Consider the following 69,056-nt stretch of genomic DNA (forward strand, 5'->3'; position numbering starts at 1 on the left):
CGTGTCTGCGTGGGTTTCCTCCCACAGTCCGAAAGACGTGCTGGTTAGGCGCTAAATTCACCCTCAGTGTAACCCGGAGAGACACCAGCGTGGGCGACTAGGGGGGGGGGGACATTTCACAGTGACTTCGTTGCAGTGTTAAATGTAAGCCTTAGTTATAACGACAATAAATAAACTTTCAGTTTAAACAACTCCCAGTCAAAGACTGAGTCCTCCCACGCAAAAGCCACAGGACCCCCCCCCCCCCCCCCCACAAAGTCTCCTACCCTCCCCGGGTACCCCCACTCCCCTCTCCCCCATCCCCCCCCCCACACCCCCCCCCCCCTTCGAGTCCCCTCAGTCCCCAGCACGGGTCCCCCCCCGCCCCAGTTCCCCCCCCCCCCCCCGGGTCTCTCACCGGCGGGAAGCGAGCGTTGTATTTCTTTTTCTTTGACGGCATGTCGGGGTTGGTGTGGAGTTGTTGTTGTTGTTGTTGTTGTCGTCGGGGTGGGGGGGGTGGTGTTGAGGGCCGGTGGTGATGGGGGGGGGGTGGGGGGGTGTTTTGCTGGGTGTCTTGTCTCTGTCTCTCTGGGTGACTCCCCTTCCGCGGAGGGCGGCCCGGTGACGGCGGCAGCAGCGCGACGGCCGGGAGGGAAGGCCCGGAGCGCGGGGGGGGGGGGGGGGGGCGGGCGCCCGGGGCGGCGGGGGGGGAGGGAGGGGTCCTTCACCGCCGCAGCGGCGCACACCCGCACCGCGTCAAAGAGGCGCCCGCCGCGGCCGCCTGACAGCAGCTGCCAGCCGGGGGACAGCGGCAGAGCCGGAGCCTGGGAGAGGAGGAGGAGGAGAGAGGTTCAAGGAGCAGAGGGAAACCTCACCCCATCAGGGAGCGAATCCCTCTCTCCAAAGGGTAATATCCTCCTCTCTCAAAACTTAGGGGTGTAAATGGGACTCCCTTCCCCCCGCCCTTTGCTCGGGTTCCTCCCCGTTGCTAGGGTCCCGCCCCTTCTCCCCCCGTTGCTAGGGTCCCGCCCCTTCTCCCCCCCGTTGCTAGGGTCCCGCCCCTTCTCCCCCCCGTTGCTAGGGTCCCGCCCCTTCTCCCCCCCGTTGCTAGGGTCCCGCCCCTTCTCCCCCCGTTGCTAGGGTCCCGCCCCTTCTCCCCCCGTTGCTAGGGTCCCGCCCCTTCTCCCCCCGTTGCTAGGGTCCCGCCCCTTCTCCCCCCGTTGCTAGGGTCCCGCCCCTTCTCCCCCCGTTGCTAGGGTCCCGCCCCTTCTCCCCCCGTTGCTAGGGTCCCGCCCCTTCTCCCCCCGTTGCTAGGGTCCCGCCCCTTCTCCCCCCCGTTGCTAGGGTCCCGCCCCTTCTCCCCCCGTTGCTACGTTGTGCCCTGCAGCTGGGGTCCTGCCCCTTACACCCCCCCCTCCATTGCTGGGGTCCCACCCCTCCTTCACCCCCATCGCTAGGGAGCCTTCCCCTGGCCTCTGGGACCCTGCCCCTCTTTCATTACTGGGGACCCTCCTCCTCGCCTCAGGGTTGTTGGGGGGGGTGACTCCACCCCTCCCCTCCCCTTGGGGTGGGTCACCCTCCCCCTCTCCTCGGGGTCGCCCCGGGGTGGGGGGAGACCCTCCCCCTCTCCTCGGGGTCGCCCCGGGGTGGGGGGAGACCCTCCCCCTCTCCTCGGGGTCGCCCCGGGGTGGGGGGAGACCCTCCCCCTCCCCTCCGGCCGGTGTTGTCCCGGTCCGTATAGTTGTTCCTGTGCAGCCAGTGGTGTGAGGTGCCGGTGGCCGGGGACCCTTGCTGGTTACAGCAGAGTTTATACTGTGTGTCGGTCCCTCTCGTTCATTCGTAACGTTCTCGTCCCACTGACCCCCCACCCCAGGAAGCCGGACCTTCAGCTGGTCTCTCACTGAAGCCTCGCTGTTAACCTGGATTGCTTCTCCCATCCACAGGGCGTTGGCCTTGCAGTGATTCCCCACCATAGTGGGCGTCCCAAAAGCTGAGGACCGGCAGCTCGCCACCGTTTGCGGAACTTTCCGGTAAGTTAGCTCGCGTTTGTGTCCGAAACCTTGACCCCCAGACCCGCCTCTGATCCCCACCCTCGCCCAGAGGTTACACCCCAGGCTAACACTCAACCTATGCAGGGGCAGCGGGGAGAGTTACGGTGTTAGAGGCACAGCATTTGGAATGAGAGGGTCAGAGAGTCTGCCTGCCACCCGAGGACGGACATGGAACAATCCCACAGGCTGTTATTGGGCAGAAGAGCAACGTGTCTGTGTGTGGAGAGAATGGGGGATGGGGCGATTGGTGTCCTTTGCATTGCTGGGATCTTGCTGTGCACTCACGGCTGCCTTTCCTGCACTCTGACAGGTAGCGAGCGTGCCTTGTGAGGCACCACGGAGGCGGAAGTCTTTTTTTCTGTTCTTCTGACAGATTGTGGGGGTACCCCGGGGGAGGGGGAGGGGGAGGGGGAGAGCCAGGGGTGGGAGGGGGTAGGAGTGTGGGAGAAGGGATAATGTAGGGATGGGGGGCTGTAGGGAGTGGATGAGGGGGAGGGAGGGATGGAAGGCAGGGGGTGTAGGGGGAGGATGGGGAGGGAGGGACAAGAGAAGAAAAGTCGGAGTGATCCTGCGAAGGGAGGAGGGGAGTTGCGGGGGGGAGAGGGAGGAGGGGGGTAAAAGGGGGGAGAGGGAGGAGGGGGGTAAAAGGGAGGGGAGGGGGAGATGGTGTTGCACCCCCTCTGGGGAGGAGGAGACTTGACGTAACACCCAGTGTCACCTCCAGGAGGCAGCAGTGGTGATGTTGTGTTGCCCCTTACCTGCCTCCTGTTTTTATTTTCCGCAGTTGGGGAGCTCGCGCCCCCCCCCTCCCCCCCGGCGGTTGGGATGAGTGACCCGGATGACGAGGGACTGGAAGCCGTCCCGGCGCAGCGCGACCTGGCGGCGGAGGCGATGGCTGCCGACATGGACCCCTGGGTCATCTTCGATGCCCGCAAGACCCCCCGGGCCGAGTTTGACGACTGGCTGGACAGCAACCGGCCCTCCCGTGTCTTCCGGTACGGCGAGCCGTCCCACAACGCCGGGCCGGTGGGCTGGATCGCCATCTACGGGCCGGGCAGCTCGCCGGCGGGGGAGCGCGGTGACCCCGAGGGGCTGCAGGAGGACTGGGAGAGGCTGCTGGGCAGCGGGCGCCCTGTCACCTTCGAGACAGTCAAGGAGCTGGCGCTGAACCGGCGGGTGCTGAGCGGCAAGTGGCTGATGCACCTGGACACCGGTTTCAAGGTGGACCACGCCTGGGGCAGCATTGCCCGGGCAGTGCTGGATGGCAGAGTGCCCGCTGCCAAGGTCAGCCCTTACTGCCCCGGCTCGGACTCCAAGCACGTCATCTGCGTGCCTGGTGACGACTTCACTGACGAGGCGCAGGTGGTGAACCTGGACTCTGCCATCCGCTCTGCGGGCATCAAGTGCCCCCTCTCCTACAAACCCGATGCCTACACCTACCTGGGCCTGTACCGAGGTAACCGCTGGAAATTGTGCCCCACCATTTACGAGAGTCACTACGACCTGGAGTGTATCCCCCGTCGCTCACGTATCACCAGCAAGGTGACCATGACCGAATTAACCTAATGTGTCCGGTGTGACCTGTCTGTCTACAGCCTGGTGTGTGTGTGTGTGCGCGCACACATTTATCTACGGCCTGGTGTGTGTGCGCGCACGCATTTATCTACGGCCTGGTGTGTGTGCGCGCACGCATTTATCTACGGCCTGGTGTGTGTGCGCGCACGCATTTATCTACGGCCTGGTGTGTGTGCGCGCACGCATTTATCTACGGCCTGGTGTGTGTGCGCGCACGCATTTATCTACGGCCTGGTGTGTGTGCGCGCACGCATTTATCTACGGCCTGGTGTGTGTGCGCGCACGCATTTATCTACGGCCTGGTGTGTGTGCGCGCACGCACTTATCTACGGCCTGGTGTGTGTGCGCGCACGCACTTATCTACGGCCTGGTGTGTGTGCGCGCACGCACTTATCTACGGCCTGGTGTGTGTGCGCGCACGCACTTATCTACGGCCTGGTGTGTGTGCGCGCACGCATTTATCTACGGCCTGGTGTGTGTGCGCGCACGCATTTATCTACGGCCTGGTGTGTGTGCGCGCACGCATTTATCTACGGCCTGGTGTGTGTGCGCGCACGCATTTATCTACGGCCTGGTGTGTGTGCGCGCACGCATTTATCTACGGCCTGGTGTGTGTGCGCGCACGCATTTATCTACGGCCTGGTGTGTGTGCGCGCACGCATTTATCTACGGCCTGGTGTGTGTGCGCGCACGCATTTATCTACGGCCTGGTGTGTGTGCGCGCACGCATTTATCTACGGCCTGGTGTGTGTGCGCGCACGCATTTATCTACGGCCTGGTGTGTGTGCGCGCACGCATTTATCTACGGCCTGGTGTGTGTGCGCGCACACATTCATCTACAGCCTAGTGTGTGTGTGCGCGCACACATTTATCTACAGCCTGATGTGTGCGCGCGCGCGCACACGCATTTATCTACGGCCTGGTGTGTGTGCGCGCGCGCACGCATGTATCTACGGCCTGGTGTGTGCGCGCGCGCGCACACATGTATCTACGGCCTGGTGTGTGTGTGCGCGCGCGTTTATCTACAGCCTGGTGTGTGTGTGCACGCGCGTTTATCTACGGCCTGGTGTGTGTGTGTGTGCGCACGTGTTTATTTTTTAAATGTACAGTTGCAAAAAGAGAGAATTAAGCAAAAGACACGGTGTCAGCATGGTCAATAATTCTCCAGAAGGGTGGCGGTTATTCTCCTTCGTTCTGGACTCCCCCTCAGTTCACAGAATCTTACAGTGCAGAAGGAGGCCGTTCAGCCCATCATACCTGCACTGACCACAATCCCACCCAGGCCCTATCTCCATAGCCCCACGTGTTTACCCTGCTAATCCCCATGACACTAACAGACAATTTAGCACGGCCAATCCACCTAACCAGCACATCTTTTGGACTGTGGGAGGAAAGCGGAGCACCTGGAGGAAACCCACGCAGACACAGGGAGAATGTGCAGACTCCACACAGACAGTGAGCTGAGCCGGGAATTGAACCCGGGTTCCTGGCTCTGCGAGACAGCAGTGCTAACCCACTGTGCTGCCCATTTGTTTACAAGGAGCCCGGATGATATCTCACAGTGCACAGAAAGAGGCCATTCTCTTAGGTTCAGTGTTAATCCCTCAACTGAGAACAGTCCTGTTCACTGCTGTAGGGGGTGGGGTGGGAATCTGTCTCAGCACAACACTGATTACACTTTGGTTCGGAAATGTTCTGGGACATTACTTGCAGAATTGCAGAGGGAAAAGAGGCCATTCAGCCCATCTATTCATTGCTAGTTGGAGTTTATCCTCCAATTAAGTGTTCAATTTTTTCTGTCCCAAGCACCATCGCTTGTCAAAACCTTCTATTCCTTTCTCCCTCGTATTCAGTCAGCCCCACTAAATGTATTGATACTATTCACCTCCCACTCCCCCCCCATGGCAGCGGGTCCCACGTTCTGCCCCCACTCCCCCCCTGTGGCAGCGGGTCCCACCTTCTGTCCCCACTCCCCCACCGTGGCAGGGGGTCCCACGTTCTGCCCCCACTCCCCCCGTGGCAGGGGGTCCCACGTTCTGCCCCCACTCCCCCCCCATGGCAGTGGGTCGGCTGGGTAAAGAGATTTCTCCTGAATTCCCCGATTTGGGTCTCTCGGTGACTATCTGATATTGAATGTCTCCAGTTAATGCTCTTCCCCACGAGAGGGGACATTCTCTCTGTATCCAGTCTCTCAAAATCTTTCAGAATTTGAAAGGCCTCTTTTGGTCACCCCCTCAGTGAAGAGACACAGCCTGTCTATCCTTTCCTGTTATTTAGACCCATGTATCTCTGGGATCTTCCTTGTAAATCTTCTCTGAACCTTCCCCAGTGTCTCTACGTCCTTTCTTTAATATCAGATCTGCACACAGTGATCTCGTACTGAGATACAGATTTAACATAACCTCCTAACCTTTCCCAACTCTCTCTCTCTACAAATGCTTCTGCCCAGCCCCAGGACATCTTCCTGGGTACCAGGAGTCTTGCTACCCACCACCAACATCCATATACTGTTGAAAGGCAGCAATAGGATGGGAAAGTGGCATCAGTCTTGGGCAGCACAGTGGGTTAGCGCTGCTGCCCCACAGCGCCAGGGACCCGGGTTCGATTCCTGGCTTGGGTCACTGTCTGTGTGGAATCTGCACATTCTCCCCGTGTCTGTGTGGGTTTCCTCCAGGTGCTCCGGTTTCCTCCCAGAGTCTGAAAGACGCGCTGGTTAGGTGCTAAATTCTCCCTCAGTGTAACCCAAACAGGCGCCAGAGTGTGGCAGAACAGTGTGGTTAGCACAGCTGTCTCACAGCACCAGGGATCCGGGTTCGATTCCCAGCTTGGGTCACTGTCTGTGTGAAGTCTGCACATTCTCCCCATGTCTGTGTGGGTTTTCTCCCACCGCAATAAAGACGTGTAGGTTAGGGTGCGTTGGCCGTGCCAAATTCTCCTTCAGTGTAACATGAACAGGTGCTGGAGCGTAACATCACTGCAGCGTGAATGTAAGCCTAACTCATGACACTGATAAATAAACTTTAACTTCCCTTCCCCCTTGCGATAAAGGCCAGCGTTCCATTCGGCCTGTCTAATCACGTGCTGTACCCGCACACAACCTGTTGATTGGAAAATTGAGACATCAGACTCACAGCATTTCTATCTTTATTTAAAATAATAATCATTAAAAAAAACTATACCATTTTGTTACATAAGATAATTGTTACATGATGAAATTTTGCTAATGTTTAAATTCCCGCTATAGGGTGAAATCTATTACAGACAGGCTCTCTCGGTCTGGCTGTCACTGCAGCTAATCTCAGCACTATTTACATTCAGAGAATAAGAAGGGATTAGAGAGCTGTCCATCTCGCCACCGGCTATCACCAACCCTAAATGCCTTAAGCTATTGTGACCATACGTGGGTGGAGGGGTTTTGGGGGTTGGGAGGGTGCAGTGGGGGGTTGGGAGGTTGGTGAGGGGAGAACCTTGGTCCTCGGTCTGTGGCAGCCTTTCCCACTCGTGCTGTGGTCATCTACTTCAGTGGGGGGAGGCCTTGCTACTGCCTGACTCTGGACAGCCTTTGACTGAGGGAGGAGGAGGCATGTATAAAGGGGGAGGTTGCATGGAATCATTAAATCGTACAGTGCAGCAGGAGGCCATTCGGCCCATTGAGTCTGCACCGACCACAATCCCACCCACACCCCATCCCAATAACCCCATGCATTTACCCTAGCTAATCCCCCTGACACTAAGAGGGCAATTTAGCACGGCCAATGCGCCTAACCCACGTCTTTCTGACTGTGGGAGGAAACTGGAGCACCTGGAGGAAACCCACGCAGACACGGGGAGAACATGCAGACTCCACGCAGACAGTGACCCAAGACTGAGATTCAAACCTGGCACTGTGAGACAGTAAAAAGTCTGACAACACCAGGTTTTAGTCCAACCAATTTATTTGATAATACTCACAAGCGTTCGAGGTTTCCCTCTTCGTCAGGTGAATGGAGAGTTCTGGCCTCAGACAGAGCATATAAAGCACAGACAGTAATCTCTAAACTGTCTGTGCTTTATATGCTCTGTCTGAGGCCAGAACTCTCCATTCACCTGACGAAGAGGGAAACCTCGAACGCTTGTGAGTATTATCAAATAAATTGGTTGGACTAAAACCTGGTGTTGTCAGACTTTTTACTGTGTTTACGCCAGTCCAACGCCGGCATACCCACATCATGACTACTGTGAGACAGCAGTGTGAACCCACTGTGCAGCCCTGCACCTCCCCCCTACCCCATACTCAGCAGCAGTGGGACAGGCAGAGATTGTCCCAAACCCAAAACACAACCTGTCCGCTTCATTGCCAGAGCCTAGGTGCTTCCTGGAGGGGATTAGCCTGGGGGTGGGTGGGGAGGGGGAGGGAGGCGGTCACACCCTCTTGCCAAGTCCTCCTATATCCCACAGTCCTCTCTTCCACTCAGTCAGGGATCACATCGCTCGACAAGTGCAAACCCCCTGTGTTTTTACCCCTGCGTGAGCTGGTCTCCCAGTCAGATGGAGGTGGGGGGGGGGGGGGGGGGGGTGGTGGTGTGTGGAGATGGGGGGGGGGTGTGTGGAGATGGGGGGGGGGGTGTGTGGAGATGGGGGGGGGGGTGTGTGGAGATGGGGGGGGGGGTGTGGAGATGGGGGGGGGGGTGTGGAGATGGGGGGGGGGTGTGGAGATGGGGTGGGCGGTTTTCACTGGTGCATAGCCTTCTGGGATGGCACATCCTCCATCCTCCTCTCCAACAACACTGGTGAACTGTTAAGTTTAGCGTCTTATCTGCTTCCCCCCGCATCACTAATCGCAGCCAGAGACTAGACGATGGACCTGCCAATGCTCCTCCTTTTTAAAACCAGCAGAACACTGATTCTAAAACCTCTTCTTTCTCTTAAATTAAGAAACAAAACAAAACGCAGAATCGGACCCCAATATTACAAAGACATGAAACGGTCTGTCAGATAAAACAATACTTTAAACCTTAACAGTGCAGCAGGAGGCCATTCGGCCCATCGAGTTCACACTCACAACAATCCCACCCAGGCCCTATCCCCGTAACCCGTGTATTTACCCTGCTAATCCCCCTGACACAATTTAGCATAGCCAATCCACCTAACCTGCACATCTCAGACTGTGGGAGGAAACCGGAGCACCCAGAGGAAACCCACGCAGACACAAGGAGAACATGCAAACTCCACACAGACAGTGACCCCAAGCCGGGAATCGAACCCGGGTCCCTGGCGCTGTGAGATAGCAGTGTTAACCCACTGTGTCACCGTGCCCCCGGGAATCGAACCCGGGTCCCTGGCACTGTGAGACAGCAGTGTTAACCCACTGTGTCACCGTGCCCCCGGGAATCGAACCCGGGTCCCTGGCTCTGTGAGACAGCAGTGTTAACCCACTGTGTCACCGTGCCCCCGGGAATCGAACCCGGGTCCCTGGCTCTGTGAGACAGCAGTGTTAACCCACTGTGTCACCGTGTCCCCGGGAATCGAACCCGGGTCCCTGGCGCTGTGAGACAGCAGTGTTAACCCACTGTGTCACCGTGTCCCCGGGAATCGAACCCGGGTCCCTGGCTCTGTGAGGCAGCAGTGTTAACCCACTGTGTCCCCGTGCCCCCGGGAATCGAACCCGGGTCCCTGGCTCTGTGAGACAGCAGTGTTAACCCACTGTGTCACCGTGCCCCCGGGAATCGAACCCGGGTCCCTGTGAGACAGCAGTGTTAACCCACTGTGTCACCGTGTCCCCGGGAATCGAACCCGGGTCCCTGGCTCTGTGAGGCAGCAGTGTTAACCCACTGTGTCACCGTGTCCCCGGGAATCGAACCCGGGTCCCTGGCTCTGTGAGGCAGCAGTGTTAACCCACTGTGTCACCGTGTCCCCGGGAATCGAACCCGGGTCCCTGGCTCTGTGAGACAGCAGTGCTAACCCACTGTGTCACCGTGTCCCCGGGAATCGAACCCGGGTCCCTGGCTCTGTGAGGCAGCAGTGTTAACCCACTGTGTCACCGTGTCCCCGGGAATCGAACCCGGGTCCCTGGCTCTGTGAGACAGCAGTGTTAACCCACTGTGTCACCGTGTCCCCGGGAATCGAACCCGGGTCCCTGGCGCTGTGAGACAGCAGTGTTAACCCACTGTGTCACCGTGCCCCCGGGAATCGAACCCGGGTCCCTGGCGCTGTGAGGGGGCAGTGCTAACCCACTGTGTCACCCCTAATTTCCTCTCTCTTGTGCTAAATGGCCAGTTTGTCTAGGGCCTCCCCACACACATACACACAACCTCCATCCATCCATCCATCCATCAGGCACTTTCCCATTCTTCAGATGAAACAAGATTGCTGCCTCCCAGACAGGGAGGTGGGGCGGCCCCGATCGGAGGCCCCTCTTGCCTTCCCAGGTGGCCCTCCATCCTGCTCACCCCCCCCATCATTTACAATTCTCTGACTATTGATGGAGAATCTGTAATTGCGTGTTTGGGACAGAGATTAACATGTTCAATGTCACAAAACCAGCTCCACAAAATGGCCACCTCGGGGCCCATGATAAGGCTGGACTCTTCCCTGTGTCCCTCAGCAAAGGCCACCTCCAGTTCAGTAAAGTAAATGTACAGAGGAGCACTTATTACAGTTATTATTTATCTACAATATAACTTGGATTGGCAAAAGAAAACTTCCTTGCTCACTTACAGTTGCAATGTCTTGTTCAGAGGAAGGGTGGGGCAGGGTGGGGTGAGGAAGGTGGGGTAGGGTGGGGAGAGGTTTAGGAAAGAGATTCCAGACCTCCCACCCTGGGCTGCCGAAAGCAAGGCCAGTAATAGGATGGGGGAGAAGTGGAGAGAGAGAGAGAGAGGGGACAGGGAAAGGAGAGAGAAGTCTTACAACACCAGATTAAAGTCCAACAGGTCTATCTGGAACCACAAGCTTTCGGAGCGCTGCCCCTTCGTCAGGTGAGCCACTTACCTGATGGAGCAGTGCTCCAAAAGCTCGTGATTCCAAACAAACCTGTTGGACTTTAACCTGGTATTGTGAGACTTCTGACTGTGCCCATCTCAACCCAACACCGGCATCTCCACATCATGAGGAGAAAGAAAGAGAAGTGGGAGAAGGGGGGAGAGAGAGAGGGACAGAGGGGAGGGAGAGAGGGAAAAGGAGAGAGACAGAGGAGGAGGGGAGAAAGGGAGAGAGACAGAGGAGGAGGGGAGAAAGGGAGAGAGACAGAGGAGGAGGGGAGAAAGGGAGAGAGACAGAGGAGGAGGGGAGAAAGGGAGAGAGACAGAGGAGGAGGGGAGAAAGGGAGAGAGACAGAGGAGGAGGGGAGAAAGGGAGAGAGACAGAGGAGGAGGGGAGAAAGGGAGAGAGACAGAGGAGGAGGGGAGAAAGGGAGAGAGACAGAGGAGGAGGGGAGAAAGGGAGAGAGACAGAGGAGGAGGGGAGAAAGGGAGAGAGAGCAAGGAACAAAGAGGAGATGGGGGGAAGAGAGAGATAGAAAGGAGTGGGGGAGAAGGAGAGAGAGAGGGGAGAAAGAGAGAGGAGGAGAAGAAGCGGAGGGAGAAGGGGGAATGGAAAGGAAGGGGAGGGGAGGGAGACTGAAGATGACGATGAGAACTTGAGGCTGGAGGCCTGGATGAAGGAAGCAGGGAGTGGGAGAATCTGCTCCCTATTGGGCCTCGTAGATCTTGTTAATCTCGGAGGAGTTCATCAGCTCAAAGCTTTGGGAAAAGAGAGACATGAGGTGATCATCCTCCGAGTTATCGGGTAGGAAGGTGACAGACTCCAGGTCCCCGTTCAGATTGGCCTCTCCTGCCTGTGTTTTCTCCTCCTCCTGGCTGCTGGCCATCAACTTCAGGATGTCCGGTGAGTAACTCATCAGCGTGCTCGCGTGCAGGTTACTGGACAGGGCGTCCTGCCCAAAGTCCGCCGTGGCCAACACTGCCCTGGGGGGGTTGGCCGCTGCCCCCGACGGTGCCAGAGGCTGGGCGTTGGCCATCTCCTGCCGCAGCATCTCACGGAAATCCACCGTGTCGATGGAGCCCAGGCTGACGCACTCACCCTCCTGGCCCAGGAGGGCTGCTTCATCCAGGAACTGATCCATGGAGTGGGGCCCTTCACCCAGGTACAGCTCCGGTTTCACCAGGCCAGTGCCAGCGGCGCCGGTGGTGGTGGTGGTGGGTGCGGGGGCCACCCCTGCCCCTCCCCCCTCCTGCCCCAGCTGGAAGGAGGCACCAAAGAGATCGGTGACGTCGATGGTGGAGAAAGTGCTGGACACGTTGGCCACGTCCGGTGCCTTGTTGGGAAAGGTCAGGGGCCCAGCCCGGGCATCCGTCACCGGGGGCAAATAGTAGGGCTGCTGGGGAACGGGGGCTTGCACTGGGGGGGCCGGGGCGGGCACTTGCTGGTGGCAGGCCGAGTAACGGTCAAGCGGCTGGTATCCGTGTCCGGTCAGTGCGGTACCTCCCAGGATGTCCGGAGCTGTCCCGCCTGGAGAGACACAGAAAATAAAGGAGACCCTCGTCAACCGAACCTCCATAACGGTGCCGCACGACCCCCCCCACCCCCACCCCCACCCAACCCCAACCACCCTCATCAACCGAACCTCCATAACGGTGCCGCACGACCCCCCCCTGCACCCCCACCCAACCCCAACCACCCTCGTCAACCGAACCTCCATAACGGTGCCGCACGACCCCCCCCCCCGCACCCCCCACCCAACCCCAACCACCCTCATCAACCGAACCTCCATAACGGTGCCGCACGACCCCCCCCCCACCCCCACCCCCCCCCCAACCCCGACCACCCTCGTCAACCGAACCTCCATAACGGTGCCGCACGACCCCCCCCCTGCACCCCCACCCAACCCCAACCACCCTCATCAACTGAACCTCCATAACGGTGCCGCACGACCCCCCCCCACCCCCACACCCCCCCAACCCCAACCACCCTCATCAACCGAACCTCCATAACGGTGCCGCACGACCCCCCCCCCACCCCCACCCCCCCCCCAACCCCAACCACCCTCATCAACCGAACCTCCATAACGGTGCCGCACGACCCCCCCCGCCCAACAACAACCCCCCGCCCAACAACAACCACCCCCCCAACCCCACCCAACAACAACCACATCCCCACCCCCACCCAATAACAACCACCCCACCACCCCGACTGCTGCGACCCCCCCCCCAACATCCACAATCCCCCCACCACCACCCCGACCACCGCAACACCCCCCCCACCACCACCCTGACCGCCGCGACCCCCCCACCACCACCCTGACCGCCGCGACCCCCCCCCACCACCACCCTGACCGCCGCGACCCCCCCCCACCACCACCCTGACCGCCGCGACCCCCCCCCACCACCACCCTGACCGCCGCGACCCCCCCCCACCACCACCCTGACCGCCGCGACCCCCCCCCACCACCACCCTGACCACCGCGACCCCCCCCCACCACCACCCTGACCACCGCGACCCCCCCCCACCACCACCCTGACCACCGCGACCCCCCCCCACCACCACCCTGACCACCGCGACCCCCCCCCACCACCACCCTGACCACCGCGACCCCCCCCCACCACCACCCTGACCACCGCGACCCCCCCCCACCACCACCCTGACCACCGCGACCCCCCCCCACCACCACCCTGACCACCGCGACCCCCCCCCACCACCACCCTGACCACCGCGACCCCCCCCCACCACCACCCCGACCGCCGCAACACCCCCCCACACCACCACCGCGACCCCCCCCACCACCACCCTGACCACCGCAACACCCCCCCACACCACCACAATCCCCCCCCCACCACCACCCACCAAAGGGCTGGGAAAGTACAGACAGCGCACCTCGGGGCTCCATCTTCTCGAACATCTTGGCGGCTGTCCCTCTGCTGTTGCCGACGGCTCGGTGGGGTGTGGCGATCGGCCTCTGAGCGGGGGGCGTCCCTGGGGAACGGAGGGGGGGGGGGGCGGTGCGGGAGAGAAAGAGGGGCCACAAATTAACTCAGGAAGGCGAGACTGACAACCAATAACTCGCGCGCGCACGCACACACACACACACACACACACACACAATTACCCAGACATTCCCGGCAGGTTAAAATAGAACCGCAGAGTTGAAAAGGGAGGAAGGAGGCTGTCCTCACCCTGCAGGTTACATTTCTGTAGCATGTTCATGAACTCGATGTGTGTCTTGCGCCGCTTTTCCTGGGTACCGTATGGATCTGTTTTAAAAGAAAGGAGGAACAAAGAGAGAGAGAGATGATGTTTGGGACAGCACTGATTCCCCTGGTGTAGCCCAGGGCAGCCAACATCACGTTCCATTCGCCAGGCAGCTCCCCCAAACCTGCTGTTCCTGGGACCACACCGCTCCCCAGCTCCCACCCCTCACACAGCAGCACCCTGCCAAGAATGGCCCCGTGTCAAAGTGCCACCCAGCAGCCTTTAGACAGCACGTGTGAGCAGCACGGTGACACAGTGGGTTAACACTGCTGTCTCACAGTGCCAGGGACCCGGGTTCGATTCCCGGGGACACGGTGACACAGTGGGTTAACACTGCTGTCTCACAGAGCCAGGGACCCGGGTTCGATTCCCGGGGGCACGGTGACACAGTGGGTTAACACTGCTGTCTCACAGTGCCAGGGACCCGGGTTCGATTCCCGGGGACACGGTGACACAGTGGGTTAACACTGCTGTCTCACAGCGCCAGGGACCCGGGTTCGATTCCCGGGGGCACGGTGACACAGTGGGTTAACACTGCTGTCTCACAGTGCCAGGGACCCGGGTTCGATTCCCGGGGACACGGTGACACAGTGGGTTAACACTGCTGTCTCACAGAGCCAGGGACCCGGGTTCGATTCCCGGGGGCACGGTGACACAGTGGGTTAACACTGCTGTCTCACAGAGCCAGGGACCCGGGTTCGATTCCCGGGGGCACGGTGACACAGTGGGTTAACACTGCTGTCTCACAGCGCCAGGGACCCGGGTTCGATTCCCGGGGACACGGTGACACAGTGGGTTAACACTGCTGTCTCACAGCGCCAGGGACCCGGGTTCGATTCCCGGGGACACGGTGACACAGTGGGTTAACACTGCTGCCTCTCAGCGCCAGGGACCCGGGTTCGATTCCCGGGGGCACGGTGACACAGTGGGTTAACACTGCTGTCTCACAGCGCCAGGGACCCGGGTTCGATTCCCGGGGACACGGTGACACAGTGGGTTAACACTGCTGCCTCACAGCGCCAGGGACCCGGGTTCGATTCCCGGGGGCACGGTGACACAGTGGGTTAACACTGCTGCCTCACAGCGCCAGGGACCCGGGTTCGATTCCCGGGGACACGGTGACACAGTGGGTTAACACTGCTGCCTCACAGAGCCAGGGACCCGGGTTCGATTCCCGGGGGCACGGTGACACAGTGGGTTAACACTGCTGTCTCACAGAGCCAGGGACCCGGATTCGATTCCCGGGGGCACGGTGACACAGTGGGTTAACACTGCTGTCTCACAGAGCCAGGGACCCGGGTTCGATTCCCGGGGGCACGGTGACACAGTGGGTTAACACTGCTGTCTCACAGCGCCAGGGACCCGGGTTCGATTCCCAGGGGCACGGTGACACAGTGGGTTAACACTGCTGTCTCACAGAGCCAGGGACCCGGGTTCGATTCCCGGGGGCACGGTGACACAGTGGGTTAACACTGCTGTCTCACAGCGCCAGGGACCCGGGTTCGATTCCCGGGGACACGGTGACACAGTGGGTTAACACTGCTGTCTCACAGCGCCAGGGACCCGGGTTCGATTCCCGGGGGCACGGTGACACAGTGGGTTAACACTGCTGTCTCACAGAGCCAGGGACCCGGGTTCGATTCCCGGGGGCACGGTGACACAGTGGGTTAACACTGCTGTCTCACAGAGCCAGGGACCCGGGTTCGATTCCCGGGGGCACGGTGACACAGTGGGTTAACACTGCTGTCTCACAGAGCCAGGGACCCGGGTTCGATTCCCGGGGGCACGGTGACACAGTGGGTTAACACTGCTGTCTCACAGAGCCAGGGACCCGGGTTCGATTCCCGGGGGCACGGTGACACAGTGGGTTAACACTGCTGTCTCACAGAGCCAGGGACCCGGGTTCGATTCCCGGGGGCACGGTGACACAGTGGGTTAACACTGCTGTCTCACAGCGCCAGGGACCCGGGTTCGATTCCCGGGGGCACGGTGACACAGTGGGTTAACACTGCTGTCTCACAGCGCCAGGGACCCGGGTTCGATTCCCGGGGACACGGTGACACAGTGGGTTAACACTGCTGTCTCACAGAGCCAGGGACCCGGGTTCGATTCCCGGGGGCACGGTGACACAGTGGGTTAACACTGCTGTCTCACAGCGCCAGGGACCCGGGTTCGATTCCCGGGGGCACGGTGACACAGTGGGTTAACACTGCTGTCTCACAGAGCCAGGGACCCGGGTTCGATTCCCGGGGGACACGGTGACACAGTGGGTTAACACTGCTGTCTCACAGCGCCAGGGACCCGGGTTCGATTCCCGGGGGCACGGTGACACAGTGGGTTAACACTGCTGTCTCACAGCGCCAGGGACCTGGGTTCGATTCCTGGCCTTGGGTCACTGTCTGTGTGGAGTCTGCACATTCTCCCCGTGTCTGCGTGGGTTTCCTGTGGGTGCTCTGGTTTTTTCCCACCCTGGTTAGGGTGCATTGGACCAAGTTAAATTCTCCCTCAGTGTCACCAGGTGCCAGTGTCCTGGAGGTGCTCACGCCCCCTTTGACCAAGATCCTTACCCAACGTGAGAAAAAACACCCAAGGTGTGAGATCTCCCCAAGCACAAAATGTCCACGTCCTCCCCCATTGGCCAAAAGGCCCATCCCCCTCTCGGCCAAGAAGGCGGCCGCACATCACAGGAGTATTTGATTGGCCGTGAAGTACCCCCCCCCCCGCGGGGAGGGGGGGCAGCGAGAGGTGCCCCGTCGAGATTCCCGCTCACCTCGATCGTCCGGGAGGTACTGGAACTCCATGGCGTCACTAACTTCCTTGTCGGAGGGGCGTCGGAGCTGCATGTGGACCGTGACGGGCTGACTCAGCGACAGGTCCTTGTATGGTGGGGTCTTGAAGACGATAGCCACCTGCCGGTGCACATCAGCCTGGGAGAAGGAGCCCTTCCCTTCCCAATCGCTGGTGAAGAACCTCACCTCGATATCTTCTAATCACGGGGCAGTGAGAGAGAGAGAGACAGAGAGAGAGGGGGTTACACATGGCTTTCCACATCACTGTCCCTACCCACCCCCTGTCACTTACAAGCTGTGCTCCCAATGGGAGACACGAGATACTGTCCCCCAGACACCAATCTTCAAAATCACCTTTCTGAACTTTGTCACAGAGTAAGAAGATCTCCTCTCCGCCCTTACAGCTCCCAGAATTCTTGTTCACACGACAAATTTTCAACTCTGCTGTATTCGGGGCTCCTGAAATCAAAGATATCAAAGCTTTTAAACTCTATACAGTAAAATAAATCTCCCTCTACATCAAACACTCCCAGGACAGGTACAGCACGGGGTTAGATACAGAGTAAAGCTCGCTCTACACTGTCCCCCCATCAAACACTCCCAGGACAGGTACAGCACGGGGTTAGATACAGAGTAAAGCTCCCTCTACACTGTCCCCCATCAAACACTCCCAGGACAGGTACAGCACGGGGTTAGATACAGAGTAAAGCTCCCTCTACACTGTCCCCCCATCAAACACTCCCAGGACAGGTACAGCACGGGGTTAGATACAGAGTAAAGCTCCCTCTACACTGTCCCCCCATCAAACACTCCCAGGACAGGTACAGCACGGGGTTAGATACAGAATAAAGTTCTGTCTGAGGCTGAGACATGGATTCTCTTACTTACGGTTGTCATAGATTGGATTGGAGACAACAGGCAGCAGAGGAACATTGCAAATTCCAACCTCATTGGGAAGAAAGACTTGGAAACAAAGTCGAACGACATTCAAATCCTCCTCGGTCTCATTCAACAATTCCTCTGGAGAAACTGCAACACACACACACACATATAATAGTATTACCATCACTGAATCCCCCCACTATCAACATCCTGGGGGTTACCATCACTGAATCCCCCCACTATCAACATCCTGGGGGTTACCATCACTGAATCCCCCCCACTATCAACATCCTGGGGGTTACCATCACTGAATCCCCCCCACTATCAACACCCTGGGGGTTACCATCACTGAATCCCCCCCACTATCAACACCCTGGGGGTTACCATCACTGAATCCCCCCCACTATCAACACCCTGGGGGTTACCATCACTGAATCCCCCCCACTATCAACATCCTGGGGGTTACCATCACTGAATCCCCCCCATTATCAACATCCTGGGGGTTACCATCACTGAATCCCCCCACTATCAACATCCTGGGGGTTACCATCACTGAATCTCCCCACTATCAACATCCTGGGGGTTACCATCACTGAATCTCCCCCCACTATCAACATCCTGGGGGTTACCATCACTGAATCCCCCCCATTATCAACATCCTGGGGGTTACCATCACTGAATCCCCCCACTATCAACATCCTGGGGGTTACCATCACTGAATCTCCCCACTATCAACATCCTGGGGGTTACCATCACTGAATCCCCCCCACTATCAACATCCTGGGGGTTACCATCACTGAATCCCCCCCACTATCAACATCCTGGGGGTTACCATCACTGAATCCCCCCCACTATCAACATCCTGGGGGTTACCATCACTGAATCCCCCCCCCCCACTATCAACATCCTGGGGGTTACCATCACTGAATCCCCCCCACTATCAACATCCTGGGGGTTACCATCACTGAATCCCCCCACTATCAACATCTTGGGGGTTACCATCACTGAATCCCCCCCACTATCAACATCCTGGGGGTTACCATCACTGAATCCCCCCCCACTATCAACATCCTGGGGGTTACCATCACTGAATCCCCCCCCACTATCAACATCCTGGGGGTTACCATCACTGAATCCCCCCCACTATCAACATCCTGGGGGTTACCATCACTGAATCCCCCCCCACTATCAACATCCTGGGGGTTACCATCACTGAATCCCCCCAAAGCCTGTCCACTGGGAATCCTGCAGAGAGTAACTCACCTCGGACACAGGTCAGGAGTGTGATGGAATACTCCCCACTTGCCTGGATGAGTGCGGCTCCCAACAACACTCGAGAAGCTCGACACCATCCAGGACAAAGCAGCCCCACTCGATCGAAACGCTAACCACAAACACTCACTCCCTCCATCACCGACACACAGTGGCAGCAGTGTGTACCATCTACAAGATGCACTGCAGCGACTCATCAAGACTCCTTCAACAGTACCTTCCAAACCCACCACCTCTACCACCGAGAAGGACAAGGGGGGGCAGCAGACACATGGGGAACTCCACCCCCTGCAAGTTCCCCCTCCGAGCCACTCACCATCCCGACTTGGAAATATATCGGCCGTTCCTTCACTGTGGCTGGGGTCAAAATCCTGGAACTCCCTCCCTAACAGCACTGTGGGTGTACCTACACCACACGGGGACTGACTGATGTCCAATCACAATCCTGGAACCCCCTCCCTAACAGCACTGTGGGTGTACCTACACCACAAGGGGACTGCAGTGAGTTCAAGATGGTGGCTCCCCCACCCCCTTCTCCAGGGGCAGATAAAGAGGGGCAATAAATGATGCCCAGTTGTTAAGTTTATTTATTTGTGTTGTAAAGAGGTACACTGCAAACAAGTTTCCATCAAATTCCCCATGTCTGTCAGAATTGGTGGAATATTCCAGATGCCCCATAGAAAGCATCCTTTCTGGTTGTATCACAGCTCGGTCTGGGCTCCTGCTCTGCCCAAGACCACGAGGAACTACAAAAGGTCGTGAATGTAGCCCAATCCATCACACAAACCAGCCTCCCATCCATTGACTCTGTCTACACTTCCCGCTGCCTCGGGAAAAGCAGCCGGCATAATTAAGGACCCCACGCACCCCGGACATTCTCTCTTCCACCTTCTTCCGTCGGGAAAAAGATACAAAAGTCTGAGGTCACGTACCAACCAACGCAAGAACAGCTTCTTCCCTGCTGCTGTCAGACTTCTGAATGGACCTACCTCACATTAAGTTGATCATAGAATCCCTACAGTGCAGAAGAAGGCGGCCATTTGGCCCATCAACACTGACCCTATCCCCATAACCCCACGCATTTACCCTGCTAATCCCCCTGACACTAAGGGGCAATTTAGCACGGCCAATCCACCCTAACCTGCACATCTTTGGACTGTGGGAGGGAACAGGAGCACCCGGAGGAAACTCACAGACGTTTGATTTGATTTATTATTGTCACGTGTATTGGGACACAGTGAAAAGTATTGTTTCTTGCACACTATACAGACAAAGCATACCATTCATAGAGAAGGAAAGGGGAGGGTGCAGAATGTAGTTAAAGTAAAAGTTCAAGTTTATTTATTAGTCACAAGGAGGCTTACATTAACACTGCAATGAAGTTACTATGAAAATCCCCTAGTCGCCCACACTCCGGCGCCTGTTTGGGTTACACTGAGGGAGAATTTAGCATCGAGTCAGCACATCTTTGGACTGTGGGAGGAAACCGGAGTACCCAGAGGAAACGCACGCAGACACGGGGAGAACATGCAAACTCTGCACAGACAGTGACCCAAACCGGGAATCGAACCCGGGTCCCTGGTGCTGTGAGGCAGCAGCACTAACCCACTGTGTGAACCCGGGTCCCTGGGTGCTGTGAGACAGCAGTGCTAACCCACTGTGTGAACCCGGGTCCCTGGGCGCTGTGAGACAGCAGTGCTAACCCACTGTGTGAACCCGGGTCCCTGGGCGCTGTGAGACAGCAGCGCTAACCCACTGTGTGAACCCGGGTCCCTGGGCGCTGTGAGGCAGCAGCGCTAACCCACTGTGTGAACCCGGGTCCCTGGGCGCTGTGAGACAGCAGCGCTAACCCACTGTGTGAACCCGGGTCCCTGGGCGCTGTGAGACAGCAGCGCTAACCCACTGTGTGAACCCGGGTCCCTGGGCGCTGTGAGACAGCAGCGCTAACCCACTGTGTGAACCCGGGTCTCTGGGCGCTGTGAGGGAGCAGTGCTAACCCACTGTGTGAACCCGGGTCCCTGGGCGCTGTGAGACAGCAGCGCTAACCCACTGTGTGAACCCGGGTCCCTGGGCGCTGTGAGGCAGCAGCGCTAACCCACTGTGTGAACCCGGGTCCCTGGGCGCTGTGAGACAGCAGCGCTAACCCACTGTGTGAACCCGGGTCCCTGGGCGCTGTGAGACAGCAGCGCTAACCCACTGTGTGAACCCGGGTCCCTGGGCGCTGTGAGACAGCAGCGCTAACCCACTGTGTGAACCCGGGTCTCTGGGCGCTGTGAGGCAGCAGTGCTAACCCACTGTGTGAACCCGGGTCCCTGGGCGCTGTGAGGCAGCAGCGCTAACCCACTGTGTGAACCCGGGTCCCTGGGCGCTGTGAGACAGCAGCGCTAACCCACTGTGTGAACCCGGGTCCCTGGGCGCTGTGAGACAGCAGCGCTAACCCACTGTGTGAACCCGGGTCCCTGGGCGCTGTGAGACAGCAGTGCTAACCCACTGTGTGAACCCGGGTCCCTGGGTGCTGTGAGACAGCAGCGCTAACCCACTGTGTGAACCCGGGTCCCTGGGCGCTGTGAGACAGCAGCGCTAACCCACTGTGTGAACCCGGGTCCCTGGGCACTGTGAGACAGCAGTGCTAACCCACTGTGTGAACCCGGGTCCCTGGGCACTGTGAGACAGCAGTGCTAACCCACTGTGTGAACCCGGGTCCCTGGGCGCTGTGAGGCAGCAGCGCTAACCCCCTGTGTGAACCCGGGTCCCTGGGCGCTGTGAGACAGCAGCGCTAACCCACTGTGTGAACCCGGGTCCCTGGGCACTGTGAGGGAGCAGTGCTAACCCACTGTGTGAACCCGGGTCCCTGGGCACTGTGAGGGAGCAGTGCTAACCCACTGTGTGAACCCGGGTCCCTGGGCACTGTGAGGGAGCAGTGCTAACCCACTGTGCTGCACCACGGACGATCTTTCTGTACACCCTCGCTGTGACTGTAACTCTACATTCTGCACCCTCTCCTTCCCTTCTCTATGAATGGTATGCTTTGTATCCCGATACATAATGAATCAAATCAACGTCAACAGCAGTTTTGTCCAGCTCTTTCCGTCCTCGAGGTACTCACTGTTGAAGGGATTAACATTCTTGTTGATCCGGCTCTGGATGGCCAATGCCACCTCTCGTTTCTTCACACACTGAATGCCCAGGTTCTGGAAACTGAAACAGAGAGAGAGAGAGAGTGAATGGACAAGAAGAGACACAAACTGGTCACGTGGGAAGGCAGCTCAACAATCTCTAACCATTGCCTCATTGCACGCGTGTGCGTGCCCACACACACCGAGCGAGTAACACTCACACTCTCCCTCTACGATCTGTTATAATTCAGCCCGGTAACTCCTCAGTACTTTACGAAATCTGCAATTTCAATTTGGCTAGAATCAGCATATCTTTCACTTCAGGTATGATCCAAATGACCCAGTGGAGAGCTTTTACCAAAATTCCTTTCAGAATACATTTCGCAATAACTTCTACCAATTACAAACAAGGCGGGAAAAAGAACAACTGTGATATTGTGTAACCCTTGACAAATAGATAAAATGTTCCAACCAAACAAACCCCCTTAAACAAAACCCCTGCCACAGGTTTAGCACAGAAAACACCAATGCTCACGTGAGGCTGGAACTTTGGTTGAATACTGTAGTTCTCTTGATGCACACACAAGCTTGGAAGTCAGAACTTCCTAAAACACCAGGGAGTGAGAGAGACTCGCAGTACTAGCTAGCAAACCACAAACAGCAGAATTTTCACTCCAGGAGGGCGAGAAGCCTTGCTTCCAGCTAGCCAACAGTTTCCAATCCCAGGGAGAGAGACACACTGCTTTCAGTCTGATGCCCAAACACACTTCTAAACTAAAACTGCAATCTAAAATTCAAAAGGCAAGTCATCCCGTCACCTCACCTGTCAATCATTCTACCCCCTCACAATCTAGGGTCATAAAAATTCCGGAAAGTACCCCAGGACGTGGTGGCACAGTGGGTTAGCACCACTGCCTCACGGTGCCAGGAACCCAGGTTCCATTCCCCACGTGTCTGCTGCCCCCCCCCCACCCCGCCCGAGTCCCTCTGGGTGTTAGAGGTGGTGGGTTTGGGAGGTGCTGTTGAAGGAGCCTTGGTGAGTCACTGCAGTGCATCTTGTAGATGGTACTCACTGCTGGCACTGTGTGTCGGTGTGGTGGGGACGGAATGCTCGCGGATGGGTGCCCATCAAACGGTTCAATTCCTGGCTTGGGTCACTGTCTGTGTGGAGTTTGCACGTTCTCCCCGTGTCTGCATGGGTTTCCTCCGGGTGCTCCGGTTTCCTCCCACAGTCTGAAAGACGTGCTGGTTAGGTGCTAAATTCCCCCTCAGTGTAACCTGGACAGGCGCCGGAGTGTGGGCAATTGAGGGATTTTCACAGTAACTTCACGTAAGCTTACATGTGACAGTAATAAAAAAGCTAACACCCCAGCAATAAGAGGACAGTTTGGCAACAATAAAAACAACTACAAAGTTGCAGAGAACATGATTAAAAAAAAAATCTCTTTAAGGGACACAGGGGACACAGACCGCCCCCCCCCACCACCCCGCCGTCACTGGCTCCATGACAATTTGGTACCCCCTCCCCCTCCTCTCTCTATCCTGGAGTTTCTCATCTCCTCCCCCAACCACCCGCCCGCCCCTCTCCTCGCTCCGCCCCCACCTCGCTCACATACTGACCTGTGGATACTCCGTGCGGGCAGGTCAGCCTCGTAGTAACCGTCCTTGCAATCTTTGCCCACCAGGTCGTGAGGGTGAGGTTTATACGGCTCCTTTTTGGTTACCAGGCAGATACGGATCCTGGCTTGTCCCACATAGTTCACAATCTGTAAGAAACACACACACACAAGGACACGCACACACACACACAGGAGACGTGATTAATGACAGCTTACCCAGCTCACGTTGACCCAGATACATAGAAAGCAGGAGGAGGCCATTCAGTCCTTCGAGCCTGTTTCATTTTGATCATATTTGATTTTATTATTGTCACATTTATTGGGATACAGTGAGAAGTATTATTTCTTGCACACTATACAGACAAAGCATACTGTTCATAGAGAAGGAAAGGAGAGTGTGCAGAATGTAGTGTTACAGTCACAGCGAGGGTGTGGAGAAAGATCAGCTTAATGCAAGGTAGGTCCATTCAAAAGTCTGACAGCAGCAGGGAAGAAGCTGTTCTTGAGTCGGTCGGTACGTGACCTCAGACTTTTGTATCTTTTTCCCGATGGAAGAAGGTGGAAGAGAGAATCGAATTGAATATTCAGATTCTAGCCCCCACTCCCTCATATTCCTTTAGCCGCAAGAAGTACGTCTAATTCCTTCCTGAAACCTGTGTTTTGGCCTTAATCTTTTTCTGTGGTAGTGAATTCCACAAATTCTTTTACAGATGCCCCACAGAAAGCATTCTTTCTGGTTGTATCACAGCTTGGTCTGGGCTCCTGCTCTGCCCGAGACCGCAAGGAACTACAAAAGGTTGTGAATGTAGCCCAATCCATCACACAAACCAGCCTCCCATCCATTGACTCTGTCTACACTTCCCGCTGCCTCGGGAAAAGCAGCCAGCATAATTAAGGACCCCACGCACCCCGGACATTCTCTCTTCCACCTTCTTCCATCAGGAAAAAGATACAAAAGTCTGAGATCACGGACTAACCGACTCAAGAACAGCTTCTTCCCTGCTGCTGTCAGACTTTTGAATGGACCTACCTCACATTAAGTTGATCTTTCTCTATACCCTCGCTGTGACTGTAACACTACATTCTGCACTGTCTCCTTTCCTTCTCTATGAACAGTATGCTTTGTCTGTATAACGTGCAAGAAATAATACTTTTCACTGTGTATTAATACATGTCACATTAATAAATCAAATCTTATAGAGATTATAAAATAATGAGGGACACAGATCAGCTAGATAATCAATATCTTTTCCCAAAGGTAGGGGAGTCTAAAACTAGAGGGCAGAGGTTTAAGGTGAGAGGGAGAGATACAAAAGGGTCCAGAGGGGCAATTTTTTCACAGAGGGTGGTGAGTGTCTGGAACAAGCTGCCAGAGGGAGTAGTAGAGGTGGGTACAATTTTGTCTTTTAAAAAGCATTTAGACAGTTCCATGGGTAAGATGGGTATAGAGGGATATGGGGTAAATGTGGGCAATTGGGATTAGCTTCACGGTTTAAAAAAAAGGGCAGCATGGAGAAGTTGGCCCGAAGGGCCTGTTTCCATGCTGTAAACCTCTTTCTTTTTGATTTATTCATCGCAAACAGGCTGACATTAACACTGCAATGAAGTTACTGTAAAAATCCCCTAGTCATCCACACTCCTGTTCGGGTTACACTGAGGGAGAATTTAGCACCCTAACCAGCACGTCTTTCAGACTATGGGAGGAAAGCGGAGCACCCGGAGGAAACCCACAGAGACACGGGGAGAATGTGCAAACTCCACACAGACAGTGACCCAAGCTGGGAATCGAACCCGGGTCCCTGGGCACTGTGAGACAGCAGCGCTAACCCACTGTGTGAACCCGGGTCCCTGGGCACTGTGAGACAGCAGCGCTAACCCACTGTGTGAACCCGGGTCCCTGGGCGCTGTGAGACAGCAGTGCTAACCCACTGTGTGAACCCGGGTCCCTGGGCGCTGTGAGACAGCAGTGCTAACCCACTGTGTGAACCCGGGTCCCTGGGCACTGTGAGACAGCAGCGCTAACCCACTGTGTGAACCCGGGTCCCTGGGCACTGTGAGACAGCAGCGCTAACCCACTGTGTGAACCCGGGTCCCTGGGCGCTGTGAGACAGCAGCGCTAACCCACTGTGTGAACCCGGGTCCCTGGGCGCTGTGAGACAGCAGTGCTAACCCACTGTGTGAACCCGGGTCCCTGGGCACTGTGAGACAGCAGTGCTAACCCACTGTGTGAACCCGGGTCCCTGGGCGCTGTGAGACAGCAGCGCTAACCCACTGTGTGAACCCGGGTCCCTGGGCACTGTGAGACAGCAGTGCTAACCCACTGTGTGAACCTGGGCGCTGTGAGACAGCAGCGCTAACCCACTGTGACCTCCGACAGTGCAGCACTCCCTGGGTGCAGTGCTGGGGGCTTGAGGTCAGGTCTGCGGAGCAGTGGGGGCGGGGGGTGGGGGGACACAGAGCATCAACTGTCTAAACCAGAGCTCGGAGTGGATTGTGTTGGGAAGCGGGAGGCGAGGAGGGGCGGGGAGGGCGAGGAGGGGCCGGGAGGACGAGGAGGGGCCGGGAGGGCGAGGCAGCAGGTAAGGGGGGGGGGGGGGGGGGGGAGGGGAAGGGAGGTAGGGGGAGAGGCAGACGGGCAGTCCCTCGGCCTGCCACCTTACCTCGATGGCGGGGTACGTCCTGGTACTGTCCGTACTCTTCTCCCCGGGGATGCTCCCAGCCGAGCGCCCCTCACACTTGTACCGGAAACGCATCCCTCGCTGCTTGGGCTGTTCCAGGATGCGGATGTAGGGAGCTGCTGGCACAAATACAAGAATAAACACTGAGCGTAAAACCAACAGCCTGGAAAGAGCGAGTAACCGGAGCGCAGGGCCGCACGGTAAATAAACCACAACCACTGGCTCTGCTCCAATCATCACACCCTCAAAGAATTCCAATAGATTCATCCGGCACGCGCCCACTCAGAGAGGCCCGAGTCCCGTCAAAGACTAACCATCGAACCACAGAACATTCCAGCTCAGAAACAGGCCATTCGGCCCTTCCTGTCTGTGCTGTACCATTTTCCTGCCTTGTCCCACTGACCTGCGCCCGGCCCATATCCCCCCCCCCACACCCTCTCATCTCACCCGGCCCATATCCCCCCCCACACCCCTCTCATCTCACCCGGCCCATATCCCCCCCCCACACCCTCTCATCTCACCCAGCCCATATCCCCCCCCACACCCCTCTCATCTCACCCGGCCCATATCCACCCCCCCACACCCTCTCATCTCACCCTGCCCATATCCCCCCCCCCACACCCCTCTCATCTCACCCGGCCCATATCCCCCCCCACACCCCTCTCATCTCACCCGGCCCATATCCCCCCCCCACACCCTCTCATCTCACCCGGCCCATATCCCCCCCCCCCACACCCTCTCATCTCACCCGGCCCATATCCCCCCCCACACCCCTCTCATCCATTCACTGTCCAAGCTTTTCCTAAAAGTGAGCCCACATTTACAACTTTATCCGGCAGCTCATTCCACACTCCCACCACTCTCTGCGTGGAGAATCCCCCCCCCCTAATATTCCCTTTAAACTTTTCCCCCTTCACCCATACCCTCTAGTTTTTTTCCTCCCCTAGCCTCAGTGGAAAAAGCCTGCTTGCATTCACTCTATCGATACCCATCAAAATCTTATACACCACTATCAAATCTCCCCTCATTCCCCAGGGAATAAAGTCCTAACCTATTCAATCTCTCTCCGTAACTCAGCTTCTCAAATCCCGGTAACATCCTTGTGAACCTTCTCTGCACTCTTTCAATTTTATTAATATCCTTCCTGTAATGAGGTGACCAAAACTGTACACAATACTCTAAATTCAGCCTCACCAATGTCTTATACAACCTCACCATAACAATCCAACTCTTATACTCAATACTCTGATTTATAAAGGCCAATGTACCAAAAGCCGTCTTTACGACCCTATCCACCTGTGACACCACTTTTAGGGAATTCTGTATCTGTATTCCCAGATCCCTCTGTTCTCCTGCACTCTTCAGAGTCCTACCATTTACCCTGTATGTTCTACCTTGGTTTGTCCTTCCAAAGTGCAGTATCTCACACTCGTCTGCATTAAACCCCATCTGCCATTTTCCTGGCTGGTCCAAATCCCTCTGTGAGCTGTGAAAACCTTCCTCACTGTAATGTTATTGAGAAGTTTGTTGCAGACTTACCAGCACTGACAGAGGAGTTCCATGGTTGGAGCCCTATCTGAAACCCTACAGGGACAGAGGGGGAGAAAAGGAAGAAGGTAAGGTTACTCCAGAAGGTGTTTCCCTCCCTTTCTGTCTCTCTCTCTCTCGGACGACATCTTCAAGTTGCAAACTGCTGTGATACCCGGCTGGCTTTCTCACAGAACAAACCTCCCAAACTTCTGATCAAGGAATCTACTTTACAATCCTCAAATCCCTCCGGGAACCCCTTGCCAACTCCCCTCCCTATCCCCGTGACCTCCTCCAACCTCCTGAGGTCTCTGCACTTCCCGAAATCTGGTCTCTTTGCCCATCCACAATCCACAACCCACCACCACACCCACACACCCACACACACACACCATCACCACCACCACCCCACCCCCAGAATTCGCAAGAAACTACAAAAGATTGTGAACATAGCTATAGTAAAGAAAGCCCCACCAACGCATCTACTTTCTCAGAAGACTAAGGAAATTTGGCATGTCTGCTACGACTCTCACCAACTTTTACAGATGCCCCATAGAAAGCATCCTTTCTGGTTGTATCACAGCTTGGTCTGGGCTCCTGCTCTGCCCAAGACCACAAGGAACTACAAAGAGTCTTCAATGTAGCCCAATCCATCACACAAACCAGCCTCCCATCCATTGACTCTGTCTACACTTCCCGCTGCCTCGGGAAAAGCAGCCTGTATAATCAAGAACCCCACACACCCCGGACATTCTCTCTTCCACCTTCTTCCATCGGGAAAAAGCGACAAAAGTCTGAGGTCCCGTACCGACCGACTCAAGAACAGCTTCTTCCCTGCTGCTGTCAGACTTTTGAACGGACCTACCTCGCATTAAGTTGATCTTTCTCTACACCCTCGCTGTGACTGTAACACTACATTCTGCACCCTCTCCTTTCCTTCTCTATGAACGGTATGCTTTGTCTGTATAGCGCGCAGGAAACAATACCTTTCACTGTATGTTAACACATGTTACAATAATAAATCAAATCAAAACATTCTCTCCTCCTCCCCCCCCCAACCCAACAAGGTCTGAGCTCTGGAATTCCCTCCCTAAATCCCGCATACTTCCTCGAAGGTGACCTCTTTGACCGAACTTCTCATTGCCTCTCTGTTATGTGGGTCCGCACCTACGTCTGGCACTATATAAATGCCAGTAGTTGTTGTAGATCTCTAACTGCCCCCAGGGTACGCTCTGGACAGTTCTAGAATTCAGGATCGTGAAGCGTGTGTGCTGGGTGGGGGGGGTGCTGTTACTGTCCACAAGCAGTGGTGACCCTGCTCACACCCCCCCATGCCCCTGATCTCCGTGGTCCTACAGGTAATGTAGAATCCATATCATGAGGAAGGAGGCCATTTGGCCCATCGACACTACACCAACAACAACCCGCTCCTATCCCGCTAATCCTTCAACCTCCACATCCCGGGACACTGAGGGGCAGTTTAGCACGGCCAATCAACCTAACCCGCACATCTTTCGGACTGTGGGAGGAAACCGGAGCACCCAGAGGAAACCCACGCAGACACGGGGAGAATGTGCAGGCTCCACACAGACAGAGACCCGAGCCGGGCGCCAGTTCGAAAAATATTGGCAGTCAGTCAGAGGGCAGTGAACAAGAACCAAGAACAAAGAACAGTACAGCACAGGAACCAGGCCCTTCGGCCCTCCCAGCCTGCACTGATCATGTTGTCCTATCGAGACCAACCACCCGTATCCCTCTATACCCCATCTGTTCATGTGTCTGTCCAGGTAAGTCTTAAGTGTGGCTAATGTACATGCCTGAACCGCCTCACCTGGCAGTGCCCCCACCACCCTCAGTGTGAAAACCTTTCCCCGTACATCTCCACTGAACCTTCCCCCCCGCTTATCCTGAACTTCTGCCCCCTTGTAATTGTCATTTCCACTCTGGGGAAAAGCTTCCAACTGTTCACCCTATCTATACCCCGCATAATTCTATAAACTTCTAATCAGGTTGCCCCCTCAGCCTTTGTCTTTCCAGGAAGAATAATCCCAGTTTCTCCAACCTCTCCTCATAGCTAATACCTTCCATACCAGGCAACACCCTGGTAAACCTTTTCTGTACCCTCTCCAAAGCCTCCATTAGCTTCTGGTAGTGTGGTGACCAGAACTGGACACAGTATTCCAAACGTGGCCGAACATTTTATACAACTGTAACATCATTTGCCAACTCGATGCCCTGTCCAATGAAGACAAGCATGCCGTATACTTTCCTCACCACCATTCCCACCTGCGCAGCCACTATTAAGGATCTGTGGACCTGTATTCCCAGACCTCTCGGTGTGTCCACGCTCCTGATGGTTCTACCATTTATTTTCTGGGTCCCTCCTGAATTGGATGGAACAAAATGCATCGCCTCGCGTTTCTCCGGATTAAATTCCATCTGCCATTTCTCCGCCCGATTTTCCAGCCTATCTCAGTCCTGCTGCATCCTCTGACAATCTCCCTCACTGTCCGGAACTCCGCCAACCTTAGTCTCAGCCGCAAACTTGCAAATCAGACCAGCGACATTTCCCCCCAGTGGTTTATACAGGTGAACAGTAAGGGCAGTCAGTCAGACAGCAGTGCTATCTGTTGGAGAATGACTGAGGTTAAAGGACAATGACACTAAATTGAAAAGTTCTCCATGGTCAGGGAGGGAGACAGGGTCTCAAAATTATCAGGGGTCAGATTGAGAGCGTCCAAGAGTCTCAGGTTAATCAACTCACAACTGGTCCACTTATATATCCTGACCAGTCCACAAGCTCCAGCTTACTCCTCATAGCTTCTCATGTCTCACCTAGTCAACAGGGTTAGATACAGAGTAAAGCTCCCTCTACACTGTCCCCCCATCAAACACTCCCAGGACAGGTACAGCACGCGGTTAGATACAGAGTAAAGCTCCCTCTACACTGTCCCCCATCAAACACTCCCAGGACAGGTACAGCACGGGGTTAGATACGTAGAGGTCATGGAGGTTTACATGATAAAAACAGGCCCTTCGGCCCAACTTGTCCATGCCGCCCTTTATTTTTTAAACCCTAAAGCTAATCCCAATTGCCTGCATTTGGCCCATATCCCTCTATACCCATCTTACCCATGTAACTGTCTAAACACTTTTTAAAAGACAGAATTGTACCCACCTCTACTACTGCCTCTGGCAGCTCGTTCCAGACACTCATCACCCTCTGTGTGAAAAAATTGCCCCTCTGGACCCTTTTGTATCTCTCCCCTCTCACCTTAAACCTCTGCCCTCTAGTTTTAGACTCCCCTACCTTTGGGAAAAGATATTGACTATCTAGCTGATCTGTGCCCCTCATTATTTTACAGATCTCTATAAGATCATCCCTCAGCCTCCTACGCTCCAGGGAAAAAAGTCCCAGTCTATCCAGCCTCTCCTTATAACTCAAACCATCAAGTCCCGGTAACATCCTAGTAAATCTTTTCTGCACTCTTTCTAGTTTAATAATATCCTTTCTATAATAGGGTGACCAGAACTGTACACAGTATTCCAAGTGTGGCCTTACCAATGTCTTGTACAACTTCAACAAGACGTCTCAGCTCCTGTATTCAATGTTCTGACCAATGAAACCAAGCATGCTGAATGCCTTCTTCACCACTCTGTCCACCTGGGACTCCACTTTCAAGGAGCTATGAACCTGTACCCCTGAATCTCTTTGTTCTGTAACTCTCCCCAGTGCCCTACCATTAACTGAGCGAGTCCTGCCCTGGTTCAATCTACCAAAATGCATCACCTCGCATTTATCTAAATTAAACTCCATCTGCCATTCGTCAGCCCACTGGCCCAATTGATCAAGATCCTGTTGCAATTGGAGATAACCTTCTTCAATTCCACCATGCCACCAATCTTGGTGTCATCTGCAAACTTACTAACCATGCCCCCTATATTCTCATCCAAATCATTAATATAAATGACAAATAACAGTGAACCCAGCACTGATCCCTGAGGCACACCGCTGGTCACAGGCCTCCAGTTTGGAAAAACAACTCTCTACAACCACCCTCTGGCTTCTGTCAAGAAACCAATTTTGTATCCATTCAGATACCCCACCCTGGATCCCGTGAGATTTAACTTTTGCAACAACCTACCATGTGGTACCTTGTCAAGGTCTTGCTGAAGTCCATGTAGACAACATCAACTGCACTGCCCGCATCTACCTTCTTGTTTACTGCTTCAGAAAACTCAATCAAAACTGTGAAACATGTTTTTCCACTCACAAAGCCACACTGACTGTCCCTAATCAGACCTTGCATCTCTCAATAGCTGTAGATCCTGTCTCTCAACATTTTACCCATTACAGATGTGGGGCTCACTGGTCTGTAATTCCCAGGGTTTTCCCTGCAGCCCTTTTTAAACAAAGGCACCACATTTCCCACTTTCCAACCTTCAGGCACCTCACCCGTGACTATCGATGATTCAAATATCTCGGCTAGGGGACCCGCAATTTCCTCCCTAGCCTCCCACAACATCCTGGGATACACTTCATCAGGTCCCGGGGATTTATCTATCCAAAGGAAGTAAACCTCCCTCTACACTGTCCCCCATCAAACACTCCCAGGACAGGTACAGCACAGGGTTAGATACAGAGTAAAGCTCCCTCTACACTGTCCCCCCATCAAACACTCCCAGGACAGGTACAGCACGGGGTTAGATACAGAGTAAAGCTCCCTCTACACTGTCCCCCCATCAAACACTCCCAGGACAGGTACAGCATGGGGTTAGATACAGAGTAAAGCTCCCTCTACACTGTCCCCCGATCAAACACTCCCAGGACAGGTACAGCACAGGGTTAGATACAGAGTAAAGCTCCCTCTACAGTGTGCCCCCCATCAAACACTCCCAGTGACAGTGCGGCGCTCCCTCGGCACTGACCCTCCCACAGTGCGGCGCTCCCTCGGCACTGACTCTCCCACAGTGCGGCGCTCCCTCGGCACTGACCCTCCCACAGTGCGGCGCTCCCTCAGCACTGACCCTCCCACAGTGCGGCGCTCCCTCGGCACTGACCCTCCCACAGTGCGGCGCTCCCTCGGCACTGACCCTCCCACAGTGCGGCGCTCCCTCGGCACTGACCCTCCCACAGTGCGGCGCTCTCTCAGCACTGACCCTCCCACAGTGCGGCACTCCCTCAGCACTGACCCTCCCCACAATGTGGCACTCCCTCAGCACTGACCCTCCCCACAGTGCGGCGCTCCCTCAGCTCCCACTGGTGAGCCTGTGTATGGGTCCAGTTCGTTCTGAGGGGTTTACACCCACCAACCTCTGATTGTAAACCTATCCCAACCGATGCCTCAGACTGACCATTCTGCCCTTCCAATCCATGCTGTTTGTCCAAAAAGCCCTCCATAGAACTTCTATTTAACCTGCTGTGTCCCTCGATCACCATCTGTAAAAAAATACATTCCACAACCTTCTGTACAAAACATGTCAGCAGGTCTGCTCTGAACACATCCCCTCACAGTCATCTTAAAGGCCCCCATTTCTCAGAGCCCGCTCTCCCCACATGTAGACATGTTTGAACACATGGCTACTGTGCACTGGGAGCGTGTGGGACTTAAACTCTCAAACTTCTGGGTCAAGAGTATAATGGCACAGTGGGTTAACACTGCTGTCTCACAGCGCCAGGGACCCGGGTTCGATTCCCGGGGGCACGGTGACACAGTGGGTTAACACTGCTGTCTCACAGAGCCAGGGACCCGGGTTCGATTCCCGGGGGCACGGTGACACAGTGGGTTAACACTGCTGCCTCACAGAGCCAGGGACCCGGGTTCGATTCCCGGGGACTCGGTGACACAGTGGGTTAACACTGCTGTCTCACAGAGCCAGGGACCCGGGTTCGATTCCCGGGGGCACGGTGACACAGTGGGTTAACACTGCTGTCTCACAGCGCCAGGGACCCGGGTTCGATTCCCGGGGGCACGGTGACACAGTGGGTTAACACTGCTGTCTCACAGCGCCAGGGACCCAGGTTCGATTCCCGGGGACACGGTGACACAGTGGGTTAACACTGCTGTCTCACAGAGCCAGGGACCCGGGTTCGATTCCCGGGGGCACGGTGACACAGTGGGTTAACACTGCTGTCTCACAGAGCCAGGGACCCGGGTTCGATTCCCGGGGGCACGGTGACACAGTGGGTTAACACTGCTGTCTCACAGAGCCAGGGACCCAGGTTCGATTCCCGGGGGCACGGTGACACAGTGGGTTAACACTGCTGTCTCACAGAGCCAGGGACCCGGGTTCGATTCCCGGGGGCACGGTGGCACTGTGGGTTAACACAGACTTTTTACTGTGTTTACGCCAGTCCAACGCCGGCATACCCACATCATGACTACTATCGACACCGCAAACTGCCGGATCCAAGTGGAGAGGATCTCCAAGAAGATTGCGCATATCGACACAGACATCAAGTTTTTAAAGAGATGCAAGAAAGCAGAAGGATTCGCATTTTAATCAGTAATCTCTAAACTGTCTGTGCTTTATATGCTCTGTCTGAGGCCAGAACTCTCCATTCACCTGACGAAGGGGATAACCCCGAAAGCTAGTGAGTTTACTATCAAATAAATCGGTTGGACTGAAACCTGGTGTTGTCAGACTTTTTACTGTCTCACAGAGCCAGGGACCCGGGTTCGATTCCCGGGGGCACGGTGACACAGTGGGTTAACACTGCTGTCTCACAGCGCCAGGGACCCGGGTTCGATTCCCGGGGGCACGGTGACACAGTGGGTTAACACTGCTGCCTCACAGCGCCAGGGACCCGGGTTCGATTCCCGGGGGCACGGTGACACAGTGGGTTAACACTGCTGCCTCACAGCGCCAGGGACCCGGGTTCGATTCCCGGGGGCACGGTGACACAGTGGGTTAACACTGCTGTCTCACAGAGCCAGGGACCCGGGTTCGATTCCCGGGGACACGGTGACACAGTGGGTTAACACTGCTGTCTCACAGCGCCAGGGACCCGGGTTCGATTCCCGGGGACACGGTGACACAGTGGGTTAACACTGCTGTCTCACAGAGCCAGGGACCCGGGTTCGATTCCCGGGGACACGGTGACACAGTGGGTTAACACTGCTGTCTCACAGCGCCAGGGACCCGGGTTCGATTCCCGGGGACACGGTGACACAGTGGGTTAACACTGCTGTCTCACAGCGCCAGGGACCCGGGTTCGATTCCCGGGGGCACGGTGACACAGTGGGTTAACACTGCTTCCTCACAGAGCCAGGGACCCGGGTTCGATTCCCGGGGGCACGGTGACACAGTGGGTTAACACTGCTGTCTCACAGAGCCAGGGACCCGGGTTCGATTCCCGGGGACACGGTGACACAGTGGGTTAACACTGCTGTCTCACAGCGCCAGGGACCCGGGTTCGATTCCCGGGGGCACGGTGACACAGTGGGTTAACACTGCTGTCTCACAGCGCCAGGGACCTGGGTTCGATTCCCGGGGACACGGTGACACAGTGGGTTAACACTGCTGTCTCACAGCGCCAGGGACCCGGGTTCGATTCCCGGGGGCACGGTGACACAGTGGGTTAACACTGCTTCCTCACAGAGCCAGGGACCCGGGTTCGATTCCCGGGGACACGGTGACACAGTGGGTTAACACTGCTGTCTCACAGAGCCAGGGACCCGGGTTCGATTCCCGGGGACACGGTGACACAGTGGGTTAACACTGCTGCCTCACAGCGCCAGGGACCCGGGTTCGATTCCCGGGGGCACGGTGACACAGTGGGTTAACACTGCTGTCTCACAGCGCCAGGGACCCGGGTTCGATTCCCAGGGGCACGGTGACACAGTGGGTTAACACTGCTGTCTCACAGAGCCAGGGACCCGGGTTCGATTCCCGGGGGCACGGTGACACAGTGGGTTAGCACTGCTGTCTCACAGAGCCAGGGACCCGGGTTCGATTCCCGGGGGCACGGTGACACAGTGGGTTAACACTGCTGTCTCACAGTGCCAGGGACCCGGGTTCGATTCCCGGGGGCACGGTGACACAGTGGGTTAGCACTGCTGTCTCACAGAGCCAGGGACCCGGGTTCGATTCCCGGGGGCACGGTGACACAGTGGGTTAACACTGCTGTCTCACAGAGCCAGGGACCCGGGTTCGATTCCCGGGGGCACGGTGACACAGTGGGTTAACACTGCTGTCTCACAGAGCCAGGGACCCGGGTTCGATTCCCGGGGGCACGGTGACACAGTGGGTTAACACTGCTGTCTCACAGCGCCAGGGACCCGGGTTCGATTCCCGGGGGCACGGTGACACAGTGGGTTAACACTGCTGTCTCACAGAGCCAGGGACCCGGGTTCGATTCCCGGGGACACGGTGACACAGTGGGTTAACACTGCTGTCTCACAGCGCCAGGGACCCGGGTTCGATTCCCGGGGGCACGGTGACACAGTGGGTTAACACTGCTGTCTCACAGCGCCAGGGACCCGGGTTCGATTCCCGGGGGCACGGTGACACAGTGGGTTAACACTGCTGTCTCACAGCGCCAGGGACCCGGGTTCGATTCCCGGGGACACGGTGACACAGTGGGTTAACACTGCTGTCTCACAGAGCCAGGGACCCGGGTTCGATTCCCGGGGACACGGTGACACAGTGGGTTAACACTGCTGCCTCACAGCGCCAGGGACCCGGGTTCGATTCCCGGGGACACGGTGACACAGTGGGTTAACACTGCTGTCTCACAGAGCCAGGGACCCGGGTTCGATTCCCGGGGGCACGGTGACACAGTGGGTTAACACTGCTGCCTCACAGCGCCAGGGACCCGGGTTTGATTCCTGGCTCGGGTCACTGTTGGTGTGGAGTCTGCATGTTCTCCCCGTGTCTGCGTGGGTTTCCTCCGGATGCTCCGGTTTCCTCCCAGAGTCCGAAATACATGCGGATTATTTGGATTGGCCGTGCTAAGTTGCCCCTTAGTGTGAGGGGGATTAGCAGGGTAAATGTGTGTGGGTTACGGCAATGGGGTCTGGGTGAGAAAAATATCAATCACAATTGAACAGACTCGATGGGCCGAGTGGCCTCATTCTGTTCCTGTGTCTCATGGGATTGCGGTCGGTTCAGGCCAGTTGGGCTGAATGGCCTCTTTGTGTACTGTAAGGATTCTATGATCTATGAATACACACACACACACCACAAACACTCACATACTCACAAACACACACACACACTCAAACACTCACACACACAAACACAAACACTCACAAACACACAAACACACAAACACAAACACACACACACTCTCACACAAGCCCTGGGACTCCCCTGCTAAATCATTGCTTCCCAGCTATCTGGGTAACCCAGAGACCAGGAATCAGCCGGGGGGGTGGGGGGGGGAGTTAAGTCCCTCACCTTCCGAATCAAACACATCTTCCCCACTAACAAGACAGACACACTCTGAGAAACGACTGTGTTTCTGAAAAAAAGGAAGTCAGTTCACAAGTGGGGCCCCAGACAGGGGAGGGACCAGCAAACACACAAGCAGAAATACAAGAGAGACAGAAAGCCCTCCCGTGCCCTGGTTCCTGGCTGCTGTTATTGTTCCAGGACTGAGGTAAGAATGTATTCAGGGTTACCGGTTAGGCAGAGACTACCCTGTGATCCGGCACAGAAAGAAATACATTTACTCACCTTCCATCTGGGGTCCGCGGAGGGGGGGGGGGGGGGGAGAGAAATGATTTTGGAGGGGAGGGGAGGGGAGGGGGTGTGGTAGGAGGAAGTGAGGGTGGGGGGGGGGTGGAGAGGAATGTGGTTGAGGGGGAGGGAGGGGTATCTGTGAAATGATTCCAGAGGGAGGGAGGTGGAGAGGGGGCTGGGGAGGGAATCCCAAAGCCCCCCTGGCTCTCAATCCCACCCTGTTATTTACTGAAACTAACACGGAAATGCCCAGGGCCTGACGTCAGCTCCGGAAAGGAACCTTCTCAAATTGTTACATCGGCCTGCAACACTGTATCCAACTGGGGAGTTCCTGTCACACTGGGTTCATTCATAAAAATACACCAGCTCCCCCCCCAACAATACACACAATATCCCCCCCCCCATTAACAATACACTCAATATCCCCCTCCCCCATTAACAACACTGTATCCAACTGGGGAGTTCCTGTCACACTGGGTTCATTCATAAAAATACACCAGCTCCCCCCCAACAATACACACAATATCCCCCCCCCCATTAACAATACACTCAATATCCCCCTCCCCCATTAACAACACTGTATCCAACTGGGGAGTTCCTGTCACACTGGGTTCATTCATAAAAATACACCAGCTCCCCCCCCAAACAATACAACAGCACCCCCCCCCCATTAACAACACTGTATCCAACTGGGGAGTTCCTGTCACACTGGGTTCATTCATAAAAATACACCAGCTCCCCCCCCAAACAATACAACAGCACCCCCCCCCATTAACAACACTGTATCCAACTGGGGAGTTCCTGTCACACTGGGTTCATTCATAAAAATACACCAGCTCCCCCCCCAAACAATACACACAATATCCCCCCCCCCATTAACAACACTGTATCCAACTGGGGAGTTCCTGTCACACTGGGTTCATTCATAAAAATACACCAGCTCCCCCCCCATTAACAATACACACAATATCCCCCCCCATTAACAACACTGTATCCAACTGGGGAGTTCCTGTCACACTGGGTTCATTCATAAAAATACACCAGCTTCCCCCCCAAACAATACACACAATATCCCCCCCCCCCATTAACAATACACACAATATCCCCCCCCATTAACAACACTGTATCCAACTGGGGAGTTCCTGTCACACTGGGTTCATTCATAAAAATACACCAGCTCCCCCCCCACAAACAATACACCAGCTCACCCCCCCATTAACAACACTGTATCCAACTGGGGAGTTCCTGTCACACTGGGTTCATTCATAAAAATACACCAGCTCCCCCCCCCCCAAACAATACACCAGCTCACCCCCCCCCCCATTAACAATACACACAATATCCCCCCCATTAACAACACTGTATCCAACTGGGGAGTTCCTGTCACACTGGGTTCATTCATAAAAATACACCAGCTTCCCCCCCCCACAAACAATACACCAGCTCACCCCCCCATTAACAACACTGTATCCAACTGGGGAGTTCCTGTCACACTGGGTTCATTCATAAAAATACACCAGCTCCCCCCCCCACAAACAATACACCAGCTCACCCCCCCATTAACAACACTGTATCCAACTGGGGAGTTCCTGTCACACTGGGTTCATTCATAAAAATACACCAGCTCCCCCCCCAAACAATACACCAGCTCACCCCCCCCCCCCATTAACAATACACACAATATCCCCCCCATTAACAACACTGTATCCAACTGGGGAGTTCCTGTCACACTGGGTTCATTCATAAAAATACACCAGCTCCCCCCCCCACAAACAATACACCAGCTCACCCCCCCATTAACAACACTGTATCCAACTGGGGAGTTCCTGTCACACTGGGTTCATTCATAAAAATACACCAGCTCCCCCCCCAAACAATACACACAATATCCCCCCCCCCATTAACAACACTGTATCCAACTGGGGAGTTCCTGTCACACTGGGTTCATTCATAAAAATACACCAGCTCCCCCCCCATTAACAATACACACAATATCCCCCCCCATTAACAACACTGTATCCAACTGGGGAGTTCCTGTCACACTGGGTTCATTCATAAAAATACACCAGCTTCCCCCCCAAACAATACACACAATATCCCCCCCCCCATTAACAATACACACAATATCCCCCCCCATTAACAACACTGTATCCAACTGGGGAGTTCCTGTCACACTGGGTTCATTCATAAAAATACACCAGCTCCCCCCCCACAAACAATACACCAGCTCACCCCCCCATTAACAACACTGTATCCAACTGGGGAGTTCCTGTCACACTGGGTTCATTCATAAAAATACACCAGCTCCCCCCCCCCCAAACAATACACCAGCTCACCCCCCCCCCATTAACAATACACACAATATCCCCCCCATTAACAACACTGTATCCAACTGGGGAGTTCCTGTCACACTGGGTTCATTCATAAAAATACACCAGCTTCCCCCCCCCACAAACAATACACCAGCTCACCCCCCCATTAACAACACTGTATCCAACTGGGGAGTTCCTGTCACACTGGGTTCATTCATAAAAATACACCAGCTCCCCCCCCCACAAACAATACACCAGCTCACCCCCCCATTAACAACACTGTATCCAACTGGGGAGTTCCTGTCACACTGGGTTCATTCATAAAAATACACCAGCTCCCCCCCCAAACAATACACCAGCTCACCCCCCCCCCCCATTAACAATACACACAATATCCCCCCCATTAACAACACTGTATCCAACTGGGGAGTTCCTGTCACACTGGGTTCATTCATAAAAATACACCAGCTCCCCCCCCCACAAACAATACACCAGCTCACCCCCCCATTAACAACACTGTATCCAACTGGGGAGTTCCTGTCACACTGGGTTCATTCATAAAAATACACCAGCTCCCCCCCCAAACAATACACCAGCTCACCCCCCCCCCCCCATTAACAATACACACAATATCCCCCCCATTAACAACACTGTATCCAACTGGGGAGTTCCTGTCACACTGGGTTCATTCATAAAAATACACCAGCTCCCCCCCCCACAAACAATACACCAGCTCACCCCCCCATTAACAACACTGTATCCAACTGGGGAGTTCCTGTCACACTGGGTTCATTCATAAAAATACACCAGCTCCCCCCCCCAAACAATACACCAGCTCACCCCCCCCCCCCATTAACAATACACACAATATCCCCCCCATTAACAACACTGTATCCAACTGGGGAGTTCCTGTCACACTGGGTTCATTCATAAAAATACACCAGCTCCCCCCCCCACAAACAATACACCAGCTCACCCCCCCATTAACAACACTGTATCCAACTGGGGAGTTCCTGTCACACTGGGTTCATTCATAAAAATACACCAGCTCCCCCCCCAAACAATACACCAGCTCACCCCCCCCCCATTAACAATACACACAATATCCCCCCCATTAACAACACTGTATCCAACTGGGGAGTTCCTGTCACACTGGGTTCATTCATAAAAATACACCAGCTCCCCCCCAACAATACACCAGCTCCCCCCCCCCATTAACAATACACACAATATCCCCCCCATTAACAACACTGTATCCAACTGGGGAGTTCCTGTCACACTGGGTTCATTCATAAAAATACACCAGCTCCCCCCCCAAACAATACACCAGCTCATCCCCCCCCAAACAATACACTCAATATCCCCCCCCCCATTAACAACACTGTATCCATCTGGGGAGTTCCTGTCACACTGGGTTCATTCATAAAAATACACCAGCTCCCCCCCCAAACAATACACCAGCTCACCTCCCCCCCCCAAACAATACAACAGCACCCCCCCATTAACAACACTGTATCCAACTGGGGAGTTCCTGTAACACTGGGTTCATTCATAAAAATACACCAGCTCCCCCCCCAAACAATACACCAGCTCACCCCCCCCCATTAACAATACACACAATATCCCCCCCATTAACAACACTGTATCCAACTGGGGAGTTCCTGTCACACTGGGTTCATTCATAAAAATACACCAGCTCCCCCCCAACAATACACCAGCTCCCCCCCCCCATTAACAATACACACAATATCCCCCCCATTAACAACGCTGTATCCAACTGGGGAGTTCCTGTCACACTGGGTTCATTCATAAAAATACACCAGCTCCCCCCCCAAACAATACACCAGCTCACCCCCCCCATTAACAACACTGTATCCATCTGGGGAGTTCCTGTCACACTGGGTTCATTCATAAAAATACACCAGCTCCCCCCCCCAAACAATACAACAGCACCCCCCCCATTAACAACACTGTATCCAACTGGGGAGTTCCTGTCACACTGGGTTCATTCATAAAAATACACCAGTTCACCCCCCCCAAACAATACACCAGCTCACCCCCCCCAAACAATACACCAGCTCACCTCCCCCCAAACAATACAACAGCACCCCCCCCCATTAACAACACTGTATCCAACTGGGGAGTTCCTGTCACACTGGGTTCATTCATAAAAACACACCAGCTCCCCCCCAACAATACACCAGCTCACCCCCCCATTAACAATACACACAATATCCCCCCCATTAACAACACTGTATCCAACTGGGGAGTTCCTGTCACACTGGGTTCATTCATAAAAATACACCAGCTCCCCCCCAACAATACACCAGCTCCCCCCCCCCATTAACAATACACACAATATCCCCCCCATTAACAACACTGTATCCAACTGGGGAGTTCCTGTCACACTGGGTTCATTCATAAAAATACACCAGCTCCCCCCCCAAACAATACACCAGCTTCCCCCCCATTAACAATACACACAATATCCCCCCCCCCCCATTAACAACACTGTATCCAACTGGGGAGTTCCTGTAACACTGGGTTCATTCATAAAAATACACCAGCTCCCCCCCAAACAATACAACAGCACCCCCCCCATTAACAACACTGTATCCAACTGGGGAGTTCCTGTCACACTGGGTTCATTCATAAAAATACACCAGCTCCCCCCCAAACAATACACCAGCTCACCACCCCCCATTAACAATACACACAATATCCCCCCCCCCTATTAACAATACACTCAATATCCCCCCCCCCCCATTAACAACACTGTATCCAACTGGGGAGTTCCTGTCACACTGGGTTCATTCATAAAAATACACCAGCTCCCCCCCCAAACAATACACCAGCACCCCCCCCAAACAATACACCAGCTCACCCCCCCCATTAACAATACACACAATATCCCCCCCCATTAACAACACTGTATCCAACTGGGGAGTTCCTGTAACACTGGGTTCATTCATAAAAACACACCAGCTCCCCCCCCAACAACACACCAGCTCCCCCCCCCATTAACAACACACTCCAGCTCACCACCCCCCCACTAAACACACATTAACTCACCCCCCCCATTAACAATACACCAGCTCAACCCCATTAACAATACACACAACATCCCCCCTCTCCCCCATTAACAATACACACAATATGTCCCTCTGTAGAATGCAGTGTTACAGTGATAGGATGTAGAGAAAGATCAGCTTAATATATTTGATTTGATTTATTATTGTCACATGTATTGGAAGTGCTTGGTAGACTAACGGGACTTTTGGTGGACAAGTCCCCAGGACTGGATGGAATGTATCCCAGGGTTCTGAAGGAAATGGCAGAGGTGATAGTAGATGCCTTAGTAATTATTTATCAAAATTCACTGGACTCCAGGGAAGTGCCGGAAGATTGGAAAACGGCTATTGTTACGTTGCTGTTTAAAAAAGGTAGCAGACAAAAGGCAGGGAATTATAGGCTGGTTAGTTTAACGTGTGTAGTTGGAAAAATGCTAGAATCCGTCATCAAAGAAGAAATAGCGAGGCACTGAGAAAAGAATGGTTTGATAGAGCAGACGCAGCACAGATTCGTTAAGGGGAAGTCGTGTTTGACAAATTTATTGGAATTCTATGAGGATGTGACTAGTGCAGTGTGATGTGGATGTGCTGGTGTTGGACTGGGGTAAACACAGTAAAAAGTCTGACAACACCAGGTTTAAGTCCAACCAATTTATTTGATAGTAAACTCACTAAACTCAGTCTTTCACCTGAAGAAGAGGGAAACCTCGAAAGCTAGTGGGTTTACAATCAAATAAATCGGTTGGACTTAAACCTGGTGTTGTCAGACTTCTTACTGTGTTTACCCCAGTCCAACACCGGCACATCCACATCAATTTAACATGGCCAATCCACCTAACCCGCACATCTTTGGACATTAAGGGGCAATTTAACATGGCCAATCCACCTAACCTGCTCATCTTTGGACATTAAGGGGCAATTTAACATGGCCAATCCACCTAACCCGCACATCTTTGAAGACTCATGTGGAACAGGGACACATTGGGTTAAATGACCTGCTTTGTAGGGAATTCAATGCAGAAAGAAAGCCCCATCAATCTACCTGATTTACGCCCCCCCGCCTTGAAGAATGTCCTTCCCGGTTCATAAGAACATAAGAAATAGGAGCAGGAGTAGGCCATCTAGCCCTTCGAGCCTGCCCCGCCACTCAATAAGATCATGGCTGATCTGTCGTGGCTCAGTTCCACATTCCCACCCTCTCCCCATAACCCTTAATCCCCTCTCTTATCAAAAACCCATCAACCCGCGTCTTAAATATATTTAGCGAGGCAGCCTCCACCACTTCAACGGGCAGAGAATTCCAGAGATTCACCACCCTTTGAGTGAAGAAGTTCCTCCTCAACTCCGTTCTAAACCACCCCCCCTTTATCTTGAGGCTGTGCCCCCTAGTCCTACTGTCCTTTCTGAGCGGGAAGAGTCTCTCCACCTCTATCCTATCCATCCCATTCATCATCTTATACGTCTCAATGAGATCTCCCCTCATCCTTCTAAACTCTAACGAGTACAAGCCTAATTTATTCAGCCTCTCCTCATAGCTCAACCCCCTCAACTCCGGTATCAGCCTAGTAAACCTCCTCTGCGCTCCCTCCAAGGCCAAAATATCCTTGCGTAAGTGCGGCGACCAAAACTGCACACAGTACTCCAGCTGCGGCCTCACCAATGCCCTATACAGCCGCAGCAAGACCTCCCTACTTTTATATTCAATCCCCCTCGCTATGAAGGCCAGCATCCCATTCGCCTTCTTGACCACCTGCTGCACCTGCAGGCTGGGTTTTTGCGACTCATGCACAAGGACCCCGAGGTCCCTCTGCACCGTCGCCTGCTGCAGTTTTTCGCCACGTAAGTAATAGTCCTTCCTACCATTCTTCCTACCAAAGTGGACCACCTCACACTTGCCAACATTAAATTCCATTTGCCATTTCCTGGCCCATTCGCCCAGCCTATCTAGATCCTTCTGCAGACTCTCCACACCCTCCGCACAATTTGCCTTTCCCCCAATCTTGGTGTCATCAGCAAATTTCGACACCCTGCACTCGGTTCCCTCCTCCAGATCATCTATATAAATGGTAAATAGCTGAGGCCCCAGCACCGACCCCTGGGGCACTCCACTAGTCACCAACCGCCAATCCGAATAGCAATGAGAATGATTCTCTCTCACACCAGCCTAAGCACCGAGGCTGCCAGCTCAGACTGGCTCAGTGCCAGGGAGGGATGGGGCACAGATTGTGTGAGTGTATTGGAGCGTTGGAGCTATCGGCCAAACACAAACTTTCTCCTCCAACTCCTGTATGGCTGAGCGGCTAAACACAATGCAGTCTGCACTCAGCTCGCTTCCAGCCAAGGTAACCATCCGTAACACACACGTGACACTTATTCCATCGAATCATACTATCCCTACAGTGCAGAAAGAGGCCATTCGGCCCATTGGGTCTGCACTGACCACAATCCCACCCAGGCCTTATCCACATAACCCCACGCACTTACACTAGCTACTCCCCCCTGACACCGAGGGGCAATTTAGCATGGCCAATCCACCTAACCTGCACATCTTTGGAATGTGGGAGGAAACCGGAGCACCCAGAGGAAACCCACGCAGACACGGGGAGAATGTGCACACTCCGCACAGACAGTGACCTGAGCCAGGAATCGAACCCGGGTCCCTGGCGCTGTGAGACAGCAGTGTTAACCCACTGTGTCACCGTGTCCCCGGGAATCGAACCCGGGTCCCTGGCTCTGTGAGACAGCAGTGTTAACCCACTGTGTCACCGTGCCCCCGGGAATCGAACCCGGGTCCCTGGCTCTGTGAGACAGCAGTGTTAACCCACTGTGTCACCGTGTCCCCGGGAATCGAACCCGGGTCCCTGGCTCTGTGAGACAGCAGTGTTAACCCACTGTGTCACCGTGCCCCCGGGAATCGAACCCGGGTCCCTGGCTCTGTGAGACAGCAGTGTTAACCCACTGTGTCACCGTGCCCCCGGGAATCGAACCCGGGTCCCTGGCTCTGTGAGACAGCAGTGTTAACCCACTGTGTCACCGTGTCCCCGGGAATTGAACCCAGGTCCCTGGCGCTGTGAGACAGCAGTGTTAACCCACTGTGTCACTGTACCGCGTTACATTCTGCACTCTCTCGCCTTCTTCTCTATGAAGAGTATGCTTTGTATAGTGCACAAGAAGCAATACTTTTCACTGTGTCCCGACACATGTAACAATAATAAATCGAATCGAATGTCTGCAGCAAGTGCCCTGTTGGTGTAATCTCTCCTCGTAGTAAATCGGCAATCCCTCCAACGTCAATATTTTCCTTACAAGGTGTGGTGCCCAAACCTGCTCATTCCAAACGTGGCCAAGACAAGGTTTTATCGAGTTGAAGATCACTGATTCCAAACTGAACTTTGTCCCAATCCCCTATTCCTCCCAGTGTTTGCTTTCTGATCAAGAAACACCCCCACTTTACAAAGTCTAACCCGAGTTATTCAAATCCCTGTGTCCTCCCACACTCGTTCCTATCTCTGCAATCTCCTCCAAGCCCACAGCATTGCCTGAGACGTCTGCATTCTCTTCTACTTACACCAACTCCAAACACTCCACCATAGGGTAACACAGTGGGTTAACACTGCTGTATCACAGAGCCAGGGACCCGGGTTCGATTCCCGGGGGCACGGTGACACAGTGGGTTAACACTGCTGTCTCACAGAGCCAGGGACCCGGGTTCGATTCCCGGGGGCACGGTGACACAGTGGGTTAACACTGCTGTCTCACAGAGCCAGGGACCCGGGTTCGATTCCCGGGGGCACGGTGACACAGTGGGTTAACACTGCTGTCTCACAGAGCCAGGGACCCGGGTTCGATTCCCGGGGGCACGGTGACACAGTGGGTTAACACTGCTGTCTCACAGAGCCAGGGACCCGGGTTCGATTCCCGGGGACACGGTGACACAGTGGGTTAACACTGCTGTCTCACAGAGCCAGGGACCCGGGTTCAATTCCCGGGGACACGGTGACACAGTGGGTTAACACTGCTGCCTCACAGAGCCAGGGACCCGGGTTCGATTCCCGGGGACACGGTGACACAGTGGGTTAACACTGCTGTCTCACAGAGCCAGGGACCCGGGTTCGATTCCCAGGGACACGGTGACACAGTGGGTTAACACTGCTGTCTCACAGAGCCAGGGACCCGGGTTCGATTCCCGGGGGCACGGTGACACAGTGGGTTAACACTGCTGTCTCACAGCGCCAGGGACCCGGGTTCGATTCCCGGGGGCACGGTGACACAGTGGGTTAACACTGCTGTCTCACAGCGCCAGGGACCTGGGTTCGATTCCCGGGGGCACGGTGACACAGTGGGTTAACACTGCTGCCTCACAGCGCCAGGGACCCGGGTTCGATTCCCGGGGGCACGGTGACACAGTGGGTTAACACTGCTGTCTCACAGCGCCAGGGACCTGGGTTCGATTCCCGGGGGCACGGTGACACAGTGGGTTAACACTGCTGCCTCACAGCGCCAGGGACCCGGGTTCGATTCCCGGGGGCACGGTGACACAGTGGGTTAACACTGCTGTCTCACAGCGCCAGGGACCCGGGTTCGATTCCCGGGGGCACGGTGACACAGTGGGTTAACACTGCTGTCTCACAGCGCCAGGGACCCGGGTTCGATTCCCGGGGGCACGGTGACACAGTGGGTTAACACTGCTGTCTCACAGAGCCAGGGACCCGGGTTCGATTCCCGGGGACACGGTGACACAGTGGGTTAACACTGCTGTCTCACAGAGCCAGGGACCCGGGTTCGATTCCCGGGGGCACGGTGACACAGTGGGTTAACACTGCTGTCTCACAGCGCCAGGGACCCGGGTTCGATTCCCGGGGGCACGGTGACACAGTGGGTTAACACTGCCCCCTCACAGAGCCAGGGACCCGGGTTCGATTCCCGGGGGCACGGTGACACAGTGGGTTAACACTGCTGTCTCACAGCGCCAGGGACCCGGGTTCGATTCCCGGGGGCACGGTGACACAGTGGGTTAACACTGCTGTCTCACAGAGCCAGGGACCCGGGTTCGATTCCCGGGGACACGGTGACACAGTGGGTTAACACTGCTGTCTCACAGAGCCAGGGACCCGGGTTCGATTCCCGGGGGCACGGTGACACAGTGGGTTAACACTGCTGTCTCACAGCGCCAGGGACCCGGGTTCGATTCCCGGGGGCACGGTGACACAGTGGGTTAACACTGCTGTCTCACAGCGCCAGGGACCCGGGTTCGATTCCCGGGGGCACGGTGACACAGTGGGTTAACACTGCTGTCTCACAGCGCCAGGGACCCGGGTTCGATTCCCGGGGGCACGGTGACACAGTGGGTTAACACTGCTGTCTCACAGAGCCAGGGACCCGGGTTCGATTCCCGGCTTGGGTCACTGTCTGTGTGGAGTCTGCACGTTCTCCCCATATCTGCATGGGTTTCCTCCGGGTGCTCCGGTTTCCTCCCACAGTCTGAAAGATGTGCAGGTTAGGGTGGATTGGCCGTGCTAAATTGTCCCTTAGTGTCCAAAGATGTGCAGGTTAGGTGCTCTCTAAGCTCATCTGCTAATCTCTCTGTGTGAAGGGTCAATTTAGCATGGCCAATCCACAACTGCAGCAAAACATCTCTATCCCTTTACTCAAACCATCTTCTACTTGCTCAAGTCCCTTTGGTTCTCCATTGTCTCCAACGCCTTGATGTTCAATAAGTAACCTGTGTATCCCTTATGGTCACCGATATATCCCACGTGTCGATGAGGAAGGATGTCCTTGCTATAGAGAGAGCACAGCGAGGGTTTACCAGGCTGATTCCTGGGATGGCAGGTCTGTCATATGAGGAGAGACTGAGTGGGTTCGGATTATATTCACTGGAGTTTAGAAGAGTGAGAGGGGATCTGATAGAAACTTATAAAATTCTAACAGGGTTAGACAGGGTAGATTCAGAAAGAATGTTCCCCATGGTGGGGGGAGCCCAGAACTAGGGGGTCAGAGTTTGAGGATTCGGGGTAAACCTTTTAGAACTGAGGTGAGGGGAAATTTCTTCACCCAGAGAGAGGTGAAATTCACTCCCACAGAAAGTAGTTGAGGCCAAAACGTTGTGTGATTTCAAGAAGGAATTAGATATCACTCTTGGGGCTAAAGGGATCGAGGGATATTGGGGGGGAATCGGGATATTGAATTTGATGATGATGCTTGTTGTATGGGGAACGGTTGAGGACTCTGGGTCTGTACTGGTTGGAGTTTAGAAGGATGAGGGGAGGGATCTTATTGAAACTTACAGGATACTGCGAGGCCCTGGATAGAGTGGACGTGGAGAGGATGTTTCCACTAGTAGGAAAAACTAGAACCAGAGGGCACAACCTCAGGCTAAAGGGACGATCCTTTAAAACAGAGATGAGGAGGAATTTCTTCAGCCAGAGAGTGGGGAATCTGTGGAACTCTTTGCCGCAGAAGGCTGTGGAGGCCGGGTCATTGAGTGTCTTTAAGACAGAGATAGATAGGTTCTTGATTAATAAGGGGATCAGGGGTTATGGGGAAAAGGCAGGAGAATGGGGATGAGAAAAATATCAGCCATGATTGAATGGCAGAGCAGACTCAATGGGCCGAGTGGCCTCATTCTGCTGTTGTATAAATACTGTGGTTACCAGAGCAGCTCAGAGCAGACTGGACGGTCTGAATAGCTTACATCTGCTCATATTGTCTATGTTAACCTTCTAGAACAGAGAAAAGAGCAGAGAGAGAGAGAGACGTGGGATTGTGATGTATCAATCCTTTATTACACTCATGGTTCTGAGACATTTGGGGAAAATGAAAGGATTGGGAATCTCGGAGTGTTCAGTCGCGTTCAGTCCCACTGGGCTCAGTGCTGGATCCAGCCTCCCATTCCCCTTCTCCAGGCTCTGACCAAGGGTCAGTGAGGTCGCAGTCCTTGTGGCGACGGGTGAATACATCCTGCCCAACTCTATCTCAAACACAGAGACAGAAAAATCACAGCTCAACAAGAAATGGATAGATTTCATTCACAATTCCCAGCCAAAATTAAATATTTCACCAATATTTCAGAGTCACACAACTGAGACATTATCATCTTAAACCCAAGGTCATAATTCCCCACCAAACACTCCCCAGCACGGGGTCAGATACAGAGTAAAGCTCACTCTACACTGTCCCCCATCAAACACTCCCAGGACAGGTACAGCACGGGGTTAGATACAGAGTAAAGCTCCCTCTACACTGTCCCCCATCAAACACTCCCAGGACAGGTACAGCACGGGGTTAGATACAGAGTAAAGCTCCCTCTACACTGTCCCCCATCAAACACTCCCAGGACAGGTACAGCACGGGGTTAGATACAGAGTAAAGCTCCCTCTACACTGTCCCCATCAAACACTCCCAGGACAGGTACAGCACAGGGTTAGATACAAAGTAAATCTCCCTCTACACTGTCCCCATCAAACACTCCCAGGACAGGTACAGCACGGGGTTAGATACAGAGTAAAGCTCCCTCTACACTGTCCCCCCATCAAACACTCCCAGGACAGGTACAGCATGGGGTTAGATACAGAGTAAAGCTCCCTCTACACTGTCCCCCCCATCAAACACTCCCAGGACAGGTACAGCACGGGGTTAGATACAGAGTAAAGCTCCCTCTACACTGTCCCCATCAAACACTCCCAGGACAGGTACAGCACAGGGTTAGATACAGAGTAAAGCTCCCTCTACACTGTCCCCCCATCAAACACTCCCAGGACAGGTACAGCACGGGGTTAGATACAGAGACCGAAAGAAAAGCTTGTATTTATATAGTGCTTTTTGAATGATGTGTAAGGAAGTATTTTTGATGTGTTATCAGGGCTGTACTGTAGGGAAAATTACAGCCTCGTTGAGGGGATCAGATCCACATGAATTATTTTTTGGTAACAATTGGACAGTGTTTAGTGACGTGGGTGGAGGGGGGAGTATCGGATTGGGTAGATTTCGCCTCCAGCACCTCGGTATACAGGTGGGACCCTGTATTAATATCTGCCCCTGTAGACAGTGCAGCACTCCCTCGGCACTGCACTGTAACTGTGCGTGTTAAACTGCTCAAATTCAAGTTTCATGCTTTCTCTGTGCCGTGATGGATAATGTTTATCACCTCACAGACCTTCGAAAGGTGTCTTGTTTCAACATGAACAGGTTAACCATCATCTGCGTAAGTCCCGTAACATTCTGTTTCCCAGCCTTTACCACAGGATGGACAAGACCAGATTTTTCCATAACAAATTCCAAAGGCGAGATATGGGGATTTGCTTTGCAAATCAAGGGTTAACCGAAGACAATTTTTCATCGAATGAGAAAGGGCAAAATGCTCGGAGATAACGGGTACGGTAAGGATAGGGTGGCATGGTGGCGCAGTGCGTTAGCACTGCTGTCTCACAGTGCCAGGAGGCCGGGTTCGATTCCCGGCTTGGGTCACTGTCTGTGTGGAGTCTGCATGTTCTCCCCATGTCTGTGTGGGTTTCCTCCAGCTGCTCCAGTTTCCTCCCATAGTTCAAAACACATGTAGGTTAGGGTGGATTGGCCGTGCTAAATTGCCCCTTAATGTCCAAAGATGTGTAGGTTAGGTGGATTGGCCATGCTAAATTGCCCCTTAGTGTCCAAAGATGTGCAGGTTAGGGTGGATTGGCCATGATAAATTGCCCCTTAGTGTCCAAAGATGTGCAGGTTAGGGGGATTGGCCATGCTAAATTGCCCCTTAGTGCCCAAAGATGTGTAGGTTAGGTGGATTGGCCATGCTAAATTGCCCCTTAGTGTCCAAAGATGTGCGGGTTCGGTGGATTGGCCATGCTAAATTGCCCCTTAGTGTCCAAAGATGTGCAGGTTAGGGTGGATTGGCCATGATAAATTGCCCCTTAGTGTCCAAAGATGTGCAGGTTAGGGGGATTGGCCATGCTAAATTGCCCCTTAGTGCCCAAAGATGTGTAGGTTAGGTGGATTGGCCATGCTAAATTGCCCCTTAGTGTCCAAAGATGTGCGGGTTCGGTGGATTGGCCATGCTAAATTGCCTCTTAGTGCCTGAGATGTGTAGGTTGGAGGGATTAGTGGGTAAATATTTAGGAGCATGGGGGGTTCGGGTCTGGATGGGATTGTGGTCAGTACAGACTCGAAGGGCCAAGTGGCCTCTTTCTGAACTGTAGGGTTTCTAGGTGGTTCATAGTCTCGCAAGCCAACCTCATTCGCCTGGCTGAAGGAACAGCCGTGATTTAACACCAATCGTGGCTTTAAAATGGCAGTCCTGGCTGAGAGCTAAGCATGCTGGGAAGTTTGGTCAACTTATAATTAAAACCAGACGCGGGTGATAAAGCTACTCTGGCCTGTGAGCTGAAGCTTCCCGGATAAGGGAAGTTGTTTATATTAACTGAGACATTGGGGCTCTGATTTTTATGGCTGTTGTGTGTAGTTTGAACTCGGTGTAATGGCCTCATTCAAAAGTCATTTCACTGGATGTTTGAGGTCATGTGATTGGTTTCTGGTGACACAATTGGCCGGAAGATGCAGAATCTTCCGGAAGCGGGTAGAGAATTATGGATAAAGAGGCATGCAGTCCTTAGCTTTTTTTAAAATTCATCCCTGGGACGTGGGTATCGCTGGCTGGGCCCAGCATTTATTGCCCATCCCTAGTTGCCCCTTGAGAAGGTGGTGGTGAGCTGCCTTCTTGAATCACTGCAGTCCACGTGCTGTGGGTTGACCCACAATGCCGTTAGGGAGGGAATTCCAGGATTTTGACCCAGCGACTGTGAAGGAACGGCCGATATATTTCCCAGTCAGGATGGTGAGTGGCTTGGAGGGGAACTTGCAGGTGGTGGTGTTCCCCATGTGTCTGCTGTCCCTTGTCCTTCCAGATGGAAGTGGTCATGGGTTTGGAAGGTGCTGTCTAAGGATCTTTGGTGAGTTGCTGCAGTGCATCTTGTAGATGGTGCACACGGCTGTCACTGAGCGTCGGTGGTGGAGGGAGTGAGTGTTTGTGGATGTGGTACCAATCAAGCGGGGCTGCTTTGTCCTGGATGGTGTCGAGCTTCTCGAGTGTTGTTGGGAGCCGCACCTATCCAGGCAGGTGGGGAGTATTCCATCACACTCCTGACCTGTGTCCTTGTAGACGGTGGACAGGCTTTGGTGGTGGGGAGGGGTCAGGAGGCAGTGATGACTCAAAGAGACCAACCATCGCAAGAAGCAGAAGTGTACCCTGAAGGATGCTTCAGAGAAGGAGAAGGTAGATTCTACATTGAGGATATTTCTTGGCCAAGGTTTTCTGAAACTTGGTTGTATCTATTTTCAGTTAAATAGTTAAAGTTGATGGTTAGTTACATTGATGTTCGGTTATAGTTCAGTAAAGAGTTGCAGCTGTTTATGTTTGAGTTGGTATCAGAAATATTGAATAAAGAAATAGTCCTTGTTTACCTCGGTAATCTGCATCGCTTGGAAGGTTCTTCAATTAACGCTGTATAACAACACAAGCTCTACTCAAACAGCCCACACATTACCTGGTCGCACTCCAGTTGTCTCTTTGACTCTTTGCCTTTTGCCGGAGTAACCAAATAGTCATCAAATACTCTTTAGCTCCTACCCTGAAGTACTGCCCCGTCCAAACTGTGATACTACCTGCAGAGGAAGGATATTCGGAAGCAGAGATGTCAATAACAGAGTGTGTGTTCTTGAACATGATTTGAATTGATTTATTATTGTCACATGTACTGGGACACAGTGAAAAGTATTGTTTCTTGTTACAGACAAAGCATACTGTTCATAGAGCACATAAGGGAGAAGGAAAGGAGAGGGTGCAGAATGTATTGTTACAGTCACAGCTCGGATGTAGAGAAAGGTCAGCTTAATACATTTGATTAGATTTATTATTGGCACATGTACTAGTATACGGTGAAAAGTATTATTTCCTTCACACTATACAGACAAAGCATACCGTTCATAGAGAAGGAAAGGAGAGGGTGCAGAATGTAGTGTTACAGTCACAGCGAGGGTGTGGAGAAAGATCGACTTAATGCGAGGTAGGTCCATTCAAAAGTCTGACAGCAGCAGGGAAGAAGCTGTTCTTGAGTCGGTTGGTACGGGACCTCAGACTTTTGTATCTTTTTCCCGATGGAAGAAGGTGGAAGAGAGAATGTCCGGGGTGTGTGGGGTCCTTAATTATACTCCCACGGGGGGAGTGGGGGAGAATGTGGGACTCGCTCCCACGGGGGGAGTGGGGGAGAATGTGGGACTCGCTCCCGCGGGGGGAGTGGGGGAGAATGTGGGACTCGCTCCCGCGGGGGGAGTGGGAGAGAATGTGGGACTCGCTCCCACTGCGGGGGGGGGAATGGGGGGGGAATGGGGGGGGAATGTGTCCCCGTGAGGCTGAGGTGAACACAGTTAAATCGATCGTTTGGATTACCAATATTCCACTTCACCACAAATCCAAAGGTTAGCTGGTTCAGATCCTGTTGATATCCAATCAGTTCTCCCTTTGCCACCTCTCCGGTGTGTGACACACTCGATGAGTACCTGCCGCTGATAAGCCCCGAGTTCCTGACATTAATCGTCATGTTCGATCCGAGCTCATTAAACCAACAGCCATCCAGCAGCACCTGACAGCAAAACAGTATCGTTAAACATCGGGGCCTCCCAAAGCCCCTTTCGTCACCACGGGGAGCCCCCCCTCCCACCCTCCACCCAAACACCCCACCCCCCCCACCCCTCCACCCAAACACCCCACCCCCCCTCCCTCCACCCCACCCCCCCTCCCTCCACCCCCCCTTCCCTCCCTCCCTCCACCCCCCCTTCCCTCCCTCCCTCCACCCCCCCTTCCCTCCCTCCCTCCCTCCACCCCCCCTTCCCTCCCTCCCTCCCCCTTCCCTCCTTCCCTCCCCCTTCCCTCCTTCCCTCCCTCCCTCCCTCCACCACCCCCTTCCCTCCCTCCCTCCCTCCACCACCCCCTTCCCTCCCTCCCTCCCTCCACCACCCCCTTCCCTCCCTCCCTTCCTCCACCCCCCCTTCCCTCCACCCCCCTTCCCCCACTCCACCCCCCCTTCCCTCCCTCCCTCCCCTCCACCCCCCCTTCCCTCCCTCCCTCCCCTCCACCCCCCCCTTCCCTCCCTCCCTCCACCCCCCCCTTCCCTCCCTCCCTCCCTCCCTCCACCCCCCCCTTCCCTCCCTCCCTCCACCCCCCCCCCTCCCAGCATAGCCTTGGACCCACCCTGTACTTGCCCCACGGTGCAATAACCGAGGAACAAGGCAGCCACTTTGAGCTCAGCAAGGTCGCAAAAAATCCCATCTCCCCACTGCCAGGTTCCTCCCACAGTCCAAAGATGTGTAGGTTAGGGTGGATTGGCCAGGGTAAATTGTCCCTAGCATCAGGGGTATTAGCAGGGTAAATGTGTGTGGTTACAGGGATAGGGTCTGGGTGGGATTGTGGATGGTGCAGACTCAATGGGCCGAGTGGCCTCCTTCTGCACTGTAGGGATTCAGTGATTCTATGAAACAGCAGAATGTTCCCCCCCCCACCAGTCTGCCCCCTCCCGCTGCCCCCCCGCCGCCCCCCTGTTCCCCCCTGCCCCCGCCCCGCCGCCCCCCCTTTCCCCCCCGATACTTTGTCCCACAGCACACCACCTCGGGTTGGTGAACCTTGAATCAGTGTGTTTGGGTGCAACAGAATGTACCTCGAGGAGAACTGCCTCCTTTCTCTAACCCCTCCCCTACCCCGAGTATGGGGTGGGGGTGGGGGTGGGGGTACCATGCCTGAAGTTTAAGGTCTTTGTTGCAGAGTGCTGCCCTCTGTAACCTCAACCCCCCCCCCACACCCCCCACCCTTTCCCTCACCCACGTTCCAGGCTGACCCCAACAGGAGTGTGACATCCTTGTGCCCATGAGAAACCCACCCCTTCTGGGGGTCTCCTGTTCTCAGTCGGTCTTTAGTCTGTTTGTCTAACACGCTATCAGCAAGAACACAGTTTGATTCACCAGCCCAAACTCCCTCTCTCCAATCACTGGACAGTGATCAGGAGCAGGAACCCTGGCTGATTTCCCCTCTCTCTCTCTCTCTAACCCAGGGATCACTGGACAGTGATCAGGGGCAGGAACCCTGGCTGATTTCCCCTCTCTCTCTAACCCAGGGATCACTGGACAGTGATCAGGAGCAGGAATCCTGGCTGATTTCCCCTCTCTCTCTAACCCAGGGATCACTGGACAGTGATCAGGAGCAGGAACCCTGGCTGATTTCCCCTCTCTCTCTCTAACCCAGGGATCAGGAGCAGGAACCCTGGCTGATTTCCCCTCTCTCTCTAACCCAGGGATCACTGGACAGTGATCAGGGGCAGGAACCCTGGCTGATTTCCCCTCTCTCTCTCTCTCTAACCCAGGGATCACTGGACAGTGATCAGGAGCAGGAACCCTGGCTGATTTCCCCTCTCTCTCTAACCCAGGGATCACTGGACAGTGATCAGGAGCAGGAACCCTGGCTGATTTCCCCTCTCTCTCTCTAACCCAGGGATCACTGGACAGTGATCAGGAGCAGGAACCCTGGCTGATTTCCCCCCCCTCTCTCTAACCCAGGGATCACTGGACAGTGATCAGGAGCAGGAACCCTGGCTGATTTCCCCTCTCTCTCTCTAACCCAGAGATCACTGGACAGTGATCAGGAGCAGGAACCCTGGCTGATTTCCCCTCTCTCTCTCTCTCTAACCCAGGGATCACTGGACAGTGATCAGGAGCAGGAACCCTGGCTGATTTCCCCTCTCTCTCTCTCTAACCCAGGGATCACTGGACAGTGATCAGGAGCAGGAACCCTGGCTGATTTCCCCCCTCTCTCTCTAACCCAGGGATCACTGGACAGTGATCAGGAGCAGGAACCCTGGCTGATTTCCCCCCTCTCTCTCTCTCTAACCCAGGGATCACTGGACAGTGATCAGGAGCAGGAACCCTGGCTGATTTCCCCTCTCTCTCTCTCTAACCCAGGGATCACTGGACAGTGATCAGGAGCAGGAACCCTGGCTGATTTCCCCCCTCTCTCTCTAACCCAGGGATCACTGGACAGTGATCAGGAGCAGGAACCCTGGCTGATTTCCCCTCTCTCTCTCTCTAACCCAGGGATCACTGGACAGTGATCAGGAGCAGGAACCCTGGCTGATTTCCCCTCTCTCTCTCTCTCTAACCCAGGGATCACTGGACAGTGATCAGGAGCAGGAACCCTGGCTGATTTCCCCTCTCTCTCTCTCTCTAACCCAGGGATCACTGGACAGTGATCAGGAGCAGGAACCCTGGCTGATTTCCCCTCTCTCTCTAACCCAGGGATCACTGGACAGTGATCAGGAGCAGGAACCCTGGCTGATTTCCCCTCTCTCTCTCTCTAACCCAGGGATCACTGGACAGTGATCAGGAGCAGGAACCCTGGCTGATTTCCCCCCCTCTCTCTAACCCAGGGATCACTGGACAGTGATCAGGAGCAGGAACCCTGGCTGATTTCCCCTCTCTCTCTCTAACCCAGAGATCACTGGACAGTGATCAGGAGCAGGAACCCTGGCTGATTTCCCCTCTCTCTCTCTCTCTAACCCAGGGATCACTGGACAGTGATCAGGAGCAGGAACCCTGGCTGATTTCCCCTCTCTCTCTCTCTCTAACCCAGGGATCACTGGACAGTGATCAGGAGCAGGAACCCTGGCTGATTTCCCCTCTCTCTCTAACCCAGGGATCACTGGACAGTGATCAGGAGCAGGAACCCTGGCTGATTTCCCCCCTCTCTCTCTAACCCAGGGATCACTGGACAGGGATCAGGAGCAGGAACCCTGGCTGATTTCCCCTCTCTCTCTAACCCAGGGATCACTGGACAGTGATCAGGAGCAGGAACCCTGGCTGATTTCCCCTCTCTCTCTCTCTAACCCAGGGATCACTGGACAGTGATCAGGGGCAGGAACCCTGGCTGATTTCCCCTCTCTCTCTCTCTCTAACCCAGGGATCACTGGACAGTGATCAGGAGCAGGAACCCTGGCTGATTTCCCCTCTCTCTCTAACCCAGGGATCACTGGACAGTGATCAGGGGCAGGAACCCTGGCTGATTTCCCCTCTCTCTCTAACCCAGGGATCACTGGACAGTGATCAGGAGCAGGAACCCTGGCTGATTTCCCCTCTCTCTCTCTCTAACCCAGGGATCACTGGACAGTGATCAGGAGCAGGAACCCTGGCTGATTTCCCCTCTCTCTCTCTCTCTAACCCAGAGACCAGTTCTAAGTTGCTAACTGCCCTCTCCCTTTCCCTGCAGGAACGTGTTCTCCAGGAGAAGTGAACATACCTGTGCTGTATTTGTTAAGCAGAATGACAGGGCCAGAGCTAGTTGGAGGTACCGGAGCCTCATGCTGCTGTCCTCTTGGCTGGTCTGCTCCCGGAGTGTTGCTGGAGGTCGGTTTAAGAAGCCCCTTCCCCATGAGGGGGGCTACAGTTGTGCAACAGTTGCGAGACATTAAGGAAGGACGGGTGAACCACAAATAAGAACTGAGAAATCGGCAAACCGCAGCAATAACGGCCAACTGTTGGGACACAATTCTCTGGCCGTTCACACCAGCGGGATTCTTAATGCCGGGTACCCCATCCCGTGGGTCTCTCACCGCCGCGGGAATGGGAACTCTCATCGACGGTGGCGGAATCCCACCACCGGCAAACACCTCGCCACCTTCCGTCAGCGGGAAACAGGCGGCCTGGAACCTGGAGCGTTCCGGCCATCGGATTCTCGGAGAGGTGGGCGGGGCAGCAGATTTCCCGCCTGGCCTGGGTGTTGTTGGAGAGGGTGATGGCGGTACCTGTTGGCACCATCGATGTGCTCCGTGCTCACTGGGCACCGCAGGGGTGGAGTGGAATATTGACCTTTAAAAATCACCCTCCGTTTCAGACACAGTTTAAACAACTGGGCAAGAATCTCAGGGAGTTGGTTTGCGGGAGCAACAAGAAGGCAAATGGAATTTTGTCCTTCATTGCTGGAGGTTAAAAACAGCCAGGTTAAGTTGCAGCTGTTATAAGGAGGGGAGTGAGTCTGTGGAATTCTTTCACCGCAGAGGGTTGTAGAGGGACAGCGTGGCGCTCCCTCGGCGCTCACCCTCCCCCAGCGCGGCGCTCCCTCGGCGCTCACCCTCCCCCAGCGCGGCGCTCCCTCGGCGCTCACCCTCCCCCAGCGCGGCGCCCCCTCAGCGCCAACCCTCCCGCAGTGCTGAGCTGGGACATGAGGGTTGTATCCAGTGGACCACATGTTGAACAACGCTCTGGGCCACCAGCCCAGATGAGAAACTTGTTTCCCTGAAACAATCATCGTAGAACTTTATTGTCCTGCTACAAACGGTAAATCCTGAGGTCAGTTAACACATCAAATAATCACAACCCCTATCGAGGCTAAATCAACTCCAATGGCACCAAATATCTCCTCAGTCTAACCTAAAGGGGAACTCTGTTTCTCAAAGGGAGAGGGGGAATACTCAGGCGGAAGGGAAACTCCTCCTTCGCTGTTCAAACATAAATCTTTCCCCAGAGATTTATCCCAGATGGACTCACCAATCTGCCTCCAAAGTGACAGACAGACGGACAGGAGCTTGTAGGTAAGAGGGATTTTTACCTTACTTTCCTCGAAGCCCGGACTGTGAAACCGGAGGTCGGCCCCAGTGAGACCTGGGAAGGTGTTTTTTTTTGCCAAATAAATTTGAACGAGGAGGAAATCTGAGAATGTAGACATCTAGAGTCTCCCACCCTCCCTCTCCTCTAACCTTAAAAAAAGGTTTGGAGTGAGAGCGGGTAAGCTTTCTTCTTCATCTTGATTATTTCTCTGAGCTCAGGGGGTGAGGGAATACCAGGTAAGATCTTTCTTTTTATCCCGAGGGAATGGCAGTGAAAGCAGTGCAATGTTATGAAGGTGAGGGGGGTTGGACTATGGAGAGAGACTAAATAGACTGGGTCTGTACTCGTTGCAGTTTAGAAGGATGAGGGGGGATCTTATATCTTATAAGATAATGAAGGGGATGGATAGGGTAGAGGTAGAGAGATTCTTCCCGATTAGAAAGGACAGCAGGACTAGGGGGCACAGCCTCAAGATAAAGGGGGGGGGGGGCAGTTTAGAACAGAGTTGAGGAGGAACTTCTTCACTCAAAGGGTGGTGAATCTCTGGAATTCTCTGCCTGTTGAAGTGGTGGAGGCTGCCTCGCTGAATATATTTAAGTCACGGGTAGATAGGTTTCTGATAGACAGGGGAGGGTTATGGGGAGAAAGCGGGAAAGTGGAACTGATCCACTTCACATCAGCCATGATCTTATTGAATGGCGGGGCAGGCTCGAAGGGATAGATGGCCGACTCCTGCTCCGAGTTCTTATGTTCCTCCTGCAGGATGTTTGCGGTGAGGGATGCTGTTAGCGTCCCTGCTGATTTCACCTGTGGGAAGTTCACCCATCTCCAGCTCCTTAAAAACTGCGTGAGGGAACGGGAGCTGGAGCTGGAGCTGGATGAGCTTCGGATCATTCAGGAGGCAGAGGTGCTCAGAGATAAAAAGGAAGCGTGTGTAAGGATGGAAAAACAAGGTCCGGTCGGGTCACTTGAGGGTTACAAGGTAGCTAGGAATGAGTTAAAGAAAGGGCTTAGGAGAGCTAGGAGGGGGCATGAGAAATCCTTGGCGGGTCGGATCAAGGAAAACCCCAAGGCTTTTTACTCTTACGTGAGAAATAAAAGTGACCAGGGTGGGGTTAGGGCCAGTCAAGGATAGTCGTGGGAATTTGTCCATGGAGTCAGAAGAGACAGGTGAGGTGTTGAATGAATACTTTTCTTCAGTGTTCACCAAGGAGAGGGGCCATGTTTTTGAGGATGAGAGTGTGATACAGGCTGATAGGATGGAGGAGGTCGGTGTTCTGATGGAAGATGTATTAGCAATTTTGAAAAACCTGAGGGTGGATAAGTCCCCTGGGCCAGATGGGATACATCCTAGGATACTCTGGGAGGCAAAGGATGAGATTGCGGAGCCTTTAGCTTTGATCTTTGGGTCCTCACTGTCCACGGGGATCGTGCCAGAGGACTGGAGAGTGGCAAACATTATTCCTCTGTTCAAGAAAGGAAATAGGAATGATCCTGGTAATTATAGGCCAGTTAGTCTTACTTTGGTGGTCGCTAAGTTAGTGGAAAGGATCCTGAGAGATAGGATTTCTGACCATTTGGAAAGATTCAGTTTAATCTGGGACAGTCAGCACGGATTTGTGAGGGGTAAGTCCTGCCTCTAATTTGATTGAATTCTTTGAGGAGGTAACTAAGTGTGTGGATGAAGGTAGAGCAGTTGATGTTGTATACATGGATTTTAGTAAGGTGTTTGATAAGGTTCCCCATGGTCGGCTCATGAGGAAAATAAGGAGGTGTGGGATAGAAGGAAATTTGGCCGATTGGATAAATAACTGTCTGTCTGATAGAAGACAGAGGGTGATGGTGGAGGGAAAATTTTCAGACTGGAGGCCAGTTACCAGCGGTGTACCACAGGGATCAGTGCTGGGTCCTCTCCTATTTGTGATTTTTATCAATAACTTGGAAGAGGGGGCTGAAGGGTGGGTTAGTAAATTTACTGATGACACCAAGATTGGTGGAGTAGTGGATGAGGTGGGGGGCTCTTGTAGGCTGCAAAGAGACATTGATAGGATGCAGAGCTGGGCCGAAAAGTGGCAGATGGAGTTTAACCCTGATCAGTGTGAGGGGATTCATTTTGGTTGGACAAACCTGAATGCAGATTACAGGGTCAACGGCAGGGTTCTGGGGAATGTGGAGGAACAGAGAGATCTTGGGGTTCATATCCACAGATCTCTGAAGGTTGCCATTCAAGTGGATAGAGCCGTGAAGAAGGCTTATAGTGTGTTAGTGTTTATTACCAGGGGGTTTGAGTTTAAGAGCCGTGGGGTTATGCTGCAACTATACCGGACCTTGGTGAGACCACATTTGGAATATTGTGTTCAGTTCTGGTTACCTCACTATAAGAAGGATGTGGAAGCATTGGAGAGAGTGCAGAGGAGATTTACCAGGATGCTGCCTGGTTTGGAGGGTAGGGGTTATGAGGAAAGGTTGAGGGAGCTGGGGCTTTTCTCTTTAGAGCGGAGGGGGATGAGAGGCAACTTAATAGAGGTTTATAAGATGATGAGGGGGATTGATAGAGTGGATGTTCAGAGACTATTTCCTCGGGTGGATGTAGCTGTTACTAGGGGGTATAACTATAAGGTTGATGGTGGGAGATATAGGAGGGGTGTCCGAGGTAGATTCTTCACTCAGAGAGTGGTTGGGGTGTGGAATGCACTGCCTGCTGTGATAGCGGAGTCGGACACTTTAGGAACTTTCAAGCGGTTATTGGATAGGCACGTGGAGCACTCCAGAATGATAGGGAGTGGGATAGCTTGATCTTGGGTTTGAACATAGCTCAGCACAACACTGAGGGTCGAAGGGCCTGTACTGTGCTGTAATGTTCTCTGTTTTCCCTCAGGATTTTCAGGGCCTAAGGAAGGCCTCCCACCGTCACTGACAGCACCCCCCTTGTTGTGGTAAATGTGGCCACTCATTGGTGTAGCCTCAAAAACAGAGTGAGGTCATCGCTGTCAGCCAATGGAAGATTCACAGGCAAGGTTTCCCAACTCCGGCTCCCCCCCTTCCCCCCACGTTTAGCCCGTCTCTTCCATTACTGATCCCGGAATTGGGCAGTACGGGAAAAAAAATTGATTGACACGCTGTGAATGCAATTGGCCAACAAAAGGGTCAATTTCTTCCCCGAATGGTCAAGAGATGGCGAGGGTGGAGGGGAGAGAGGTGGACAAATGTCGGGGTGGAAGGTCACACGATTACAGTCGCTCCTAGCAACAGGCCTGGCCTGAGTTGGCACTTTGAGGCCTACGTTACTTGGTTGAGCCTGAGGTAAACTCTCTCCCTCCCTCGTCCCACTTGGCATCAAACAGAGAGTGCGTTCCGGTCAACGCTGAGGGAGATGTAAATCCGGAGCACACAAAGCAAGGTAAGGCTGAGGCCTCAGGCCTAGATCGCAGGACAGGCCTTCCCTCACTGTGGCTGGGCACAGGTCACAGCGGGGGTCAACGGGTTAGTCAACGCCTGGTTCTTCAGATTAAATTCACCACAGAAACCGATTCCCCCCCTCTCCCAACCGCTGCAGAAAGAAAACAATTCTCTGTCATCAAAATCAAACACTGCGCCCCAACGTGGGCAAGTTCAAAGGTTCGCCACTGGAGGGTCCACAGACTTGCGTCCCGTTCCAGCGATTGGGCGGTCCCGCTCCTCCCACAGGGTCACACCGTCGCAGGAACAGATCTTTTTCGGATTCTGGAAGAGTCCAGCAGAGCGAGCAATAATTCCACAGGCCAATCTAAAATGGCAGAATGGAGAGAACGAGAGAAAGGAGATCAGGGACAGCACGGGGTTAGATACAGAGTAAAGCTCCCTCTACACTGTCCCCCCCATCAAACACTCCCAGGACAGGTACAGCACGGGGTTAGATACAGAGTAAAGCTCCCTCTACACTGTCCCCCCATCAAACACTCCCAGGACAGGTACAGCACGGGGTTAGATACAGAGTAAAGCTCCCTCTACACTGTCCCCCCCATCAAACACTCCCAGGACAGGTACAGCACGGGGTTAGATACAGAGTAAAGCTCCCTCTACACTGTCCCCCATCAAACACTCCCAGGACAGGTACAGCACGGGGTTAGATACAGAGTAAAGCTCTCTCTACACTGTCCCCCCATCAAACACTCCCAGGACAGGTACAGCACGGGGTTAGATACAGAGTAAAGCTCTCTCTACAATGTCCCCCCATCAAACACTCCCAGGACAGGTACAGCACGGGGTTAGATACAGAGTAAAGCTCCCTCTACACTGTCCCCCCCATCAAACACTCCCAGGACAGGTACAGCACGGGGTTAGATACAGAGTAAAGCTCCCTCTACACTGTCCCCCATCAAACACTCCCAGGACAGGTACAGCACGGGGTTAGATACAGAGTAAAGCTCTCTCTACACTGTCCCCCCATCAAACACTCCCAGGACAGGTACAGCACGGGGTTAGATACAGAGTAAAGCTCCCTCTACACTGTCCCCCCATCAAACACTCCCAGGACAGGTACAGCACAGGGTTAGATACAGAGTAAAGAAGGTAAATGGTATGTTCACAGCGAGAGGATTTGAGTATTGGGATAGGGATGTTTTACTGCAATTGTACAGGGTGTTGGTGAGGCCACACCTGGAGTATTGTGGACAGTTTTGGTCTCCTTATCTGAGGAAGGATGTTCCTTGCTATAGAGAGAGCACAGCGAGGGTTTACCAGGCTGATTCCTGGGATGGCAGGTCTGTCATATGAGGAGAGACTGAGTGGGTTAGGATTATATTCACTGGAGTTTAGAAGAGTGAGAGGGGATCTGATAGAAACTTATAAAATTCTAACAGGGTCAGACAGGGTAGATTCAGAAAGAATGTTCCCCATGGTGGGGGGAGTCCAGAACTAGGGGGTCAGAGTTTGAGGATTCGGGGTAAACCTTTTAGAACTGAGGTGAGGGGAAATTTCTTCACCCAGAGAATGGTGAAATTCACTCCCACAGAAAGTAGTTGAGGCCAAAATGATTTCAGGAAGGAATTAGATGTCGTTCTTGGGCTAAAGGGATCGAGGGGGGAAAGGGGGGGGATCAGGATATTGAATTGGATGTTCAGCCATGGTCAGAATGAATGGGGGAGAAGGATTGAAGGGCCAAATGGCCTCCTCCTGTTTCTGGTTTCTATGCTGTGAGCCTGTAGGTCACTGCGGACAGTCCATGTATCTGTGAGGGGGTCTGGTGTCAGTCTTCAGCAGGCAGAGCGGGTCCAGAGAGAGGGGGAGAGAGATGCCCCCACCCCATCCCGCGAGATGACGCTGCCCACCAAACCCGACCTACCGCTCTCCCGAGTTGCCCGTGATTCGGGACAGAGGGTGGGCACCTCTGCCCAAGTCGTCCTTGCCGTCGTCAACCACCACTGAGCGACCGATGATCTCACCCACCTGCGGAAGGGGGAAGAGGATTTAGTGACGGACAGGATGGTGAAAGTATCACAGCCACATTCCCCACAGCGGGTCAACCAATGCACCCAGCCATCAAACCTTCCTTTATCACACACACCTGAGGCACAGTATCCCCCTGGACAGACCGAGACAGGGGGAGCCACGGAACGGGCAAAGGGACAACGGCAGGTTATTCAGAGTCTGAGAGGTTTACAGCACGGAAACAGGCCCTTCGGCCCAACTTCTCCATGCTGCCCCCTTTTTTTTTAAACCCCTAAGCTAATCCTAATTGCCCGCGTTTGGCCCATATCCCTCTATACCCATCTTACCCATGTAACTGTCTAAATGCTTTTTAAATGACAAAATTGTACCCACCTCTACTACTACCTCTGGCAGCTCGTTCCAGACACTCACCACCCTCTGGGTGAAAAAATTGCCCCTCTGGATCCTTTTGTATCTCTCCCCTCTCACCTTAAACCTCTGCCCTCTAGTTTTAGACTCCCCTACCTTTGGGAAAAGATATTGACTATCTAGCTGATCTGTGTCCCTCATTATTTTACAGACCTCTATAAGATCACCCCTCAGCGTCCTACGCTCCAGAGAAAAAAGTCCCAGTCTATCCAGCCTCTCCTTATAACTCAATCCATCAAGTCCCGGTAACATCCTAGTAAATCTTTTCTGCACTCTTTCTAGTTTAATAATATCCTTTCTATAGTAGGGTGACCTGAACTGTACACAGTATTCCAAGTGTGGCCATACCAATGTCTTGTACAACTTCAACAAAACGTCTCAGCTCCTGTATTTCTCAAAGATTGGAGAACTGCAGATGCCGAAAATCCAAAATCTGAACATTTAGTTGGCCAACTTTCCATGAAAGGCTCTGTCCTTTTAAACACATCCCTTTGAGGAGATGGATGCTTTGAGTTTGCAAAGCTGAAGTAGGGCAGCACGGTGACACAGTGGGTTAGCACTGCTGTCTCACAGCGCCAGGGACCCGGGTTCGATTCCCGGGGACACGGTGACACAGTGGGTTAGCACTGCCCCCTCACAGTGCCAGGGACCCAGGTTCGATTCCCGGGGGGCACAGTGACACAGTGGGTTAACACTGCTGTCTCACAGCGCCAGGGACCCGGGTTCGATTCCCAGGGGCACGGTGACACAGTGGGTTAACACTGCCCCCTCACAGCGCCAGGGACCCGGGTTCGATTCCCAGGGGCACGGTGACACAGTGGGTTAACACTGCGGTCTCAGTGCCAGGGACCCGGGTTCGATTCCCGGGGACACGGTGACACAGTGGGTTAACACTGCTGTCTCACAGCGCCAGGGACCCGGGTTCGATTCCCGGGGGCACGGTGACACAGTGGGTTAGCACTGCTGACTCACAGTGCCAGGGACCTGGGTTCGATTCACGGGGACATGGTGACACAGTGGGTTAGCACTGCTGCCTCACAGAGCCAGGGACCCGGGTTCGATTCCCGGGGACACGGTGACACAGTGGGTTAACACTGCTGTCTCACAGAGCCAGGGACCCGGGTTCGATTCCCGGGGACACGGTGACACAGTGAGTTAGCACTGCTGTCTCACAGCGCCAGGGACCCGGGTTCGATTCCCGGGGGCACGGTGACACAGTGGGTTAACACTGCTGTCTCACAGAGCCAGGGACCCGGGTTCGATTCCCGGGGACACGGTGACACAGTGAGTTAGCACTGCTGCCTCACGGCGCCAGGGACCCGGGTTCGATTCCCAGCTTGGGTCAGTGTCTGTGCGGAGTCTGCACGTTCTCCCCGTGTCTGCGTGGGTTTCCTCTAGGTGCTCCGGTTTCCTCCCACAGTCTGAAAGACATGCTGGTTAGGTGGATTGGCTGTGCTAAATTGCCCCTTAGGGAGATTAGCAGCGTAAATGCTTGGGGATGGGGCCTGGGTGGGATTGTGGTCCGTGCAAACTCGATGGGCTGAATGGCTTCTTTCTGCACTGTAGGGATTCTATGATACATGTACACCTTCAGGAACATTGATACAGAGGGATCTGGGTGTGCAGGTCCATGGATCCCTGAAGGTGGTTAAGGCAGCATACAGCAGGCTTGCCTTCATCAGCTGGGACATTGAGTATAAAAGTTGCCAAGTTATATTACAGCCATATAAAACTTTAGTTAGGCTGGATGTGGAATATTGTGTGCAGTTCTGGTCACCACACTACTAGTGTGGAAGCTTTGGAGAGAGTACAAAGGTTCACCAGGATGTTGCCTGGTCTGGAAGATATTGGCTGTGAGGAGAGGTCGGATAAATTGGGGGTTGTTTTCACTGGAAAGAGACGCTGAGGGGAGATGTGATAGAGGTCTACAAAATGATGAGATGATGTGGAGATAGAATCGTAGAATCCCCACAGTGCAGAGCAGGCCATTCAGCCCATCGGCACTGGACTGGGGAGGGTACAGTTCGAAGTCTCACAACACCAGGTTAAAGTCCAGCAGGTTTATTAGGTAGCGCAAGCTTTCGGAGCGCTGCCCCTTCATCAGGTGAGTGGTATAGACTTACGCCAAAGACTAAATTATGACGGGTGTAGACAGAGAGAGGCTGAAAAGGTTAGCTCCAACAGGGTATGGGTTCAAGGTGAGAGGGGGGAGTTGTTCACGCGGGGGGGGTGGTGCCTGGAACGTGCTGCCAGAGGAGGAGGTGGAAGCAGGAACATTAACAACATTTAAGGTGTTTAAAACAGAGATGAGGAGGAATTTCTTCAGCCAGAGAGTGGGGAATCTGGGGAACTCTTTGCCGCAGAAGGCTGTGGAGGGCCGGGTCATTGAGTGTCTTTAAGACAGAGATAGATAGGTTCCTGATTAATAAGGGGATCAGGGGTTATGGGGAAAAGGCAGGAGAATGGGGGATGGGAAAAATATCAGCCATCATTGAATGGCGGGGCAGACTCGATGGGGCCGAGTGGCCTCATACTATCTCATGATCATATGTATCTTGATGGGCAGACAAATGGGAGGCAAACAAAAGGATAGAAACTGCATACTGGCACAGGCTTGGTGGGCTGAATGGCCTCATTCTGCTCCTGTCTCTCCTGTATCTTGATGGACAGATGAACTCCCGTGTGAATGGGGGGATAGAAACCCTGTACTGGTCCAGGTTTGGTGGGCCGAAGGGCCTGTTCCTGCACTAGTTCACAAATTCAATGAGTCTCCTTGAGTAAAAGGGAACCTCTCACTGCAAAGCTGACCAAATAAAACTCCCCCCCACCCGCCCCCTCCCCACCCACCCACCCCGCCACCCCCCCACCCACCCGCCACCCCCCACCCCACCCCACCCCACCCCCTCCACCCCCCGCCGCTGCCCCCCACCACCCACCCCCCACCCCCCTCCCCGCCGCCCCCCCACCACCCACCCCCACCCCCCCACCCACCCCCCACCCCCCTCCCCGCCGCCCCCCCACCACCCACCCCCCCACCCCCTCCCCACCCACCCCCCCACCCCCTCCCCACCCACCCCCCCCCATCCACCCCCACCCCACCCCCTCCACCCCCCCACCCCCTCCCCACCCACCCCCCCACCCCCTCCCCACCCACCCCCACCCCACCCCCTCCACCCCCCACCCCCCGGAGATACCAGCCTTGGAACAGATCCCAATCAGTTGATGAACTAACAGCCCAGTAACCGTTTTAACGGCCCCTGTATCCTGTCGACATCATTCAACCACAATCAGTACGCAATCCCCACTTTCCGCTCCCACCCACACACACACAACCGGCAACCCCCCCCCGCCCCGGGCCCCCCTCACTCGCTTCCACACATCCTGCGGCCAATACCTTCCTCTGTGCCACTACCCCCACCGCACACCCCCAGCCTACCCGCCCCCCCCAAAACCCCCAACCCACCCCCGCCGCACACCCCCGACCCACCCCCCCCAAAACCCCCAACCCACCCCCCCCAAAACCCCCAACCCACCCCCCCAAAACCCCCAACCCACCCCCACTGCACACCCCCAAAACCCCCAACCCACCCCCACTGCACACCCCCAAAACCCCCAACCCACCCCCACTGCACACCCCCAAAACCCCCAACCCACCCCCACTGCACACCCCCAAAACCCCCAACCCACCCCCACCGCACACCCCCAACCCACCCCCCCAACCCCCACCCCACCCCCCATCCCTTCACCCACCACGCTCCAACCACCCCCCACACCCCACCCCCCACCTCCCATTCCACACCCTCCAAC

The 69,056-nt window shown here is 54.5% G+C and overlaps 4 protein-coding genes across 6 annotated transcripts in view; 1 reads left to right on the forward strand and 3 right to left on the reverse strand.

Annotated features, from left to right (window-relative positions):
• The window catches only part of drap1 (DR1-associated protein 1 (negative cofactor 2 alpha)), a 16,878-nt gene extending 16,398 nt beyond the window's left edge, over nt 1-480 (reverse strand). The window contains exon 1 of the mRNA XM_080184240.1: nt 398-480. Within this exon, the coding sequence (XP_080040366.1) occupies nt 398-439 (42 nt within the window). The 5' untranslated portion in view covers nt 440-480. The remainder of the gene's footprint in view (nt 1-397) is intronic.
• A 311-nt stretch (nt 481-791) lies between these two features.
• cunh11orf68 (chromosome unknown C11orf68 homolog) lies at nt 792-3,692 on the forward strand. Its single transcript, XM_080184245.1, has 3 exons — nt 792-886; nt 1,923-2,009; nt 2,815-3,692. The coding sequence occupies exon 3, from the start codon at nt 2,856-2,858 to the stop codon at nt 3,594-3,596; it is 741 nt and encodes a 246-aa protein (XP_080040371.1). The 5' UTR covers nt 792-886; nt 1,923-2,009; nt 2,815-2,855; the 3' UTR covers nt 3,597-3,692.
• A 7,071-nt stretch (nt 3,693-10,763) lies between these two features.
• Nucleotides 10,764-37,411, reverse strand: rela (RELA proto-oncogene, NF-kB subunit a). 3 transcript variants are annotated; one of them, XM_080184242.1, is made up of 11 exons: nt 37,394-37,411; nt 27,725-27,769; nt 26,168-26,301; nt 23,509-23,654; nt 21,879-21,970; nt 17,507-17,647; nt 16,973-17,077; nt 16,600-16,815; nt 13,754-13,831; nt 13,455-13,553; nt 10,764-12,092 (listed from the first exon to the last, which is right to left on the reverse strand). In XM_080184242.1, exons 1-11 carry the CDS (start codon nt 37,398-37,400, stop codon nt 11,272-11,274), a joined length of 1,884 nt encoding a protein of 627 aa, XP_080040368.1. In that variant the 5' UTR covers nt 37,401-37,411; the 3' UTR covers nt 10,764-11,271. The 3 variants fall into 3 exon arrangements, with proteins under 3 accessions (XP_080040368.1, XP_080040369.1, XP_080040367.1); XM_080184243.1 differs by having other exon boundaries at nt 16,600-16,812; nt 26,168-26,304; nt 37,394-37,406; XM_080184241.1 differs by having other exon boundaries at nt 26,168-26,304; nt 37,394-37,406.
• A 12,144-nt stretch (nt 37,412-49,555) lies between these two features.
• LOC145339723 (avidin-like) lies at nt 49,556-58,167 on the reverse strand. Its single transcript, XM_080184246.1, has 4 exons — nt 58,105-58,167; nt 54,217-54,409; nt 53,315-53,432; nt 49,556-49,752 (listed from the first exon to the last, which is right to left on the reverse strand). Exons 1-4 carry the CDS (start codon nt 58,165-58,167, stop codon nt 49,626-49,628), a joined length of 501 nt encoding a protein of 166 aa, XP_080040372.1. The 3' UTR covers nt 49,556-49,625.
• Nucleotides 58,168-69,056: the final 10,889 nt, after the last annotated feature.

This window comes from Carcharhinus amblyrhynchos, unplaced genomic scaffold (assembly GCF_965287045.1).
Source record: "Carcharhinus amblyrhynchos unplaced genomic scaffold, sCarAmb.v2.hapA scaffold_633, whole genome shotgun sequence".
NCBI classification, from domain to species: Eukaryota; Metazoa; Chordata; class Chondrichthyes; order Carcharhiniformes; family Carcharhinidae; genus Carcharhinus; species Carcharhinus amblyrhynchos.

Excerpts from the sequence above, each read along its gene's own strand:
- cunh11orf68 (XM_080184245.1), top strand. The coding sequence starts at position 2,856 with ATGAGTGACCCGGATGACGAGGGACTGGAAGCCGTCCCGGCGCAGCGC.
- rela (XM_080184241.1), bottom strand. Across the intron at positions 26,305-27,724 it reads GAACTCCTCTGTCAGTGCTG|CAGCTCCCTACATCCGCATC; the intron begins GTAAGTCTGCAA and ends TATTTGTGCCAG. Across the intron at positions 17,648-21,878 it reads GAATGTTAATCCCTTCAACA|TTTCTCCAGAGGAATTGTTG; the intron begins GTGAGTACCTCG and ends TGTGTGTTGCAG.
- LOC145339723 (XM_080184246.1), bottom strand. The coding sequence starts at position 58,167 with ATGAGGCTCCGGTACCTCCAACTAGCTCTGGCCCTGTCATTCTGCTTA. Across the intron at positions 54,410-58,104 it reads GCTTAACAAATACAGCACAG|GTGCTGCTGGATGGCTGTTG; the intron begins GTATGTTCACTT and ends TTTTGCTGTCAG. Across the intron at positions 53,433-54,216 it reads TGTGGTGAAGTGGAATATTG|GTAGTATCACAGTTTGGACG; the intron begins GTAATCCAAACG and ends CTTCCTCTGCAG.